Genomic DNA, 72,089 nt, shown 5'->3' with positions numbered 1-72,089 from the left:
GATGATGAGGGAGTGTACTAGAAGTTTGGTGGTGTCTGGGGTGAGGAAGGAGCGGATCTTGGCAATGTTGCGAAGATGGAGCCTGCATGTGTTTGTGAGTGATTTGACATGCGGTTGGAGGGAGAGGTTCGCGTCAAGAATGACGCCAAGGACTTTGGCTTGCGGGGCGGAAGTGATAGTGGAGTTGTTGGTGATGATGGATAGGATGGGGGGGGGGTGTGGGCAGGGGGAAAGACGAGAAGCTCGGTTTTGGAGAGGTTAATCTTGAGGAAATGTAGCGACATCCAGTCTGAGATGTCATTTAGGAGGTGAGTGATGCGGGCGGAGATAGTGGGGGTGAGGTGAGGGGTGGAGAGGTAGATTTGGGTGTCGTCAGCATAGAGGTGATAGTTGAAGCCGTGAGATTGTATGAGTTTGCCCAGGGAGGAGGTGTAGATGGAGAAGAGAAGGGGTCCAAGGACAGAGCCTTGGGGGACCCCAACAGAGAGGGGGAGGGAGGGGGAGGTGGCACCATTGTAGGTGACACTGAAGGAGCGTCGGGATAGGTAGGATGAGAACCAAGAGAGAGCAGCATCTCCGATGCCAAGGGAACCCACTGCTATTAAGCCTATTTGTGCTACCACTACCTTCTCTCCTGAGCCTGAAAATAATTTCATCTCCATACCAACACAAAATTTGCTATTGGTAAAGTGGTACTGAAATACCACATGTTTCTGCCATCTAAAGCTGGCCAAACACTGTTAGAATTTTATCAAATTCAGAGGAATAGGCCAAAATTCTAACAGTGGGAGCCCTGGTGGCTCAACCAAAGTTGATTACCCAATTGACTTTTATTAAAGGAGCAGAGCCAAAAACTGTTGGTGAATTGTTGGTGTAAATATGCATGTTATTACATGGATAGAGAATTGAATATCATGCAAACCATTTTTTAACAGGTGTGAGATTAGTTGTCAGATGGGAGATGCCCCTCAAAAGGGAATCAGGCTACCAAGTCAATGTTTCTGCCTCCTCAGGAGAGTCATCTACAGGGAGCAGCTGTGTATCTCTAGAACAGACATTTAGTCCAGATTGCCATATGATGAAAGTGTGGGACACTGGCACAGTGAGAGACAGTGCTAGAAGAGGCGGAGAGCCTGTACAGCCCAAGATATGTAACTCAATAACCAGGCAGGAGCATTTGTTTGTAAGAGACAGACTGAAAGGCCAAAGTCAACCAAAGTTAGCCAGGAGGCTGAACAATTTCTGTTGTGTCAATGTGATACTGAAATCCCTGTGTGGCAAACCCACTAAAAATAACTGTTGAATAAAAAATGTAGCACTTAAAGGATCAGTATGGCCCAAGCTTTTGGCCATACTTCTGTGGGTCACAAGAGTGCACTTAGTTCTTCCTTCCTCTTACCAAGATTCAGCCAATAGCAAGCTAAAGTCCTCTGTTGGCTGATGTCACAAAGCCCGACCATGTTCTGCAGGAATCCCATTAATAATGTCGCGATCCACCCAGATGCCTGACTGGCAGCTGGCTCAGCCTTTCAGTGCACCAGTGCTCCCGTCCCTCCACAGCCCAGCTCTCAAGTGAGCGCTGGAGGGGCAGGGCACCGTGTGGTGACTGACAGTCACTGCTCTGTGTTTGGAGGGAACCAAGAACTGAGCAATCAGTGGTCTTTAATTGCTTATTTATCACTATAGAGCATGTGGGGGACAGCTGCAGCTCAGATCATTGCTGCAGCCATCTTGGTGAGTATACATGTTTGTTATTTTACATTCCCACACTCAGTACATAATAGTACTTGTTGATTCTGCGAGAAATCTTGTGAGTTGATAACTTAACTTCCTATGCCACTGTTAACTGCACTCCAGATACCTTTGTGGACTACAGAACACATTTCCCATGAGAAGATCTGGATATGCTCTCTGTTGCTTTGCTGGGATGACAGCACTGCTTCTCCATAGATACAGTAGAGTAAGTCAACATTGTCATCCTTGGACAGAAAGTGAGTTACTGACCAGATTACCAGGTGAAATAAAGGAAAGAAAGCAAAGCCTAAAAAAAAACATGCTTAGATATGCTTTAAATGGTTCCTAAAAGGAGCATTAGAAAACATACTTTGTTTTAAAAGGTTTCTCAGGGTATTAACAAAAGGGAGTCCTGTTCTCAAATCCCATCTTCCAAAACAAGTCGATAATGGCAACTTCCATATTTCTATCTTGACAGAATTCATTTAATTGGATTCCCGCATCACTACTGACAACAGTTTTCAGGAACTATCATCTTCCTAGCCTCCAAGGAAATGCAATATATAGTTTCACAAACCATCAATTCACAAATATACATCATCTATAAATAGTTCATTTCACAAATATGTTTTTAAAAATTGCATCTGATTTATTTTCCCCAGCCCTACAGTACATTTAAATTTGTAGTTAGCTGACATTTCATTTCAATTGCTCTTCCACAGAAGCTAAGAAAAGATCTCGTAGACTTTAGTATGGCTTTACAGACAAAAACATAACTGATATACACTATAATTGGGATATTGGGATAAAAATGTTTTTTTTTTTAACTAATTCATCCTTTTTTTTAAGGGAGTCATTCACTCAGGTGAAGCACCCTAGAAGAACATCTTCCATATAACTTTCTAGTTTGTTTGGCAAAACCACAGTGGCTGTATTGTGTCTGTCTAATTTATTTAGTGTGGCAATTTAAAATACAATCAGAAAGACAAACTCACTGTCATTCCATCTTGTTCAGAAATCTTCAAAATGTTCATAGTTAATCCTAAACCTTGAACCTAAAGGTTCAAAAAGTGGGACAAATATGTGACAGGGAACAAATGAGCCGACATAGTTCCAATGCCTCCAAATAACAACCACAATAATATAGCGCTTGTGAACAGTCAATCAAACTACATGTAAATAAAGGCCACTTACTCATGTAATGGATTAGCTGAGGCTTGCTAATGACTCCTTAATTAAAAAGCACTTCTAGGCTCATTAAGTATTCCAAGGATAAACTCTGTACATTACCATATTAAGATACAGGATTTGGAGAAAACTATGGGAAACAAAAAAGTATAAAAAACAGTTTATTCTTAAATAATGAGCATCTAGGGCAAATTTGTCAGTCCACATCCACCAAACATGTCTAAGATTTTTTTTGTTTCAATACATTTTATTAAATAAACATTGTAAAACATAATTACAAATACATGCCATTTTTCAGTCTCACAGAGACATACATCAGGGCAGACTGCTTATCAATGATTTGTACTGATGAGACATTAAACAATTATAACCTAAGAATTAAAGTTGCTCTAAAAGCTGAAGGTTTTTTTTATCTCAATGCATTCACTTTATACTTACCTGAGCCTGATCGCGATTCAGCAATAAGCAAGGCCTCTCTCGGCTCTCTCTCTCTCTCTCTTCATTGGCTCAGACACAGTAGCAGGATTCATTGTCTCCCACTGTTGTCAATCACAGCCAGTGAGGAGGGAGCTGGGGGTGGGGCCAAGCCACTATCTGTGTGTCTTATGGAGCACGAGTGCAAGCATGCACGAGTGTCCCCATAGTAAGCGGCATGCTATGATGGCCACTCATTGGTGGAAGGAGCTAGGAGCACCAACAAGGTACCCAAGAAGAGAAGGATCAGGACTACTCTCTGCAAAACCATTGTACACAGCAGGTAAGTAAAACATGCTTATTTTTTTTTATTTAAAATAATATCGAACCTTAACAACCACTTTAAGAATTTTTAAACAGTACTCCACAATAAAAGATAATTCAACCAATTAACCCACAGAATAAAGAAGTGTACTGACAAAAAGCACGTATATAAATTTACAACATTAACGTAGACTAGAATCATAAATATTTGGACAGCTCAGAAACATTTTTTTTATATAAAAATGGTTGTAAAGTCTGAAGGTTTTTACATTCATGCATTTTATGCATGAAAGTAAAACACCTTCTGTGTGTTGCTCTCCCCACAGCCCCCCCCCCCCCAATGCATGGGAGGCAATGAGCCAATGAGGAGAGAGTGGGGGGAGCAGGGTCAAACTGTGGCTCTGTGTGTCTTATGCTGTTGGGGGCACTGGTAAAGGGGGAGGAGCCAGGAGCACTGAAGGGGGACCAGAGAAGAAGACGATCAGGGCTGCTCTGTGCATAACCACTGCACAGAACAGGTATGTAATTTTTTATTTTTTTTAAAGTCAAGCCTTTAGTATCACTTTGACAAAATTAGTTTACACCTCTGTCACCTCTGCATACCTATACTATCCCTCCAAAAGAATACCAGGACATGAGGGATCCCTGAAGTTCCACCAAATTCTAGTCACATTGGATTAGTCATGCTGTGTTTCTATATTATTACAGTGTTCTCTGACATGTTTCTGAACAGGTGTAACTCTCATGTGTTTTGTTCAGGAAGTTCAATCATCAAAATATTGGTTATTGGCAACACATCTCTCTGCTGTTTGCAAATGGGGAATTTCACTTTTTTTATTATTAATGGCAAAGCTTCCTTTCAATATAATATGTAGGTTGATAGTCATAGATGGAAATATTTTTAAGAAAATCAGCTTTAACGATTGTTTGACTTTTTTTGGCTTTACTTTTGAAACTGTACCTTCAACCATTTAAAATGCAACACTGATTCCATCAACGCTTTTGGGACAACATGAGATGAAGGCATTTTTTTATTCTCATTCTCTGGATGTTAGAAGTTAGGGGCAAGACTACTGGATTTCACCATCCTGGCTTGCTTTCTTATTTGTTTATATCAAGCTTTATTTTGTATCTTTGTTTTATCCATTGGGGTTGAATTACTAAAGGCAAATAAACTTTTCACTTTACAAAGAAAATTGCACTTAGCAAGGGATCTCACCACCACCACCACCACCACCAGAGGTTAGTGAATCAGATGATGCTCTAGTGACTTCCATTTGCAAGCAGAAATTCTGTTTTTTGTGTTCTTGCATTTGATTGGGTATTCTTTGCAGTGATATTTCACCACATTCACTAATCTCTAGGGGAAATTGCCTTGTAATGTGAATAACTTATTTATCTTTACTAAATCAACCCCTTTCTTGCTTTCTGTTGTACATGCTGTTTGTCACACCACCTGTTCTATTAGCATTACTAATAATAATAATAATACTTCAAATACCACATTTATAATTTTTTAAATATTGTTTCAAGTATCCCTGATATTGTCAATGTTTTCAACACTGTTTACATAGGGAGAGGAAAACAGTGGTCCAGAAGATCACCCTGATTAGGAGAAGGCTCTGAAAGGATCGATTTTCTTTATCCCCTCAGAGACCCCCCGGTCTGTGGAGAGATTCCTGATTTATCAGCAGAATTCTGGGAACACCTTATGAACACAGAATAACGGCAGCTTATGTTCAGAGATGTTCAAAGTTTATTAGACATTACTAAGGTTATATAGAATACAGAAAAAATAAGGGAGGTGGGAGCGAGTTTCAAAACTGCAACTTTGTAAGTTTCCATCATGAGCTAACTACATTAACTATGACATATACATTTCTTGGTATAAACTGTTTCTGCTAGCTTTCTGAGAACAGGCTGGACATAGAAAGCTAAGGGACATCTTATCTTTTGTTTATACATCCTTGAGCAAACTGAAACAGTTTCATTAAACTTCTAATATATCTGCAAAAACCTCTAAAATGGTTTATTTCTAATTTTGGATATAGTAAAACCTTTTGTTTTATTGCTGTCTAAATCTCGCAAGGGGATATAGCCAAAGAATATGAGGAGCAATCAAAAACATTTCAGTTGTTACCAGAGCAGGGAGGGAATATCTTCTAAAAGGGACACCAGTTCAGGTACAATCTGTGAAATATTGTCTGTCTTTGCTGAGATATGTACATTGTACATTTCTGGAAAAGAAATGTAGCGCTACCCTTGCAGGAGTTACTTGTACTTTTGCCTGGGTCGCCCCCGCAGACAGGCACAACATATTTTCACAACCAGGTACACACACACACTTCCGCTCGTGGTCTTTAATTACCAGTCTAGGGCATGTTTTTTTTTTTGAGTTTTATTGTAGAACTGGGGATAGAGATTGGGAAGGTAGTAGGATACTCCAAAAATTATAACTATTCACAAGTGAGGACAGCTAGCTGATCTCGTAATTGAGTACTAATGAAGTTCTGTCTGAAAGCAGATATCAAACTTCTCTTTAGATTGTAGCAACAAGTAGTTTAGCAGTGAGCAAAGTCCATTTAGCAGTAGTAGTAGTAGCAGGACAAAGCTCCTCAGGTACAAACCAGTTACGACAGACTGAGAAAGCCCAAATGTTACATAGCTGAGCAAAGGCCTATGCAGTAGCAACAGTTGGACACGCCCTTCAGAACATCAGCCAGTGTTCCCTTTTTTTCTCAGACCCATGCTGACTATCAAGCACCAGAGGGGTAACAAGCACACAGAGTCCCCAAGATCTCTCAGTGTCTGTATTCACAAGTCCAAGTTGCCCACCTGAGGCCGCATGGCAGCCAATGCCAGGTGAGGTAAGCCTGCCTCCAGCCTGGCATGTTGCAATACTCTCCAGGGAAAGACACTGAACACATGTGCTCACAGAACATAAATACCATTCCCAGAATGCAATAGGACCACCCTTCCCTGCAATTAGCCAGGGCTGTATCCATATTCATGCTGTTCATTTGCCTAGCCTCTGTCCTATGTCCTGGAAGGCTTTCATAGCTTCCTGAAGGCAGATGGAGCTCAAGACAAACTTAAACAGCATCAGAACGTCATGAGCAAACCTGACTAATCAATTACTGCATTCTGTTAAGCAGAATACCAAACTGGATTTACCTAACAGCCTCTCTGTTAATCATAGAAACACAGCTTTACTTATCCTAGCTATACAAGTCCTAGCACCATACTACGAGGGTGCTACCATGAAGTTAAAGGATATCTCTGTAGATGGAATACACACAGCACTCAAAAAAGTCCCAACCCTTTCTCAAGCTAACCGAAACATAAAAACATGTGTGTTCAAGTAAGATTCCATCCAAAATAAGTTTTAGATACCAGAACATTTTAAAAACACAGCAGTTTTTCCCAGTAGCAGGACGGTAATGGTTGAAACACTTTCTGTGCTCTATTTTGGTGCTTCCCTCTTTTACCTTCTGCACTAGGCACAGATCTGCAATTGTCTCATGCTAAAAATAGTTCAAGCAAAACTTAAATTTGAAAGAAATAATGTTTTTTAATGAATAAAATTCATTGTTTAAGTTTCATTTAGGATGTTTTAACTATTCTAAAAAATGTGTTTATATAGCAAATTGCAGTTTTGCCTTGAAATTTGCATTCGATTTGAATGAGTTCATGTAGATTGGTGTTTGATCAGCATGCATTCCATCCAAGGCAAAACTGAGGATGAATTTCAATTAGATGCTTCCATTCTAATCCATGTCCACCTGTAGTTTTCATCAAAATTGCTGGGGAGAGAAACAGTTTTTATATGACAGGGATTTGCCTACTGGCAGCAATGTGTCCATTATCTTAGGAAAAAAAGCCAAAAAATAATTAGTCTGATGCTCCTGCATAGCAGCTACTGGTATATATTTATTTTAATTGTACTAAGTAATCTATATTGAGATTTAGAGATTATCCTCCATCCAAGTGGACATCAATGACTAATTCATAGCATTAAAGAACAATGTTTCAAACAGCTTAGAAACGACAAACTTAAAAATCAGATTTGGAAATGTTCCTGACTGATTCGCTGTTTGATAACCAGACATTGAGCATGATATGCTTTTTCTTTTATGTTTAAGATTTTTTTTATTAAAACCTTTGATGTGTTATTTTTCTGTAGTTATACATTTGGCAGTTGTATCAGCACTTAAGAGAAGTTATTCTCCCTGACGCGTTATAGTATTTTGGGGGCTAGAGAAGCAGGGAGTACACTTTTATAATGTATTACACGTGATGCTTTTCAAAGTCTGTGTGTGTGTATTATTTCATACAGCATAACTCAATATAGACTAATTAGTAACTGAATGTTTCTCCGCTTCTTGACTACTTTTTAAATAGTTTATCTGAGCTCACCTGAGTTCTTATATTGTATCTAAATTTAGTTTACAGCTCTATGAATTCAAACAAATTGACCTACCATATACTGTACATTAAGATTTGTAGCTAATTCAAAATTGTTAGTGTGTTTTTGTAAGCTGTACTGTGTTTCAAGTAACTGTTGAACTATTTCAAATAAACTGAGTTACACTTGGTTAAACACTTGGGCCTGGTGACTGGGTGCTCAGGCACTGAACACTAAATTGCAAGAGGCGAGAGGAAGTTTCATGGTTTACCCCATACTCAGAACTACTAGGATTTTACTGGGGCTGTGTTGGTGGATCAAGGTAGTGATTAGCTACCATGCACACCTGCACCAGGTTCTGAGTGCACAAGTTTTAGGTAATCTCCATTGTTCCGAGTGGTGACAGCATGGGGGCAGGTCTGCATCCTCCATCATCTCCTGGGAGTAAACGTAGCAAAATGGTAGCACAAGTGATCACCATTCACATGGGGCTCCTGGTACTATTTGTGTTCTAGGTTTGGCAGAATGTGAAGCAGGTGGAAAAGTTCTACTTACCAAATTATGAATAAATTATATATGTGATTAGGTAAACTATAGTCATGAAGAATGTTTTTCTGTTTTTTCTGCCTGGTACCTTCTCCCACTTAATTCAAATGGGTGGCACAGCACTGGTGATTACAATGGAAGAGCGACTCTTCTTGAGTAATCAGCGCAACTAGTTCTAGGCTGCCTGTGTGTGTACCTAATTGCACAAATATATCTGGTTATTACATTTGTTGGTAATAACATTGTAGATTGGCAATCGAGGAAGTATCTGATTGCATTAGAGGATCAGGAAGCATATATTTTTTTGTTGGAGCAAATTGGACCATGCTTATTTGGGGTTTTGCCACCCCAAATCAGCTTCAGATTTCAGAAGATTTGGGTCTTTTATTTAATTAAATATTTTTTTCCCCTATTGGTTGGACTCAATGGACATTGGCATTTTTAAACCCAACTAACCAGGTAACTATGATGTGTTTATCTTTTGAAGAAGTGGATTTGGTAATCCCTATATTTTCTGAAATGTTGGATATTAGAAGAATTACACTATATTGACAAAGGTATTGGGACGTCTGCCTTTACATGCACATGAACTTTACTGGCATCCCATTCTTAATCCAAAGGGTTTAATATTGAGTTTAACAGCTTCAACTCTTCTAGGAAAGCTGTACACAAGGTTTAGGGGTGTGTCTTTGGCAATGTTTGACCATTCTTCCAGAAGCGACTTTGTCAAGCACTAATGTTGGACAAGAAGGCCCGGCTTGCAGTCTCTGCTCTACTTCAGCCCAAAGGTGATCTATCAGGTTGAGGTCAGGACTCTGGTGCACAGCCATGTTGGAACAGGAAGGGGCCATCCCCAAACTGTGTCCACAAAGTTGGGAGCATGAAAGTGTCCAAAATGTCTTGGTATGATGACGCCTTAACTTCTGAAAAACAATCCTACATAATCCCCCCTCTACTACGTTTTACACTTGGCACAATGCAGACAGGCAAGTACTGTTGAGATTCATCACTCCAGAGAACACAACTCCACTGCTCTAGGGTCCAGTGGTGTACACCACTACATCCGATGCTTTGTATTGCATCTGATGATGTAAGGCTTGGATGCAACTGCTCGGCCATGGAAACCCATCCATGAAGCTATCTACTCACTGAAGTTGGCGACTTCTGTGCACTGTGTGCTTCAGCATGCTCTGACCATGCTGTCATTTTACATGGCCTACCACTTCGTAGCTGAGTTGCTGTTGTTCCCAGGGCTTCCACTTTGTTATAATAGCTCTAACAGTTGACCATGGAATCTTTAGTAGCAAGGAAATTTCACGGATAGACTTATTGCACATGGCAACCTAGCATGGTACCAAGCTTGAATTCACTGAGCTCCTGAGAGCAACCCATTCTTTCACAAATTTGTAGAAGCAGTCTTCATGCCTAGGTGCTTTATTTTATACACCTGTGTCCATGGAGGTGATTGGAACACCTGAATGGAATGATTTGGAGGGGTGCCCCAATACTTTTGGCAATATGGTATATTTGCATAGAGAAATCTTTTTGTGGGGATTAAAGTGCTTATACAGTGAAGCAAGACTCTTGGTTCCATAATTAAATTAATTGACCCTTATTTAAATTATGCACTCCCGCTATTATATGTGACAGACTTTACACACCACTTGTTGATCACCCTTTTAATCTTCTTTCTGGAATACCATCTCTGCAGTGCCCACTGCTGCATAATACTAAGCCTGGACATTGGTTTGGTAAACCTGAAACCTCAGGTGTATTCTTCTGAGATCTTCTGAGATCCCCAAATGAATTTCATTTCTTCCCTAAAATACTTGTTCACCCTGACACCCTCTATTGTTTCCTGTGCTTTCCTGTTAGTCCAGATGTCCACATAGAAAGAAATCCCTGAGACTTTCATATAAGCATAACCTAGGATTTTGAGCTCTTGAACTTTTGAAAGCCTGACATTTATACTTTAGGATCATGTTTTTTTTTAAACTAATTAAACATTTATCATTTAAGGAATAGTCTTTGTTTTTTAAATCCAAAAACTATACATTTTTTAAAAACAATGACTTTATTCTGAAACTGTGATTTTGAATGCTTGTTTTTTATGATCTACAGTTTACCATGGTAACATCAACCTTGCAATAATGATTTATTTTGGGCATAGATCCATAAAGACAGTATAAAGCAGCAATAAAGACAAAATAGCTGCAAATGTAATTTTAGACATCTGAGGCTAAGAGGCACCATAATGTTTCCATGAATTAAATTCATCAATCACTATTTTGCATTGCATAGGTTTAACACTTTTTTTCCACACTTTTTATGTATATGACATAAAGATGCTTTATGATAAAGAGCTGGAACCTGTTCATGGAATATATGGTATTGGTAGATTTAAAGACATTACATCCTAAATCTAAGCCATGTATGCAAAATCTAAGCTATGTCTATGTAAATTCACCTGAAATTCATGTTGTAAAACAACCAAATTATTTTAACAAGTGCACTCAAATTTCTCCACCTCCATTTTTGAGCTGAATAATTGTTAGTTGTCAAGCATAATTGCTCAAATTTATCATCTCTACAGCAAGACTCCCATTGTGGCATTTTTAGTATAATGGCCAACAAACTAGCTAACAGATTAACAGTTCATTTACATTTTTTAGCATAACGTTTCGTGGCTTGTTGTATTTCTAAATAGGCTCTATCATAAAGAAAAATATTTGTGTGAACAGGTTCTGCTAGTAGCAACATTTCCTTGACTCATGTGCCACTTACTAGTACAGCTGTAACTCAATGTATAGGTTTAACCTAATTGCCCCAGAACTGTATACTATATATGTATATATGGTACATGAGTCTGGCAATGGTTGATTTTCACACATGTTTAAGAAACACACCTGTTTTTCCTTCCTTTAGCTGTCACAATTGCTTCCCTCATGCCTGCATGCACACATATTATGTGAGCGTGCAGCAATTCAGATTGGGAATGTACACTAGTATGGAAAATTGGACTTCCATAAATTGTACCTTTGACTGCCAAAGATGTATTAGGTATGTCAAAGTTGTAGACTTCCTATGTAATATGTCACAGCAAATGATTAACAAAAGTTTACTGTTGCAATAACAGCCTGAAATGTAATGTGATAAAAGTTATCATTCTTTAAGATAAAAATAAAGTATGGGAACCCCAACTCTAATGCTGTACCTCCAATGAAAAGACCTATGTCACATCCTGTTTGCAGCCTCATCACCAATAAAATATAATACAATTCTAAGCAAAAAATACATACAAAAAATAAAACAAAAAGTCAATACAACCATTTAATATACCTGAATATACTGTACCTTACATACACAAGGACAAAGCATAAATGTGGTATAATGTAAAACAGATGTAGTAGAAAATAATTTGCTCAGTTGCTTACTTTGATTTTCAATGTTGCGCACAAAAGACACAATTTTAAATGTATATATTGTGACAAACAGACTCAGCAAACATAAAGGAACAGTAGTGGATATGATGCACAATGTCCCCAGATAATGTTTTTTTTTCCATTGAAGACTAGGAAACAAAAGGTTATGCATTCGGACTCTTGTCTAGTCAGAGTTTTAGAGGCTGGTCAGCAAAAGAAATTGGGGTTTTCTGGGCCACCACTTCATACCAAGAGTTCTAACCTTTCCCCACTTACCAGACTGTCCTTTATATCTTAAAAAGTGTAAAACAAAAAAAGCAAAAAAAAATATATAGTGTATATATACAGTATATATATATATATATATATATATTTAAAAATATAAATATCAAAGGTCCCACTTTGATATCCTAAAAAGTCACCTTACTGCAACTTTATGCTACACTTTGATGTCCTTTGCCCAAAACAGAAAATGCCACTTTTGGTATGTTAACATTTCAAATACTAAAACAGGGTATTATGATGATTTTTAGTTAGATTAGCTTTGACCTGGTTTTATTTGACTCAAATCAGTAAAAACAAAAGGTTGTATGGCTTTGCAATTCCACATATTAAAATGATTCCGTACTGAAAAATATTAATGTAGCATATGCAGTGGTACAAAAAATTGGCCACTGCCCCAGTCTAGGAGAAAAAATCCCCGCACACTTTACCAACCAGCTTGCAAACAACCCGACTTAGCCTTTCTAACTGTATGCATTAAAAACGGGCTTAGTAAGCACACATTTGCAAACACATGCGTAATCTGCAGAGCCTCTACATGGCACACCGATATTCTGCAGTTCCTAACTCTACAAGTTTTGAGAGCCCCCATAGTAGATTCACATTTATTTAATGGATAGACTGAAGGCAGGTGAACCTGAGGGAGCCCACCCCTCCTTAAAGGTACAGGATCCCACTGCATAGCTAGCATATAGCACAATGGCAGCCAAGGTGTCCAGTGTGCCCCCTCACCAACAAGTCAACAGTACAAAAAATGGCCACTGCCCCAATCTATAACTGTCCTTCACAGCAAGGAGCACTTGGAAGGGAGATGCATGTCAAAATACAAAGGAGAAAAATTCCCAGCTCAGCTTACCAACAAGCTTGCAAGCAAACCAAATTAGCCTGTCTAACAGTATGCGTTACAAACCGGGGTGGCATATGCAGTGGGTAGCAGGCACCATCATGCTTATCAGTGTTCTACCTGTGCTTTGATCCACTGCAGAAAATCTGTAAAGAAATCTCTGGAACATCTAAATATGGAGGGCACATGATGGTCAACCCTGCCTACCGCCAACTTATACCTCAGAGTCAATCCTCAGGCTCAACTTGATGGGGGGGAAAGCTTTATTCAAATACCAACTTGCAGTATTTTCACAGGAAGTTTTCGGGTGCTTCAAAGGGTGATCAGGGCAGTAGGTGATCACTGTGATAGTTAGGTACATTATGCCTGCTTTACAGTGCACATTTAATTTATTTTTTGATATAGAGTTCATTTTAAATATCAACAGTTAGTTATTAAATAAAGCTGTGACATACATGTACAAACATGGTTTGTATTTATCCTGATGAACTTGAATTATGACAGCATGACAGCAGCTTTTGAGCCAATGCTTATGTTAGTTTTGTTGTGTAGAAAAAAAAAATAAATAAATAAAAACAAATATATATATATATATATATATATATATATATATATACACACACACATACAAACAAGTCAGGATTGCACACACCCAGCATGGAACTTAGTCCTTCAGGTGCAGAGCAGACAATGGAGAACTTCCAAACTCTTGGATATTAGCTGGGATATTTAAACCATATTGTGTTTTGAGTTGAGATGATTCAAGTGTTGCTAATTTCCAGTCAATGAAGAAACCTGCTATACAATGAATGCTATGTGATTTTCAAAATTGTTATGCCCAATGAAGGATCTTACTCCTCCTGATTTCCACAACTCCCCTTATGTATTAGATGTACTCTCACCTTATTTTCTGCACATCTAATACCTAAAGATAGCAACTAAAATAAGGTGGAGTTCAAACTGAATTTCCACATCTACATGGAGCATTTTACAGAACATCTACCATACCCTGCAGGGCATTGTGGCAAGCTAGACAGGAAAGAACCCAATAAAGGGGAGGGGGGGCACCATATTTTACTGCACCAGGTGACACCAACCCTAGTGATGCCACTGGGACTCTGCAGCATGGTATTGTGACCAAGGCGGGTGAGCTTTAAGAACCAGGTGGCGTGGCATTTTCCATTGTGAGTATTTTGCTGGAGAAGAACCCCCAGTGTGTTGAACTTCTGTTTCCTGCTTTTTTAATAAAAATGGGCTGCCAGGCCCTTAAACACAGTTCTGTCTGACATGGACTTCACTAAACAATGCATCTACCACTGAGCTAATGATCCCCAGATCAATATAAAGTTTATATATATATATATATATCATAAAAATAATACACCTAAAGCATGAAACACTTCTAATTCCTATTTTGAAACACAACACTACTTATCCCTTTCTACTTGGACTCACACAGATTCCAGATGTATTTATATTCAAAGGCAAGCTGTATCTTAATCCTATTCATTGTAGGGTGTTTCTGCATATCTTAACAATTCATATTTGGCTAAAACAGCAACTTCCAATCTTAATATGATTATTTCATCTTATTTGGATTTCAATTTCTTTGCGCGGTATGACAAAAAACATAATTATCTACCCATGTATGAGTAACTATCAAATCAGCTAATTGCAGAGTTTTCATCTCCATTAACTCAACAGGTTACATTACTTAATCTCAAGTATTCATCCTGTGATTAAATGTTAAGCTTGCCTTGGACAACAAGTCAAAGGTACAGGAATTATTAAGAATGAGTGCAGATCAGTGTAAGCAGATCTAAAGTTCTTAAAGTTTCAAGAAGCAAGTTTATTTTTATTTTAATTGGTGAGAAAAAGTAGTTTTGCTAGTAATTTGTAAGAATTAACTTTTATTTAGAGATAAGAAAGAGCACTATTGGTCAGAGAGCCCAAACTCAACATCCAGCAATTACCAATATTTCACCTTATGGTACCCAGAGACTGGAAAGAAATAGGACACTGGGGGGAGATTTACTAAAACTAGATCACTCAGAATCTGGTACAACAGTGCATGGTAACCAATCAGCCTCTAACTTCAGCTTGTTCAATTAATCTTTGGCAATAAAACCTTGAAGCTAATTGGTTTCTAAGCATAACCCACCTGACCCCTTATGATGAAGTGCTGAAGCTAGCGTGATACGCATAAACCTTTTTCTTCCCTGGCATACAATATGGTGTTTTTAAGCTGCTTTTCTATACAGTAAAGTGAATATATGCTTTAGTGAGGCCTCCCCGACTTTCCTTTGATCTACAGCATAGGTGTGTGAACTGGGCCAGCATACATGCTGGTGCTGGCACAAGTTGCTTTGTGCATTCTCACTATCAGCTAGTAAGCAATTGTTGTAAACAGAATTTTTTTTTTTGCAGCTACAGGCATCATCCTGATATCGTTTTTTTCAACTGGTGGACGGCTTTCATATAAAAGAAATCCTAGTGGCCAATTAGCTGCTGAATTGTTTTTACAAGCAGCGGGAAGGGACCACCCCCCCCCCCCCTCCTGCCACCTTCCAGTTTTCTTGGGCTCTCCTGTTCCACAGGGGAATCTGAAAATGCAGCCAGCAGATCTGCTGGCTGACCATAGAGCCGATCAGAGACCAGAATTGCTCCAATCATCTCTATAGTATAAGAGAAAGCATCTGATCACAGCAATCTTGGTGAGATCAGATGATGTAAGGACAGAGGAGATAGCTAGAGTCTAATAGACCCCTGATTTCTCAAAAAAAAAAACCTGTCAATGCCTATTGCAGTCAGAGGGGATACTTACATTACCTATGATAGCAATAAAAGTGATTATATAAAAAAAAAGAATAGTATAAAAATAATTTTAAAAAATCAAAATAACTTAAAAAAAAAAATACCGAGGCCCCCCTGCACACATATATGTGCGGAAGCGTTGACCCCATGCCAGTATGAAAACAGTTGCACCATGCATTTGAGGTATTGCCGTGAACATCAGATCAAGGACAATAATTCTAGCACTAGACCTCCTGTGTAAATATAAATTGGTGACCTGTAAAGGCTTTTAAATAGTCTCCCTATCGATAAAAAATGTATGTACTTTGTTGCCATTGCACGGGCATGCGCAATTTTAATGCATGTCATGATTGGTATCTATGTACTCGGCGTAACACCATCGTTTATATTTTATCAAACAATTGGACAATATATTTTGTTTTTGTGCATTAAAATTCTAAAAAGTTTATTTTTCCCAAAAGATTTGTTTGAAAAATCCCTGCACAAATACTGTGTGATGTAAAACATTTCAACACCCACCATTTTATTCTCTTGGGCCTCTGCTTTAAAAAAATATATAATGTTTGGGGGTTCAAAGTAATTTTCTAGCAAAATAACTTTTTTCATGTGAACAAAAAGTGTCAAAACAGGCTTGGTCTACAAGAGTGGTCGATGTGTGGCATAAGCTTCTAATGTTGGCCCTGAAATGCCAGGATAGTAGAAGTAAATGACCCCTTTTTTGGAAAGTAGACAATCCAATGTATTTGATAAGAGATAAGAAATGTATGCCTTTTTTTCACACAAATAAAAGCTTTCTTTTGGTGGTATCTGATCACCAATGGGTTTTTTATTTTTTGTGATAAAGTGAAAAAAGCCTGAAAATTTTGGAAAAAAACTTAATTTTTTTTACATTCAGTTATAAAAAATATCCAGTAAACTCAAAGTTAGTCATAAATTTAGGCCAAAATGCATTCTGCTACATGTCTTTGGTAAAATTAAAAAATCCCAATACATATATATTAATTGGTTTGTGTGAAAGTTATAGCATCTATAAACTATGGTATATATATATATATATATATATATATATACATATATATGAATTTACGCAGCTTTTTTGGATTCTGTTTGTAAACAAATCAGTATGGGAGGCTGAGTGATACCACTTGGTCATTGACATCATCCATGACCCCACCTGGTTTGTTTGCAAACAGATTCCAGCCAGGGGGTGGTGTTAGAGCTGCTAAATAATGATAACCCAGCAGGTGTTTGGCTGAATATTCACACAGGAGCGCTCATCAAATATGGACAGTTTGTTAGGCAACGCATTCCTTATTTTAAAATAAAACCTTTTTTGCTGGACAATATTGCCATAAGAAAGCCTTGTTTGTCATGGAAAAAATATACAGTACTTCAATATATTTCTGTTAAATCATCAGGTGCAATGTACAAATTGCTTTGTTCCAAAGGGAGTATAGATAGGTGGCCTCTAGGCACCACAATGCTCAGTTCACTAGGCTATGATTATTTGCCATAAAAACAGTTATTGTTAGCAATGACAGCCAATATGAATTCCATCAAATAACTTGCTTTACTGCTTTGTGAATTGAGTCTTCATGAAATTATAAAAAAAATGTCCTTTAGAGAGGAAAACAAGGATCTACTAGCAACTGAGCTTTGACCTTTGCAAGAGAGATGGAAGTGTTGGAGACTTTTCTGCTGCAGAAATAGAAATCTGCTGGTTTAAACCCTTCTGTACTCCATGCTTAGCTAAAAAAGTGGATGACTACCTTAAAGCTGCTATTAGTCTAAATCTAATTATGCATACAAAGGTCATGGCTACATCTTATATACAGTATATTTAAGTTGTTATTGTTTCTGTTTTGTTGCATGGTCTAAATGTTTTTTTGTTTTTTAATGTGTTGCATGTTTTCAAAATGTGTTCCTTATGCAAATAACAAATCGTCATATGTAAGATGTTGTTAATTTTGTGTGGAAGGTATATACATCACTCTACTGTATCCTTATATTCAATATGATCTGGTTTGATTACATTGAGAAGAATGACAACTCAGTGATGGTGTCCAGAATCTAAACTTAGTCTTCTTTTTCTTCAGTGTACTGAATCCCCTCAATAGAGACATAAATCACAATTTGAAACTTTTTAGTTTGAGAAGTGGTTTCAGTAGAAGTGTTTTTTGTCACTCTTGGTACATGTTGCTGAGTTAATAGTGTAATCATCTATATATAAAACAGGGTCAAATTGGTTGTTTTGCAGGCTGGCTGGTAAGTGTTGCTAGGAAATCCTTTGTGATGTGCATTGCCCTTCCATGTGCACCTTACTGCCAAGGCTGATTATAGGTTGGGATGGTTGCCATTTTTGGTGTTGTTGAATTATTTGGATGCAGGGACGCACTGGATGCCTTTGCTGTCATTTTGGTATAACTGGGTGTCAAGTTTGTCCCTGTACCTTTAAGGAGGGATAGGCTCCTCCAGGCACACCTGCCCTTAACCTATCCATTGATGCATGTGCTCCTACTATGGAGAATTTGGAAATTTTAGTTAGGTCCACAGTATACAGAGGACCCTTGACGTTGGACTGTGGCTTATGCATGTATTTGCAAATGTGTGCAAACAAAGCCCTCTGTTTTTAATGCAAATTGTAAGACAGGGCCAAATTGGTTGCTGGCTGTTAACAGTTGCTGGGAAATCCCTTGTTTGACTTGTTATGTGCATTGTGGTTCCACAATTTAGGTTCTGTAGCTCATTTTTGTAATTCCACCTTGGACACATCAAATCTGATATTTGGAAGCAATATATATATATATATTTTTTTTTTTTTTTTCAAACCACCCTTAATTTGTATGAAAAATAAAATTATTGTGATTTCTAGGCCTTTAAATATCTAAATATTCTGCTCCAATGTATTTTTTTCTTTTTAACAAAATGGTTTAACAGTGTTTTTGTGCATGTATGTCAGAACCTGGAACACCTTCTGGTTACACTGTGGTTCCCTGGGTGGAGGGTTGTAATTCCAGTGTCCAGCGGGTGTCTCCCAGCAGCCAAAAAAACCCAGTAATCAATTTCTACCTGATGCTGGATACTGGGAGGGTATTTAGGTTCTCCCCTATTAGTACCTCTAACTCTAGTGTTTTGCTTGCTGCCAGATACTGCTAGCCATTATCTTGTTCCTGCTCCCGCCTTGTGTGCTGTATCGTATATGCTACAGCCTGCTGTCTTGCATCTGCTCTCTCTTGTTCTTCACCCCAGTTTTGGTTCCCCCTTTGCATCTGCTCTCTGCACCTCAAGTTGTCCCTGCTTTTCTGTGTTTCTCATTTGTGTATATATTGTACAGTATATAGCTAGTTGTTAGTTAGGCTTTCCGTTTGTTAGTTATTATTCAGGTATTCTGTCACTGGGCCTTTGGTTCACTTATATTTTTATGTTTGCTGTGTGCTGGTGTTTGAATGGATTTTGTTTCACTCTAAATAAGTCTCACTTAAAGCATACTCAGTCTGGTTCCAGTTTGCTGAGCGTAGCCATGCAGGTCTGGCCATCTCTGCTGCTTATTTCTGATAATGTATTTTTATATAATTCAGAAAATACAGGGAGAAGCAACCTCACCATTCCTTTCCTCTAAGTGGTCAGTACATGTGACTGCTGTGCCTGAGATTGCTATGAATTTTGACCTCCACATGGTATCCAAACGTGTGTGGGCAAAACTGTAGTTGGACAGGAGAAAGAGACAGTTTCACTTTGCATTGCTTTTCAATTTCTGGCTTACAGTAAACTTAAGATTGTTTTATAAAGGTGTTTGGATTTTATGTCACTATAGCATTGTTAAACATCTTTTTCTTTTTGCATTGCCTGCCTTTTTACCTACTGTACATTTTGCATCCTTTCTATTTTAGTTTAATTGTTTCACCTAAACAGGAAATCAGGGGGAATCTCCCTAATTGAGTCTTGGAATGCATTAAAAATTGAAGGGGTGGAAAAATGTTTTGTCATTTGAGAGTTACCTTCACTTCCTGTTTGATGAAAAGAGTATTACCAGAACAGGAAGTGAAGGGAAATCTCACTACATGAGACCTTTACAGCTAAAAATAAATAATAAGCTTAAGACTGTGCCAGCACCTGCACCAAATAGATCACAAACATCCATGTTTATTGTATAAACCATCAACAAACATGGCAGTGACAGTCTCTGCCCTAGGACTGCCCCCTCAACATTTTTCACCCATTTGGGGCTTAGTTAAAGAGATAGAGGAGGGCCAAGAGGAGAATTCTTATATACATAGCACCTTGAACATAGACACAAAACACCTGGTGTATCTTAAAGTACCATTTATTCCTTAAAAGAAGAAAACATATGCCATTGATGTCTTCCTTACAGTTATCAGATGATGACCTGTTCCCCCTCATCCAATAGCAGAATGATGGCCGAGCAGGACTCTCATCAATCCAGATAGGAAACATATGATGTTCTTCCTGGATCGCACATCACGTGTGCCCGTGGGGCAGCTCTGTGGCAAGATCTGTAATTGGCTGTGTACTTCGGACACAGTCGATGGCAGTTCTGTGTACTGACCCATTGACAGTACCATGTGACCTGCTGTGACCAATCACAGCAGGTCACATGACAATTGTAAACAATGGATGGCTTCCTTTCATACAATTGTGTTACTAGCTGTGATTGATCACAGTAATCACAGACTAGACCAATCACAGCCCATCTGTGTCATTTGATTAGCCGTGACTAATGACAACAAAAAAACCTGAATTAATCAATTTCATTTACTTCTTGCCTATAGCAAATAAATTCTTTGCTATAAGCAATCATAATGTGTAAAAAAAAATACTGATCACTTCCCCAAAGTAGTATAATGTTACTATGGTAACATTATACTACTCTGGTCACAGCGTATTATGAAAAAAAGGAAAGGGAAAAATATGGGAGAGAAGAAAATAGAAAGGAGGGGAAAGGGGAGAGGAAAATGCATCCACATTTAGGCATAAAAGTACACAAGTAAATGAATAAATCTAAAACAAAGAAATGCTTAAGTATCATAGACATACATGTACTATATTTCAAAATCCATCTTCAAAATTAAAAATTATGCCCTCCCCTAAGGGCTATCCACTCTTTAGAATTTGTGCTTGAAATTAACTTATGTTACTCTGATGATGGTCTTCAAAATGTCTGGCTATGTTCGTATTTTTATTAGTACTAATGTTCAAGAGATGTTCCTTCACACGGTCATGTAAATGTCTCATATTTCTCCCTACAAACTGTTGGTATCAAATCATACAGGAAACAACACACAATATATATTATATATAAACAAGGAAGAAAAACAGCGCAAGCCAATTTAAAGAAAAAAACAAAAAACAAAGGACCAAATAAGTCCGATTTGGTCTTTTGTTTTTTTTTTTTCTTTTAATTGGTTTGTGCTGTTTTTCTTCTGTGTACTTTGATGTTTTTTTCATCTTTGGAGCAGCAGTATTGTTTGATTGTGTGTTAGTTCTTTGGTGCAGGTTATTTCACAAAATATATTATATATGGTTTGACAGTGTAATGCTACCTTGGTGAGGGCTGCTGTGTAGTGGTTACCCTTAAGCCTCTTTCTGCACAGCCAGGCAACAGATATTTTTCACACAGATTTGCATCCAAAGACATTGACAAGTCCAAGGGTTTAGCTTTTTTTATTTTATTAGGGGAATCCAACTTGGAAGACCACTCTACTGGAACCTTCAAGCTTTGGATTGGCCGAAGTCCCATGAACATGCAGATTATATCTCCACCCCTTCCTGCTTACCAACTTCTGGAAGGTTCTATGGTGCTCCAGAGTCAGGAGGAGGCAATAGAGCCAGAACTTGTTGAGCCATCAAGCTGATCTAAAATAATCCAAACTCAATCTCAGACTCACAGAGTTACCATGAGTCATAACAATGATTTTACCTATAATTCACTACACTTCTAGTAGCACACTAGAGAGTGCTACAACAGTTTACTATTTGTTTTATCTCAAAGGAAGATCCATTTGTATAGGATGCAATTATGCAAGACTCTCCAATGTAAGTGCAGCTTGAGCATAGAGAGTGCCCACATCTATATATTTCTGTGGTGCACAACCAAGGCCAGAATTCTTTGTGGAAGTGAACATGCTAGGTGATAGCATATTACCAATAGTTGGTGCTCATTTTGCCACAAAATGAACACATGACGACAGAGTCTCTTTTCATAAAATAAGTAAGTACCTCTGAATGATCTGAATATAGAATTCACTATGTGGAGAAAATAGTAGATCATGATTTATCCTCCAAGTGTCTTTTCATATCTGTTTTGTTTTTTCTGTTGTCTTTTTCTTTTTTTAGGTTTTCCAAGTGTTGGGGTACTTCTTAAGGATGTGACACCAGACGTTGCTGTAGGACTGCAATTGCTCACATAGGGTCTCAGATACTATATACTGGATGTCCACTCTTTCTTCAGCAATATTTTTGAGGCTGCTAATTTAGGACCTAATACTGCTGGAACAAGATTTTCCAGGAAGCTTTCCTCCAAAATATGTCTGTACCTTTGAGTTTCCTGCACGGCCAGATGGGAGCTTCCCAGTTCTGAGTGGACATTCCTGTATGTCCCTCAGAACACGTGCCTGCATACTTGCCCTGAGGCCATGCAGCAGCGCGATTCTGTGATGGTTGTGTCCCTCGGACACAGTCCATCTCGGATCATGATATGGGCTCTCTGATTGGTCCTCCCGATCACATGATAGCTGTTCAATCACAGCCATCTCAGAATGTCAACAGAGACACGTGTCTCTGCAGTTGATTCCCTGCCTGAGCTCCGTGAGAGCTCAGTGAGGGAAGAGGTGATGAGGGAAGCTGCAGACTGTGACAGTTGATCTGTGTAGCTGATGATTTTATTCATCAGTTACACTGATCTGCAGCCATCCCACACCAGTGCACAAAGCACCATTTGTCCCTGTCCACAGCCCACATATCAACATCTGCCACAGTGTGCAACAAACATCTGTCAACATCTCTCAGTGTACAGTGCACAAAACAAATAATAATGAAAAAAACTAAAGTACCCCTGCCCGCTTGCTCACGTGCAAAGGCGAACGCGTGCATTGGTCACATATGGATACGTAAACAACGATCGCACCACAGATGTGAGGTATCACCTTGAACGTCAGAGTAAAAGCAATAATTCTAGCATCTGACCTCCTCTGTAACTCTAAACTGGTAACCTGTAAAGGCTTATAAAGCATCACCTATGGAGATTTTTAAATACTGTAGTTTGGCACCATTCTATAAGCGTGCACAATTTTAAAGCGTGATATGTTTGGTATCTATTTACTCGGTGCAACACCATATTTTACCAAAAATGTGGGCATTATATTGTTTGTGTGCATCAAAATTCTTTAACTGCTTCCCACCAGGCCACTGCACACTGAACGTCCCTCAGAACGTGGCCACGCAGCTGCGTGCTCTCGGTGTGCCTGTGTCCCCTGGACACAGCGCAATGCCGCTCAGCAGAAGGGCTCCCTGATTGGCCCTTCTGATCACATGATGGCTATATTCAATCACAGCCATCATGTGATGTCAACAGAGCCTCCAGTCTGTTGATTGGCTCTGCCTCTCCTCATACAGAGCCCGTTAGTGAGGAGAAGCAGAGCCAATCTGTGTAAAACACACACACATCAGTCCATAGTGTCCCCCACACAGCTGTCAGTGCACCAGTGATCCACATCTGTCACATAGCACCAGTTATCCACATCTGTCACAGAGTACCAGTGTAAATTCCACATCTGTACCACTTATCCACATCTGTCATGGTGTACCAGTGTAAAATTCACATTTGTACCAGTGATCCACATCTGTCACAATGTACCAGTGCTCATCTACTTCTGTACCAGTGATCAACATCTGTCACGGCCTACCAGTGACAAATCCACATCTGTCAGTTTACCAGTGCTCAATATCTGTCACACAGTACTATTGTAAAATCTACATCAGTACCAGTGAATAACATCTGTCACAGTGTACCAGAGTAAAATCCACACCTGTATCAATGATCAAGGTCTGTCACAGAGTATCAGTGTGAAATCCACATCTGTACCAGTGATATACATCTGTACCAGTAAACATCAAAATTAACATCAGCAATATCAGCAGTGCAGCATAAACATGTCTAAAAAATTATACACCAGCAAGGAGGCTTTCCAGATACTGATTATGATGGACGAGAGTAGTGGGTAACTCTCTGTCAGACTCAGATTCTGAGTATAAGCCAGTTCAAAGCAGAGGTTCAGAAACAGATTCTGAGGAGGAGAGAGTCCAAACAAAGAGGTTCAGGAGATCTGAGGAGGAGCAGGCATCCACCAGTATCGCAGTGGTGAGTACAAGCAGTGCAGCATTCCCAGAAGATAGCAGCAGAATGTATTTTGGGGTGTAATTTTTGGTATGTACATGCTATGTCTTAGAAATATCTTATAAATGGACAACTTTGTGTAAAAAAAGACACTTACATTTTCTTTCCACATTTTCTGAAACATGTGGAAATCAATTACATGTTCAAACGTCTTATTATGCCTCATAGAATGTACATTTGGGTGTTTGACTTCCAAAGTGAGATCATTTTGTTGGTAATTCCATTGTCCTGGTGCTCCAGGGCCTTCAAAAATGTGATAGGTAGTCAGGATAGGAGATGTGTCATTTATGCCTCCAGAACGCCTGTACGTACTACTTGGATGTTGGGCCTCTGTAATGTGGACAAGCTGTGGAAAAGTCTTACACATGTGGTATCCCCATACTCAGGAGGAGCATCAGAATGTGCTTTGGGGCGAAGCTGCAAGTATGCATATGCCGTGTGAGAGAAATAACCTGTTAATATAACAATTGTGTGAAAAAAAAATGTATTTACTTTCTTCATTTTCCAAAGAATTGTGAGAAAAAAGTATAGGTTGAAAAAACTCACCATGCATCTTACTGAATACCTTGGGATGTCTACTTTCCAAAAAGAGGTCATTTGGAGGGGGGGGGGGGGGGTATTTGTACTGTCCTGGTTTGTTAGTGTCTCAAGAAATGAGTACATCGGGTTTGATCAGGTGTGATCAATTTTCAGTGATTGCTGCTATAGCTTATAGACTCTATAACTTTCACACAAACCAAATAATATACACCAATTGGGATTATTTCTTACCAAGACAATGTAGCAGTATACATTTTGACCCAAATTTATGAAGAAAAATTACTTATTTGCAAAATTTTATAACAGAAACTAAGAAAAAGATGTTTTTTTCTTTTCAAACTTTTCCGTCTTTTTAAATTTATACCGCAAAAAATAAAAAACACAGTGCTAATTAAATACCACCAAAAGAAGACTCTATTTGTGTGGAAAAAAGGACAAACATTTAGTTTGGGTACAGTGTTTCACCACAATCTCAGAAAATTTGAATATTGTGAAAGGTGCAATATTCTAGGCTCAAAGGACACAATGATAATGGACACTTCTTGATGCACGCCTCAGGGGTCACGCAGGAAGCGCGATCATGAAAGTACTTCATATGACACTCTCCCAGAAATATTTGGGTGCAGTGTTGCATGACCGTGCAATTGTCAGTTAAATTTGCCTTAATCATAAGTAGGAAACCTTATGTGTACACTCTTTTCACAAAATTCAACACCTGAAGTATGAAACACAGACTGAGTAATTATTATTCAAAGTGTGAGAGTGCTGAAAGCTGAAAATTGGTCTGGGCAGGAAGGGGGTAAAAGTGCCCTGTATTGAGGTGTTTAAGTGAAATATCATCGTATTCTTATGTTGTTTCACTGTGAAATCAGTATTATAAAATAAACAAGCCCAGGGATCCTTCAGTACAGGGGCGGACTGACCATTTGAGCACTTGGGCACTGCCCGAGGACCCGGGGTCAGTAGGGGGCCCCATGAAATGCCTATGGTACCTTTTTTATAGGCTTTTTTGAGTGGGGGCAAGGACACAGGGGCCCCATGTTCCCCTATTGCCCAGCGGCCCCATGAGTTGTCAGTCCGCCCCTGCTTCAGTATACTAATCCACTTTATCTCCTGTATTTGTTGTATTATTCCCTGCCAAATTTCCTGTATTTTGGGACAATCTCACCATATATGTGTCATTGTTCCTTTCACCCCACACCCCCTCCAACATAAATGTGAATTCTCTGGTTGTTGATTATGTGCCATACTAGGTGTAACATACCTTACTAAACATTTATAATTAATATCTACTGTATTCATATCCAATGCACCATGTGCTAAATTAAATATTTTCTTTTTTTCTTGTTCATTTAATATTGTTCCAAGTTCCTTTTCCCACTCTTCCGAAAATGGTGGAGAAATAGATCCAGATATACCAGTAAGAATCTTATATATGTGAGAAGTATCATGTTTTTGCATTGTATCCATACTAAAAAAATTGTTCAAATGGATACATGTCTTCTACCGTCCTTAGTGGCCGCGGAGCACTGTAACAAAATGTCTATAAATTAACCTTTCGGTCTCACATCCAATCAATATCCAAAGCTTGGCGCCTCAACCTATGCAACATCTTTAAAATGCGACCCTTCCTAACCAATGACACCATTAACCTTCTAATTCACTTCCTGATCATTTTTCACCTCGATTACTGCAACTCCCTCCTCATTGGCTTATCTTTACATAGACTATCCCCCCTTCAGTCCATCATGGATACTGCTGCCAAACTCATCCACCTTACCAGCTGTTTAGTGTCTGCTGCTCCTCTCTGACAATTCTTCCACTGGCTTTCGGTCACCCAACAATTAAATTCAAAATATAAATAAGAACTTACAAAGCCACCCACAACTTTATCCCAGCTACATTGCTAACCTGGTCTCAAAATACTAACCAAATAATTCTCTGTGTTCCTCCCAAGACCTCCTGCTGTCTAGCTCTCTTGTCACCTCCTCTCATGCTTGCCTTGAGTACTTTTCCCGAGCCTCTCCCATCCTATGGAACTCCTTACCGCAATCTGTCCAACTATCAGCTACTTTGTCTTCTTTTAGGCAATTCCTGAAAACCCTTATCCCTAGAGAAGCCTATCCTGCCCCCACTTAATTGTACTTTTATTTACTCCATCAGTTCATCTCCCACAGTTGTTAAATTTTTTATCACTTGATGCAGCCTCTTAGATTTTAAGCTCTAACGAGCAGGGCCCTATGATTCCATCTGTATGAAATTGTATTATAACTGTGCTGCCTGCCCTCATGTTGTAAAGTGCTGTGCAAACTGCTGGCTCTATATAAATCCTGAATATTAATAATAACGAGGCTCTGACAAATAGGTGTACGTGGAAGCCCAGGTGTGACGAACCGTCCCTTTGTGATAACATTTTGCCCTTTCTGTTTCAGTTTTCTCCCCTTTATAAAGCTGTATATGTTAGCAGCTGTTATGTAGACAGATATTCTACACTGTTTGTTTAGGGAAATGTGACCTTGTAGTCTTTCACTTCTATAGAGTTCATACTGTATTGTTGGTTGTAGGGTTTTGTTGTGGGTGGAGAAAACCCGGTGCCAGGCTGTCTGGTGGGGGTGGGGGTGAAGCTGTATATACTGAGCTGTGTTTAATAAAGATTGATTCATTTCACCCTACACAACGTGGTTTGGGATATCTGGAAAGGATTGGTTTTGAGCTCTAATATCTGCCTTGACAGAGCGCTGGAAGACTTGCCAGAGAAGGAGACCATTGGCTGAGATGCATCGCTCCGCAGGAGGAAGCCCAGGTGGAACGGTTCCACCACACCAGGTATGCCATCGGTCCCCACTGCTGGCAACCTGTTAAAATCTATAAAAGGCTGAAAGTTGCTGTGGTTGAAAGGAGCTGAATGGGGTGCATGGTGCACTGCATGCTACTAACATTTAGTGCAGTATGCATCTAGGAATGAATAACCAAAATGCAAGTCTGCCTTAGGCCTGAAGAAACAGGGTTATTTATCTTTAGGATCTTTAATTCATGCTTCAGTGTATGAAATCGCATATGCCTGCTAGTGCATGAATGTCTATGCATGCTCTCAAGGATCTGTACATGTGCAGTACAGTAGCCCTCTATGTGTGGCTCGCTGAGGTTTTTTACAAAGTAGGGTTTTATACAGTCTCAGTTAATTATAGACATGTGCATTTATGCGGTTTTATTCCTACATGATGTGCATTTTTAAAAATACTAACAGAAGAAAACTTTTTTATTTTTGGTATGTCATTGGTTATCTGGCATACATTCAAATGCTGGGAAGTGCATGCCATAGGAAACCACACTGGTTAATACATTATGTGTACATATGCTGTACCAGATGCATGCATGTAAGCGTGCATCACAGGCATAAAGTAAGTTCTGTAAGAATATGGTTTGCTTATTCACCCAGAATTATTATATTTGTGTATGCAATTATTACCTAGCCTGGTTCAAACTAGAATGCAGTGCAGGAAACCTGTGATCTGTGTGCGTTGCCTGCACCGTGTTCAGACTGAACTGCCCTTGCGATCTGCAGCAGGTGTCAATGCAATGTTATCCTCCCTAGCGGTCTGATTATGTCCATATTTCTGTGCTCAAAGCGGTGCATTTTTTTGCATGGAAATATGTATTTTTTTTATTGTAGGCCTGTAATTTTTAGGAATAACTCACTGAAATCTGTCCAAACAAGAATCTAGTAAACATCCCGGGTATGTTAAAATTTGAAACACGAAATCATAAATTCTAATTTAATAAATATTCATAAAAAATAATAATATAATAATAATAAATTTAATTCAATAATATAATCAAATCAAAAACACTGAAATTTGAAATAGAGCGCCAAGTTCGCACATCACTGAGCAAAGCCGCAAAATCGTTTTCAGTGTCCGATGACAAATTTCCCCACAAATCATTATCACTCAATTCTGCAAGTAGTTCTAATTTACTATCACTGTTCTCTAGCTGGTCTAAAACCGGTGTTGACTTATAGGGATGCTTTTTGGACGCCATGGACGTTTCTCAGTTTCCAGGCAGAAAGAACAGTAAAAATGTAGGCATGGCACAGGACAAAGCACTAGGGACAAAATGTATGTGAAATAGTTTGATACAGTAATGTTTTACTATGTTATTTTAGTGAATGTCACTTTTTGTCATTTTCAAATTTCCCACCGTTCCTTCTCCGTATGTCCCGAAGTCGCAGGGGACGGAACCCAGAAGACAGATGCCGGCATCCACTGGAGAACATTACAGGGGACACTGCAGGAGGGACATTGCGGGAGTGCAGGACAAGGTAAGAGATCCCGGAGCAGCGCCGCATGGTAAGCCCGAGTGTAGCTCGGGGTTACCGCCTGTGGTACTGAAACTTTACCCCGAGCTACACTCGGGAATACCACCAGGGAGGTTAATGACACCCCATATGCAGATTGCAAAAGCCTGCACTGGATTGCATGGAACTAAACGACCATATAATACGGTTTCAGTGCATTTCTAAAATTGATGCATGCACTACTTTGGTACAATGGGGTGCAATTTGAGCCCATTCAGAATGTGTGGGCTCAAATTGCATTGCACTGAATCACATGTGAATTGCACAGGAATTCGGTGAGCATTCCTGTACAATTCATATGCGATTGATTTACAAAAGGCAAATAGACTGTGGACTCTGCAAAGTGCAGTTGCACTCTGCAAGAACAGTTGCATCAGAGCTTAGGAAATGAGGTAAAGATTCGCTTTGCAAAGAATACACAATCACATGCAAGGAAAAATTTAATAACTGTATTTTTGCGTGCACATGATTGGATAATGGAAGTCAGCAAAGCATCTGCTCATTTACTAAGCTCCAGATCAACTGCTCTTGCAGAGTGCAAATGCACTTTGCAAAGTGCATAGTTTATTTGCCTTTAGTAAATCAACCCCATAGTGTGAACCTAGACTTACTAAATAATTTTGCCCATAATTGCTATGAAAAAGACCTTCCAGTGGAAGGTAACTCTGAAAGGTAATGTTGTAGACAATGCTAACTCCCTAATGACAACTGCAAAAAATTAATATAATTACAGAAAAAGAATGCCAAAGGTGAAATTTTCAGCAGAGCATCTGTTAAGGCAGAAGAAGGGACCCCTTTTTATTATCCACATCAAGAAGTGAACAGAAAATAAGCTTCATAATGCATTTCTGGGCAATACATTGGTATTCTGACCAGGGTGTAGATTTTTTTTTTTAAGAGATTTTGTTAATTATGACAGCAAAAACAGAGACTGCACAAAAGACCTTCACAAGGCAATCAACTAATGTATGAAGATCACAGCATTACAAGGACATTCAGGCTTCAGTTTACATTTTTCTGCCAGATATTTTTGTACCCATGATGCTACTCAGAACTGAGATGAAAAAAAAAAACAGAGTTGTAGCATGGGGTCCAGCTGAATTAGTCAGTAGGGACAATTGGTGAGCAGTGGGTACATATGCCCCTGTAACTTGGTGATATCAAGATAAAAAATAATTAAAATGGTATTAAACTGTTAAAAAAAACCCGGCCCCCTGTAGGTATAAGCCATAATGTGCAACTATGCACCACATACTAGCATATTATGTCAGACTTACCTATAAAAAGGATACCTGCTGCAGTGCCCTGTCACTGCTGACAGGGATTCCATCTTCACCCAGTCTTGCTTCCAGGTTCACAGGTTTACAAGCCGCAATGATGTCACTCCCGCACATGCGCGCTGGAGCCACAATTGTAGCACAGTACTCAAGTATGATGTCCACTGAAAGCTCTGTGAGTATGTGCCAGTGACATAATCAGCTGCTAAACATTGGAATATCTACTAAACAGTGCATTTTTAGGAGATATTCACTCTACCTACAAGTAAACCTTATCATAGGCTTACCTGTATGTACAAGATAAAAAGCAGCCTTTACTACCACTTTAATAGATGAGCAGCTGCACAATATGTGTAGCTTTGTGCCTGTTTAACTATTTCTGCAACAACAGGTAGGGGATTTTTCGTTTTGTTTTTATGTGTACCTGTGTTGCAATACTTAGTTCATATTGCTATACATGTACTATGTATATATGCTATACATATGTTTCTATTATGTCACAATACTTCTTGTTCCATTTTTTTTTATATCAATAAATAAGGTACATATTACATTTGCATTATCACACACTCATATCTTTATTTCCTTTCTTTTAAAAACAATTTTCAAATTCTTCATGTCTTCATCCAAATTCATCCATCCATCTTTCCATCCATTCATCCATCTCACCTCCCAGTACCCTTGTCTTCACACAGGATGCATAAATGACAATAGGGATTCTTTCTCACACAGCACTGAGGAAAAGGGCCACTAAGAGGAAATGGAGATATTTTCACATTAAGTATGGCAAAATGTGCAATTTTTTATTAAAAAAAAGGTACAGCTGATCATCATTTTCTTACAGCAGCTCTTTCATTTAATGCATATTAAATAAATAGGAAATGCAGTTAAAAGTTATATTATTGTAAGCCGATTCCTGTTTGGCAAATACTAAAAGATGATTCACATGGTGTACACACTAGTGTTAGCATGGCTTGCAAGGGTTGGGCCATTTCTGGGCAACCTATTCCTAAGGTTTGAGTTGTTAGAATTGTATTACATTAACCACTTCACCTTTCACACCAGTAAAGCCCCTATAGTATTGTTAACATTTCTACTATGGACCTGTTTATTTGGCACACGTTTTGCCTTTACTTAAGTTAAAAAAGTTTTTCACTTTTTTTAAATGTGACACAAAAATATAATAACACACACAACAAATAAAAAATACAAAGACTAAAAATGAATGGTTAATAAAAAAAAAACAAAACAAAACAAAAGCAATAGGAAAATAATAGTTGAAAGGAGAATGGGAAAATGGAGCCAAGTAGGGCAGTTAGAATAAACCAAGGCTTAATAAGGCAACATATAGAGACAAATTTTATTACAAAAAAAAAATTATTTTTACTTGTCAGATTGCTTTAACTGACATCTTCGGATTAATGTTGCGTGTTGCATTTATGAGTCAGGAGGGAGAAGGAAGGTGGTCGTGAAGGTATCACAATACTAATCCATATCCCAGCACTAATGTACTAGATCATATGTATCTATCTGGGTGCAAGGTCATGCACCTGCTAATGTGAAAAGGCATTGTGGAAATATTTTATATATAAACATTTTTTTAAAGTATTGCTCCCTAAGTGGAAGAAATTCAGCTGGCCCTAATGGAAATGGATGGTGTAAAACTCTATCACTAAGCACTTTGTGACTAGCCTGTGATAGGTAGTCATATAAATCTGGTAAGTTTTCTGTGTTGGTCGTGGAAGATCACAGCAGCACTGTATGACACAAAAATGCACAACATGTATAATTTGCATGGACACTTTATTGAAAGCAAGGAGGTTTAAAACTGTTGAGGATAATTGGAAGCACATGGACACACTATTTATGTACATTGTTGCATAATATTTCACTTTTGATTAGAATTTTATTTTAGTTTTATGTACAATAGCCAATAATGCTGTATAAGGTAATGAGTCGATGAAAATGAGAAAGTAGCAATGCTGCTTTGTATCTCTCTATATAATGACTAAACAGTGTTGATAAACACTGTATATAATAACCTTATATTTTTTTACTGCAGCAGCTGCTAGAATTGCTGTATGTACATGGCAACTACATTTAAACGCTTTGAATTGCTGGCAAATGGGAAGGGGGACACAACAGCAGAGCAGAATGACTGGACATACTACACATGCCCTGTGTACTTTAAGGTGTTACTAAACCCAGGACCCTGTATTCTCTATATCTGGTCTCCCACAGTAAATACAAACAGCTAAATACCTTTTCTCATCAGCAGTTAAAGCAGTCTTGTGACTCCTGTGTCTAGCAGAGCACATCTTAAAGCTTGTAGGAGGAGTTTTCACTCTGCTCTAGGAGGATGCAGAACCCCTGACCTTTGTCTGGATAGTGCTGATTGGTCCTGTGCTGATCACATGCACTCTCCCAAGAAAAAAAACTATCTAGTAATACACACAAAACTGAACATGTGCAGCGTAACTCCACATGATATTCCTTATCAGGAGATGAGAGGGCGACACTGGAAGAACACTTTTTGCTGCCTTAAAGCTAAAAGGAGTTGGATATTTGAGTGGATAGTGAAAAACAGTTTTGCTTTTGTCTGCTTTTGATTGCTGGTGTTTGTAGTTTTTTTATTTTCTTCTTTGGGGTCCTGCTAGCAGCTTTTACTTTTTGAAATCACTTTTTAAATAGTTTTTTTTCTCTTTCCTTTCCTTCCTTCAGTCTGCTGGTTAAGGGAGGGGTAATTGGTCACAGGTGCTCCAGGTACTGTATAACTTTCTGTAGAGCTCACTTTGAGCTTGCTCATTCTTGAGCTTGCCTGTATTTTGCTTGCTGGACCTTTGACTAAGTGGACATTTGATTAAGTGGAGTTAAAAAAACGGAGTGGAAAACAGGAGATTATAACAGGAGTCTACTAATCTGCAACTGATATCTGATATTTCCCATTAGTAATATTGTAACTGGGATAATGAGTGCTAGCGAGGTTGAAGGTTTTGTGCAGTGCACAGTGTGCCACATATATTCAACAATGGAGCAAAAGCTCCAGGATGGATACCGCTACAACAAATGTGAACGGGTCGCCCTTCTGGAAGCTCATGTTAGAGATCTGGAGGAGCAACTTGCAACACTGGGCAGAACCAACAACCTTGAAAGGGGTCTTCTGCTCTCTGAGGAGGTAGCTAATGGTATTGATGTAGAGGGTGAAGGGTCTAGTCTTGATTATAAGGTAGGAAGATGGGATACTGTAATGAGAGGGAGTGGTAGGGGCTCACAGAAAAGGAAGGGCAGCCCTGGGTTTGAGCACCCAAACAGATTTGCTAAATTGAGTGAATATATCCCTAACAGCCAGGAGGGCAGACCATCTGGGAGGGGTGGAGAGGGTAGTACAGGAGGGTGCCAGGAATTGGCATGTGGTAGACCAGGTTGATAAATTCCTGGGCGGGGCTGGGCATGACCCAGCTGTCTTGGTCCATGTTGGAACCAATGACAGAATACATGAAAGATGGAGGATCCTTAAGAATCAACTTAAAGAACTAGGCCTTCTTCAGACCTGTGTATACAAAGAAGCATGGGGGAGCTCTTGTCCATAATGGGCATGGTATTGACACAGCCCCAGATGATCCACATTGGCTCACAACTAATATGATCCAGAAATATTTAGACAGACTAAAGATGAATAAAGCACCTGGACCTGATGGCATACACCCACGGGTCCTTAAAGAATTGAGCTCTGTCATTTCAAAGCCATTGTTACGAATTTTTAGGGACTCTTTAATGACTGGCATATTACCACTGGATTGACGTAAGGTCAATGTGGTGCCTATATTTAAAAAGGGGTCAAAATCTTTACCAAGTAATTATAGACCTGTTAGTTTAACTTCTATAGTTGGGAAGACAGTGGAGAGTTTATTAAAAGACCACATAGATGAGTTCTTGCTGGAAAAAAAAAAAATTTTAAGCAACAGACAGCATGGATTCATGAAAGATAGAAGTTGGCAAACAAATCTGATTTCTTTTTATGAGGAGGTGGGTGAGCAAAACCTTGGACAGAGGGGTGGCGGTGGACGTGGTATACTTGGATTTTGCAAAAGCGTTTGACAGAGTTCTCCACACACGGCTAATGTGTAAGGTAAAGTCTACAGGCTTGGAAAAATCAGTATGTAAATGGCTAGAAAACTGGCTAAAAGACCGTATTCAGAGAGTGGTGGTTAATGATTCATACTCTGAATGGTCTAGGGTTGTCAGTGGTGTACCCCAGGGTTCAGTGTTGGGATCCTTACTATTTATTATATTTATAAATGATATAGGGTCTGGGATTAAAAATAACATTTCAGTCTTTGCAGATGACACCAAGCTTTGCAGTGGAATAAAGTCCTTACAGGATGTCTCCAACTAACAAGCTGACCTCAATGCACTGTTTAATTGGGCAACTATGTGGCAAATGAGGTTTAATGTTGATAAATGTAAGCTTCTGCACTTGGGAGCTAAGAATATGCATGCATCATACATATTAGGGGGAGTACAACTGAGGGAATCAATGGCGGAGAAGGATCTGGGAGTTCAGGTAGATCACAAGCTTAATGCAATGCCAAGCTGCGGTTTCCAAAGCGAGCAAAATCCTCTCTTGTAGTAAAAGAGGTATAGACTCCAGAGAGAGAGATATCATTTTACCCCTGTACAAATCATTAGTAAGACTTCATCTGGAATATGCAGTTCAGTTTTGGGCACCAATTCACAAAAAGAACATTGTGGAACTGAAGAAAGTGCAGAGAAGAGCAACCAAACTGATAAGAGAAACTCAGCTATGAGGAAAGATTAGAGGACCTGAATTTATTCTTTCTTGAGAAGAGAAGATTAAGGGGAGATATGATCAACATATATAAATACATCAGTGGTTAATATAGTGAACTCAGTATAGAGTTATTCACCCATAGTTCATCACAGAGGACAAGGGGGGCATTCTTTACGTCTGGAGGAAAAGAGATTTAATCTCTTAGACAAGATTAGACAAGATGGCGGCGGGAGCAGACATGCGCTAGGAGCTCCTGCGCTCCTAGCCCCAATCCGCTGCCATCCGGCCCGCAGCGGACCCCAGCGGGGCCCCTAAGACACTCCCGGCCCAGCCCGACCACCAGGGAAGGCTTCTGGACCTTTTCCCGGAGCTCCGGGAATCGCGGCCTACCCGCGCACCTGAAGCCGGGGCCTCAATTTTTGCCGCGGCCGAGCCGCGACCGGACCGCATCGCCGGACATCCGCCCGGACCGTCTCCGCTCTGCCCACCGGGTACCACCGACCTGCCTGCCTGCCCAGGGCCCTCCCCATCAGCCCTGGGTCCTCGTTTACTACCCTGGACCACCTGGAACAGCAAGCAAGGACCACCAAGCTGACAGCAGCCCAGGACCACCCCAGGATACCTGCACGGCAGCACCACCAGAACGGGTAAGCTGCCACCACCGATCCCCACAGACCTGCCAGCCTCCACAGGGCCCTCCCCACTAGCCCTGTGTCCATCCCTGACCACCAGGAACCAGCTCAGGCCCACTGATCGCTGCTCCGCTGCCCAACCCATACATTGGTTCTGGGCCCACCCCTGGACACCCTGCACCCAGCTACCGAGCACCCAGCTACCACCCCTGGACACCCAGCAACCGGGCACCCAGCTATTGGGCACCCAGCTACCACCCCTGGACACCCAGCTACCGGGCACCCAGCTACCACCCCTGGACACCCAGCTACCGGGCACCCAGCTACCACCCCTGGACAGCCAGCACCCAGCTACCGGGCACCCGGCTACCACCTCTGGACACCCAACACCCGGACCACCCAGCGAATCAAGACGTTGCCCAGCGAATCTCCCGGACCACCCAGCGAATCTCCAGTCACCGAGCCGCCAGCATCACCAGACGCCGTGCCTACCAACACCCCCAGACATCGCACCCTACGACCCCTCCACTCGCCGATCCACCGGAACCACTGAAGACCCCTCGGACGCCAGCATACTGCACCCACAGATTGCAGCTACAGAAGGACTCTAGTGGACTCCTCCACGGTGATACAGACTCTCCACATCACCTCGCCCTGACCCGTATCCCTTCACCTCCCCTGACCCGAACAGCACTGCACTCACCACAGCATGCCACCTGCACTTCTCCTCCTCGTTTTCCTCTCCTCCATCCCAAAAATTGCCTCCCTCTACCCGCCCACCCCCCCAAAACAGCTCTACATTGCCCCTTCACTTCTGCCCTCTCCCCACTACGGCACTCACCACCTCCTCCTGCTACTCCACTCCCCGGTCGACCCACGTGCCACCACTACCAGACCCACACGCTCCTACACCTCCCATTCTCATGCCACCCTCCTCACCCTTCTCCTTCTCCTATCCGCTGGGGACATCTCCCCAAACCCTGGCCCCTCACCACCTCTCCCCCCCTCCAGGAACCCCCCCTCCAGGGACCCCCCTGCCCCCGCCAGCCGCCGCAACCCCCTCAACCTCATGCCTGTGCACCTCCTCCCCGCATCCATCCCCCCTCTCTCGGTTGCACTTCTGAACGCCCGTTCGGTCTGCAACAAACTAACTGCCATCCATGACCTCTTTATCTCCCGCTCCCTCAACCTCCTAGCCATCACCGAAACCTGGGTACAGGCCACTGACACTACCTCCCCTGCGGCACTCTCCCATGGAGGTCTCGTCTGGTCCCATTCACCAAGACTGAGCGGTCACAAAGGTGGTGGTGTCGGCCTGCTCCTATCACCGCTGAGCACCTTCCAGGTCCTCCCTAACCCCCCCTCCCTAACCTTCTCCTCCTTCGAGGCTCACTGCATCCGGCTCTTCTCACCCACCCCCCTAAGGATCGCAGTGATCTACAGGCCCCCCGGATCCATAGCCCGCTTCCTGGATGACTTCGCCGCCTGGCTTCCCTTCTTCCTCTCCTCTGAGCTACCGACCATCATCCTCGGGGACTTCAACATCCCCATCAACGACAACACCCCAGCTACCTCCCAACTCCTCCACCTAACCTCCTCCTTCGCGCTCACACAGCACACTCAATCCTCCACCCACATCAATGGGAACACCCTGGACCTCATCTTCTCCCACCTCTGTACCCTCAACCAGTTCTCTAACACCCCCTTCCCTCTCTCCGACCACCACCTCCTCACGTTCTCCATCTCCCCTTCCCCTAACTCCCCCCCCCCAGTGCGCCAAACCATCACCAGCCGCAACCTCCGCAACCTGCACCCGGCCCCCCTCCACTCGGCTGCCGACCGCTTACACGACAGCATCCTTCCACTGTCATGTCCTGACCTAGCCACCATCGCGTACAACGACTCACTGTCAGCTACCCTAGACTCTCTGGCACCCCTAACCACACGCAACATCAAACCCAGACCGCTCCAACCATGGCAGAACGACAGCACTAAATGCCTCAAACGTCGCAGTCGTGCGCTGGAGAGACTATGGCGCAAAACCAGGTCCCCTCATGCATTCTCCCTCTACAAATCTGCCTTCCTCACCTACACCTCCTCCCTCCACGCCGCCAAGCAGGCCTACTTCGTTGACCTGATCAACACCCTCTCCACCTGCCCTCGCCGACTCTTCTCCACCTTCAACTCCCTGCTCTCTCCCCCCCCTCCTCCACTCAGTACCTCACTTACCGCCCACGAGATTGCCACTCATCTCCACAACAAAATTGACGCAATCCGCAAGGACATAGTCAACTTGCAATCTACCTCCCCATCTAGCCTCCCCCCTTCCATCACCCCCTCATCTCTCCCCTCCTCTGACCTCGCAACGGCACTGCCCCCCATTACACCCCAGGCCCTGCCTACCGTAACCCCCCCATCACTGCACTCCTTCAGCCCTACTACCACTGAGGAAGTCACCAGAGTCTTCTCAGAAGCCTGCCTCACTACCTGCCCCCTGGACCCTATCCCCTCTCAACTCCTCCGGTCACCCCCCTCTTCCCTCATCCGCTCCCTTACCCACATCTTCAATCTCTCCCTCTCTACTGGCGTCTTCCCCTCCCCCCTAAAACATGCGCACATCACCCCCATACTCAAAAAGCCCTCCCTGGACCCCACTGACCTCAACAACCTCAGACCAATTTCCCTGCTACAACTCACTTCCAAGCTCCTTGAGCGCTTGGTCTTCGATCGCCTAAGTGCCCACCTAACTGACAGCAACCTCCTTGACCCACTACAGTCCGGCTTCTGTCCCCTACACTCCACCGAACTGCCCTCCTCAAAATCACCAACAATCTACTAACCGCCAAAGCCAAAGGCGACTACTCTGTCCTCCTTCTCCTAGACCTCTCCGCGGCCTTTGACACAGTCGACCACCCCCTCCTCCTTAATAAGCTACTCTCCCTTGGCATCAGAGACACCGCTCTCTCTTGGTTCTCGTCCTATCTATCCCAACGCTCCTTCAGCGTTTCCTACAACGATGCCACCTCCTCTTCCTTCCCCCTCTCTGTTGGGGTCCCCCAGGGCTCTGTCCTTGGACCCCTTCTCTTCTCCATCTACACCTTCTCCCTTGGCAAACTCATACACTCCCACGGCTTCAATTACCACCTCTACGCTGATGATACTCAAATCTACCTATCCACCCCTCACCTCACCCCCACATTCTCCGCCCGCATCACTCACCTCCTAAACGACATCTCTGACTGGATGTCGCTCCATTTCCTGAAGCTCAACCTCTCCAAAACCGAGCTTCTCGTCTTCCCCCCAGCCCGCGCCCCCCCCCCCCCATCTTTTCCATCACTACCAACACCACCACCATCAATCCCGCCCAGCAAGCCAAGGTCCTTGGCGTCATTCTGGACTCAAACCTTTCCTTTCAACCTCATATCAAATCACTCACAAACACATGCAGGCTCCACCTCCGGAACATCGCCAAGATACGCTCCTTCCTTACCCCAGACACCACTAAACTACTCGTACACTCCCTGATTATCTCACGCCTTGACTACTGCAACTCCCTCCTCACCGGCCTACCCCAGTGCAAACTCTCCCCGCTTCAGACCATCCTGAACTCAGCTGCCAGACTCATCCACCTCACCAGCCGCTCCACCTCTGCCACCCCCCTCTGCCTCTCCCTCCACTGGCTCCCCATTGCCCAACGCATTAAATTCAAATTACTCACCCTGACCTATAAGGCCATTCACAAGACTGCCCCTAACTACCTCACCGACCTGATTCCCAGGTACCACCCTACCCGTACCCTTCGCTCTTCACAGGACCTCCTTCTATCCTGCTCCCTGGTCTCCCTGGTCTCCTCCTCCCACGCACGACTGCAAGACTTCTCCAGGTCCTCCCCCATCCTCTGGAACTCACTACCCCAATCCACCAGACTGTCACCTTCCCTCCTCACCTTCAGGCGCTCCCTGAAAACCCACCTCTTCAGGGAAGCCTACCCCACCCTCACCTAACAGCCGCTGCCCTTCCCTCCTCCTACCACTCCATCCCCCACAGCCATTTCCTCCTGTACCACTACCCCCTCCCTCCTAGATTGTAAGCTCGAAAGAGTAGGGCCCTCTTACCCCTCGTGTGCTGTTTGATGTTACTGTACTGTTTCATGTACTGCCCCCCCCCCTCTATTGTACAGCGCTGAGCAAACCCTTTGGCGCTATATAAACTAGATAAATAAATTAAATAAATAAATAAATAATAATCTCTAAATATGGAAAGGTTTCTTCACAGTAAGAGCTGTGAAAATGTGGAATAGACTCCCTCAAGAGTTGGTTTTGGCCAACTCAGTGGATTGCTTTTTTTTTAATAATATTTTTATTTTAAGTATAAAAAGACAGAAAAAAAAGAAAGAAAAACACTGTTAATACAGTGTTCAGTAAGAGATACATCAAGATAAATTACAAAGAACTAGTAATCACAGGTTAAACATGAAGAAACAAACTCTTGTCTACTGAGTAAGGAGGGGCTCAGACAGTATATTATGATTGTGTGTAGCCTGTTGAAGTCCATAGATCATCCGCAATACATACACAGCCCAAACAGTTAAAATGTTAGAGATCTTAGGGCTTGTGTGCAATTGTGGCTTAGTCCATGAACCACAAGTTAGAAACATTAGGATACTCTTTTTTGGGTGACCTTGAGTGTGGGCAAGGACACAGGGGCCCCATGATCCCCTATTGCCCGGGGACCCCATGAGTTGTCAGTCCACCCCTGATGTCTAACAAGGAGTTGTAGAAAGAAACAAAACCCCTCCGATATAACTGGTGAGCACCACACTCTGAGCTATTAACAGTTTGGAGAGTAGCCGAGAATGTACACATTATAGACAAGTAGATGTCCTTAAACATAACTGTCCAGTACTAAGGTTCAGTAGAAAACTAAGTTCGGAGCCCAAAGAGCCGACTCAAATACATAAGCATAAACGAGGAGGGAGGGAGGGGGGCAGAGACATGTTAGAACCTCACTTCCTTACTTGAGGAGTGTAGCGGAGGAAATTAACCCTATCTCAGACTACTGTAACCTGCTGACTTGCATCTTCTTTGAACCCTGACACTTGCACAGTGAGGGATTTCAGCCCCTCCCTTCTCCTCTCAGACTGTAATAGAGAGAGAGCCAATCAGAAGAGCCATTAAAGGAGCCAATGACAGGGACTTTCTCAAACAGGAGGTGCAGCTGCAAAGCATTGTGGAATATGCAGTCTTGAACAGAAATGGCCTGATAGGTTTGTATGAGGAATTAAACTACAGAGACCAGCATGCTTAGTGAGAGCAGAGTGAAGGACTCCATCTTGTTTTTCCTGAGGGGAGGCAGTCTGCAAGGTAACAGTTTGGACCTGGCAGAGAAGTGCGTAGGGTCAGTTCATTGCGTGTTTGGTTATCTGCATCAGTCAGGGGAACATCCAAACTGAGAGAAGTGGCCTACAGTACAGTGCCTATACCAACAGTGTGAAGCGCTCATCGTGAGGTGACCAGAGGAGCCTGTCATTTCCAGGATGATTGTTTGGGCCTTAGTCACAGGATCTGGTGAGAGGGATTTTGCCTACTGGCAGATGACAGGAACACTGCACACAGAGACATTACACTGCGTCCATACTCACCAGGCACTGGGTTGTGTAGATGGCCCTGCTAAACAGACACAGTATTTGCTTTGCTATACAAATACTGCCACAGGATTACAATTATACTTTACCATAGGAGTTTAAGTGCACCAATGAAAGTGGCTAGCTGAAGATCCCAAGATTCATTCTGTTACCAAGAGACTGAAGTTACTGGTGCCATACGGGCATGCGCATGCAGGCCTCTATATTGCATGGTGTGTGAGGGGATAGCTTTACCTTGGAAAGTAGCTATTAAGCATCAGTTGGGTACAGTGTTTGCCTATTGGGCTTGTGGTGTCGGGGGTTAGAAGGGAGAAGTCTGACACAACAGAGAGTCATTCTTCTGCTCTCCTCCTACTTGGACATCATAGAGCCAAATTTATGTAAAGGGGTTTAGACCCACTTTGAGGTTGCCTTTTAAGTGTTTGCCTCTGCTCTTGGGGTTATTCACGGTTGGAATCCCTTGAAAACAGCCTGAGTGTAAAAGTGAGCTATAATGCTTTTGGTGACAGTATTTGCTGCTCTCTTGATTCACCTAAAGTATAATGTTTATTACTTCCCATATAGGTCTTACAGTAAAGCTGATCTCTGTGTTTTATTATAAAGTATGTGCTTTTCATTGGTCCTTGCACTTCCACTATTGCCAGGTGTGTCAGTTGGGGCTGAGACAGTTCTTGGGGTTGAGAGGCAGAGTGGCGGAGTGAACAAACTTAAGCAGCCCTTTCAGGGGTATCGCTACAGGAGTATAAGGAGAGAATCACAGATTGAGATGGTGTTGTAGCATAACATACACTTGGTCATTGTCCATTGGGCTGTACTTGACATAGCAGAGTATCAGGTCCCCAGCTAGATTTCATTAGGTGAGTGATGTTGGGAGGCATATGGTATGGTCATGAAGAAGAAGAGGATTTTTGGAGCCTTGGAAGGTATGTGCACTGCTCTGGTGGTGGCAGCAGCCTAGAGATAGTTACATAGTTACAAAACCCTGCCTGGTGCCTTTATGTTGTATGCTATTCGAGATGAATCCTGCTGCAACTATATTGGCTTTAGGGGGGGCAGAGTACATTAGAAATAAGGTGCCACATCTTTGAAGGACTAGCATACGCCATTGAAAGCTGACGTTATCAAAATGCTTTTTCTTTTTCTAAGGATATTATGGTGAAGTTGCTAGATGGATTGGCCCTTCCGTGTCCTAGAACTGCGAGGACCTTGCGAATGTTGGACGTTGCTGAACGTCCTTGGGTGAAGCCTGCCTGTGCAGGATGGATCAGGGAAGGCATTATGATCGCTAGTCTATTGGCTATTATTTTGGATAGAATTTTACAGTCCAGGTTCATGAGAGAAATTGGGTGGTAAGAGCCTGGTTCCATGGGATCTATTGCTTTTTTAGCAATTAATTCCAGGTCCTCCCAAACCCCCCCTCTCTATCCTTCTCCTCCTTCGAGGCCCACTGCATCCGGCTCTTCTCTCCAACCCCTCTGAGGATTGCAGTAATCTATCGGCCTCCTGGACCTGTATCCCGCTTTCTTGATGATTTTTCTGCCTGGCTACCCTTCTTCCTCTCCTCTGAGCTACCCGCCATCATCCTTGGTGATTTCAATATCCCTATCAATGTCAACAACCCAGCTACATCACAACTCCTCCACTTAACCTCTTCTTTTGCACTCACACAGTGCACACAGTCCTCCACCCACACCGACGGGAACACCCTGGACCTCGTTTTCTCTCATCTCTGCACCCCCCACAACCTCACAAACACCCCTATCCCTCTCTCTGACCACAACCTCATTACGTTCTACGTCTCCCCGTCCTCAAACACCTCCTTCCCCAAACGTCAAACTATCACCAGCCATAACCTCCGCAACCTGAACCTGGCCCCTCTCCAATCTGCAGCTGACCGTCTTTACGACAGTATCCTTCCACTGTCCTGCCTTGACCTGGCCACTACTGCGTATAACAACTCACTGTCAGCTGCCTTAGACTCCTTAGCACCCCTAGCCACAGGCAGCATTAGACCCCGACCGCTTCAACTCTGGCAGAACAACCACACCAAAAATCTTAAAAGACGCAGTCGTGTGCTGGAGCGATTACGGTGCAAAACCAGATCCCCTCAAGCGTTCACCCTTTACAAATCCGCCTTCCTTACCTATACCTCCTCCCTCCACGCTGGTAAACAAGCCTACTTCATAACCCTCATCAATGCCCTTTCTACCTGTCCTTGCCGGCTCTTCTCCACTTTCAACTCCCTGCTCTCTCCCCCCCACCTCCACCCAGTACCTCACTCACCGCCCACGAGATTGCAAACCACTTCCAAAACAAGATCGACGCAATCCGTAAAGACATCGCCAATGCTTAATCTACCTCCCCACCTAGCCTCCCTCCCACGATACCCCCTCAACTCTCTCCTCCTCTGACCTCGCAACCACCCTGACCCCCACCACACCTAACATCCTGTACACTAAAACCTCCCCAACACCACTCCTTCAGCCTTGCTACCACTGAAGAGATCACTTCTCAGAAGCCCACCTCACCACTTGCCCCCTTGACCCTGTCCCCACACAACTCCTCCAGTCTCCCTTCTCCTCCATCCTACGCTTCCTCACCCACATCTTCAATCTCTCCCTCTCTACTGGAGCATGCGCACATCACTCCCATACTCAAAAAACCCTCCCTGGACCCCACCGACCTGAGCAACCTCAGACCCATCTTCCTGCTGCCATTCTCATCCAAACTCCTCGAGCGCTTAGTCTACAATCGCCTAAGCTCCAACCTCAATGACAACAGCCTCCTCGATCCACTAAAATTCTGGCTTCCGTCCTCTACACTCCACCAAAACCACCCCACTCAAAATCACTAATGACCTGCTAACCGCCAAAGCTAATGGCCACTACTCAGTCCTCCTACTCCTCGACCTCTCCTCAGCCTTCGACACAGTTGACCACCCCCTCCTACTTAATAAACTATACTCCCTTGGCATCAGAGACTCCGTTCTCTCCGGGCTCTCCTCCTATCTATCCCAACGCTCCTTCAGCATCACCTATAATGTGCCACCTCCCCCTCTCTCCCCCTCTCTGCTGGGGTCCCCCAAGGCTCTGTCCTCGGGCCTCTTCTCTTCTCCATCTACACCTCCTCCCTTGGCCAACTGATACACTCCCACGGCTTCAACTACCAGCTCTACGCCAATGACATGCAAATCTACCTCTCCACCCCTCGCCTCACCCCTTCAGTCTCCACCCGAATCACCCGCCTACTGAACGACATATCAGACTGGATGTCACTCCACTTCCTCAAATTAAACCTTTCCAAAACCGAGCTCCTAATTTTCCCCCCAGCCCACAACCCCCCCTCCTCACCCTCTCCGTCACGACCAACAACTTCACCATCAGCCACACCCCACAAGCCAAAGTCCTAGGTGTCACTCTAGACTCAAATCTGTCCTTCCAACCCCATGTCCAATCGCTGGCTAACTCATGCAGGCTCCACCTCCGCAACATCTCCAAAATACGTACGTTCTTAACCCCAGACACTACTAAACAACTCATTCACTCCCTTTTTATCTCACGACTCAACTACTGCAACTCATTCCTCACCGGCCTACCTCATTACAGACTATCCCCGCTTCAGTCTGTCCTGAACTCGGCGGCAAGAATCATCCACCTTACCAACCGCTCCGCATCTGCCACCCCCCTCTGTCATTCCCTCCATTGGCTTCCGATTGCCCAACGCATCAAATTCAAACTACTAACATTGACGTACAAAGCCATTCATAACACTGTCCCAAACTACCTCACTGACCTGATACCCAAATACCACCCAACCTGTGCTCTACGCTCCCCACAAGACCTCCTACTTTCTAGCTCCCTGGTCTCCTCCTCCCATGCCCGACTGCAGGACTTCTCCAGGACTTCCCTCATCCTCTGGAACTCACTACCCCAATCCATCAGACTGTCACCTACCCTCCTCACCTTTAGGCGCACCCTGAAAACCCATCTCTTCAGGGAAGCCTACCCCACCCTCACCTAACAGCCGATCTCCTCCACTCCTCCTACCACTCCATCCTCCACAGCCACTTCCTCCTGTACTACTATCCCCTCCCTCCTAGATTGTAAGTTCGAAAGAGCAGGGCCCTCGAACCTCTCGTATATTGTTTTGTTACTGTATTGTCTCATGTACTGTCCCCCACTATACTTTACAGCGCTGAGAAAACTTTTTGGCGCTATATAAACACTGTATTATAATAATAATAATAATATAAGATTGAAGACAAGAAGGTGGATATTGCCCCCCTCCCTGTAATCCCTGGTAAAGTGATACTAGTGTGGGAGTGATCGTGGATGCCATCAACTTGTAGAATTCAGATGTGTACCCATCAGGTCCCGGATCTTTACCAATGAGGAATTTCTCTTGGTAACTTCCTGAGTGGTGACAGGAGCATTAAGTATGGACAAGAGTGATTAGTCGACCTTGGGCAGGGAGATTTGATCTAGTAATGCTTCTGCGAAATTTACATCTATAGGTTCCTGACCATAAAGTTTAGCATAAAAGCATTCTAGTAACCGATTTACATCTCTTGGGGTGGAGAAGAGGTGTCCCTGTGGGTCATTAAGGGAAGATATATTGGTGGGAGCAACTTGCCCCTACATATATGGGCAAGTAGCTTACCCGCCTTGTTGCCACATTTATGGTACTGTAAATCTAAATGGGATTGGTGAATGCATTCCTGAGCTGCAGCCCATAAATTGAAGTGGCATTTTGCCTCTCGCCAGGTTTTCCTATTAACAGGGGTATTTTGCAGCGTTAGTTGTATCTGAGCTGCCCGCAACTGATCGCTCGCCTCACGATATTGCTTAGCAATCTTTTTTTTGTACATGACCGATAAAAAAATGATCCTACCTTGGATGACCGCTTTGCCAGTTTCCCAGAATAAATTGGGGTTTTGTTTGTGGCAGGCATTGGTGGTTTCATATTCAGTCCAGGTATCTTTTAGAACCTTTAGAAGGTCTTGATGTGAGGTAAGTATGAAGGGAAGTGCCATATTCTGACTTAGTTCTCTGGGACTAGATCTACCAGGCAAACAAAGATTGGACTACGGTCAGAAATCGCTATCTCATGTATGGTTAAATCAATAGTGTGTTTCAGGAGAGCAGTGTTGTAAAGGATGTAGTCAATTCTGGAGAAGGTGTGATGGGGGGGAGTAGTAGGTGTATATTTTACCTTCTGGGTGCACTATACGCCAAACGTCTACTAGTTGCAAGGCTTCTGTAAACTGTGAGAGTGAAGTGGAAGTTTATTCAGAGATCTGTCTTCTAGCACATTTATCACTGAGTTAAAATCTCAGGCCCACTAATAGTGGAAGGTGGGTGTAGGGGGATAGATGAGTAATTAGGTTTTGGGACAAAAGCTTAGTAGGTGAATTGGGGGCATAAATGTTGCTGATGGGTAATTCCTTTTGGCCTATTTATAAATGAAGGGTTATCAGTTGACCATCCTCATCCCCTATCGTGTGCACTAGTTTGCAAGGGAGATTTTTCTTAAAAAGTATAAAAACTCCTGCTTTGCCTTTTTTGGACTCTGAGCCATAAACTTGACTAACCCAAAGTTTATGCATATGTTTGAAATCTGCTGTGCTCAGATGTGTCTCTTGTAGGAGAGCAATATCAGTTTTGAGTCGCTTAAGGTGGTGCAGAATCGCCATACGTTTGTTGGGTAGGCCTTTTACATCCATGAGATGACTCTCATAGTAGATTTGTGGTATAGAGGGGTCCTATAAAAAGTGAGTATATGTTACAACCAGGATGGGAAGGGAGGTCATATGATACGCATCCATACCTAATAGGCAGGGAGGGTAAGAAGTAGGCCGTGAGGTGGGACTGGGTAAGGGTGGGACATAGCTCGCTCAACAGGGGCAGAAACAAACATAAACATAGAACCAAACCTTAGGAAGCTAGAAATTTGCATTTTTTCCACATGTATTCAAAACAACTGTAAAAAGCAGATGCTGCAGCCTAGTGACTGTGTTTCTTGGTGATACACGTTATATGTAGCCCCTGATAGAGAGAGAGGAGATCACTTTCTCCAGTGTCTAGATCATCTAGATTGCAGCTGTGCATTCCAAGAGGCTGTGAGCAGGGAGAAGATACAAAAAACAGTGCTATATATACGGGTGAGCAATTACTTGAAGAGAAAGGAGCTTGTACTGCGAAGAGGTGAGGTAGGCAGAGATTAAATTGCATAAACGACATTGTCATAAGTGTCTCAAATTCTTCTATGAGAGAGGGGTCTTGGATGACATTGGGCAATTGGAGTAGCGAGGCCTTTTTGGTGGGGCTTTTTGTGGGCTACGTTTCCCCCTGGGGCCCACTGGAGAGGTATGAGGGGCAAGAGGATGCATCTCCTGTGAAATATTTAAGTATGTATAATGCTTGCATGTATATTGAGAAAGGTTTCGCCTGATTGGTTTGTCAGATGCAGGATAAGCCAGTGTAAATGTTATACCTTTCAGATGTAAAGCAGAGCAGATAGGTTGAAACATTTTCCATGTGCGGGAGACCTCCTGTGAGTAATTGTCAAACAAAAGGATTTTGTGGCCTTCAAGTTGGAATGAACGGGAATTGCGGAATGCTTTCAATATGGCTACTCTGTCCACATAATTAAGGTAGCAAACTATTATAGTCAGGGGGGTGGCAATCGTTTGAGGGAGCTCCCAGTCAGTGTGCCCTTTCTATTAGGCATGGTGCCGTGATCCCAAGCGCTTCATGGAGGCATGTAGCACAGATTTCAGCTAGTGAGCTGAAGTTAAAGGATTCAGGGAGGCCTATAATTGTTAAATTGTTCCTGCGGTAGCGATTTCCCAGGTCGTCCAGTTTTTCTGGTATGTATTGCTGTGTTTGGGTGACCTGCTGTGCTGCCGTGCAGCTGTCTGGGAGCTCTGCAGCTCATCCTCTATAGCTGATAAACATTGTTCTGCCTCAGCAATCCTTTTGGCATGGTCCCTGAGCTATTTCCTTATTTGATCTATGCCCGCTGACATAGTCTTGTCCACCGCAGCTGTGATGGTGGGAGAAAGCAGGGCTGCTACAGCCTGTGCTATCTTACCATACTGATCCTCTGGCAAGGCTGAAGTGTTGTTAGCTGTACTTGTCACTGCTCCTGAGTCTCCTGTATCCATGCCATCAGCTATCTTGGAGTTCTGTGTCCCTGCAGGAGAGGGCCCAGGAGGGATGGCTTGAGCGGGACTAGAGCTGGTCTGAACAAAATACCGCTCCATGTGCTGAGGCTCCACAGGCGTGTGGGGGGTAGGAGAGGCTACCGAGTGACATCCCCTGGCCTTGGAACTGATTTTATTTGCAGGTCTCACCAGAGCCGCTGTCCTGTACACCTACAGTGGGGATCGAAAGTTTGGGCACCCCAGCTAAAAATTTGTAATATTGTGCATAAAGAAGCCAAGGAAAGATGGAAAAATCTCCAAAAGGCATCAAATTACAGATTAGACATTCTTATAATATGTCAACAAAAGTTAGATTTTATTTCCATCATTTACACTTTCAAAATATCAGAAAACAAAAAAATGGTGTCTGCAAAAGTTTGGGCACCCTGCAGAATGTATAGCATGCACTGCCCCCTTTGCAAAGCTGAGACCTGCCAGTGTCATGGATTGTTCTCAGTCATCGTCTGGGAAGACCAGGTGATGTCAATCTCAAAGGTTTTAAATGCCCAGACTCATCTGACCTTGCCCCAACAATCAGCACCATGGGTTCTTCTAAGCAGTTGTCTAGAAAACTGAAACTGAAAATAGTTGACGCTCACAAAGCTGGAGAAGGCTATAAGAAGATAGCAAAGCGTTTTCAGATGTCAATATCCTCTGTTCAGAATGTAATTAAGAAATGGCAGTCATCAGGAACAGTGGAAGTTAAAGCAAGATCTGGAAGACCAAGAAAAATATCAGACAGAACAGCTCGCAGGATTGTGAGAAAAACAATTCAAAACACACGTTTGACTGCACGATCCCTCCAGAAAGATCTGGCAGACACTGGAGTTGTGATACACTATTCCACTATAAAGAGATACTTGTACAAATATGGTCTTCATGGAAGAGTCATCAGAAGAAAACCTCTTCTACGTCCTCACCACAAAAATCATCGTTTGAACTTTGCAAATGAACATATAGACAAGCCTGATGCATTTTGGAAACAAGTTCTGTGGACCGATGAGGTTAAAATTGAACTTTTTGGCCGGAATGAGCAAAGGTACGTTTGGAGAAGAAGGGGCACAGAATTTAATGAAAAGAACCTCTGTCCAACTGTTAAGCATGGGGTTGGATCAATCATGCTTTGGGGTTGTGTTGCAGGCAGTGGCACAGGGAACATCTCATGAGTAGAAGGAAAAATGGATTCAATAAAATTTCAGCAAATTTTGGATGGTAACTTAATGCCATCTGTGAAAAAGCTGAAGTTAAAGAGAGAATGGCTTCTACAAATGGATAACGATCCTAAACACACCTCGAAATCCACGGGGGATTACATCAAGAGGCGTAAACTGAAGGTTTTGCCATGGCCTTCACAATCTCCTGACCTCAACATAATTGAAAATCTATGGATAGACCTTAAAAGAGCAGTGCGTGACAGACAGCCCAGAAATCTCAAAGAACTGGAAGACTTTTGTAAGGAAGAATGGGCAAAGATACCTCAAACAAGAATTGAAAGACTCTTGGCTGGCTACAAAAAGCATTTACAAGCTGCGATACTTGCCAAAGGGGGCAGTACAAGATATTAACTCTGCAGGGTGCCCAAACTTTTGCAGACGCCATTTTTTTGTTTTCTGTTATTTTGAAAGTGTAAATGATGGAAATAAAATCTAACTTTTGTTGACATATTATAAGAATGTCTAATCTGTAATTTGATGCCTTTTGGAGATTTTTCCATCTTTCCTTGGCTTCTTTATGCACATTAATACAACTTTTTAGCTGGGGTGCCCAAACTTTCGATCCCCACTGTACATGTGACGCTTGAACTGGAAGTCAATACTGGATTGGATTGCTTTAAAAAAGGCCTGGATTCTTTCCTAGCTACACAATATAACTGGATACTAACATTTATATGTAAAGTTGATCCAGGGAGTATCCAATTGCCTCTCGGGGGATCAGGAAGGCATTTTTTCCTCTGCAGAAGTGAATTGGATCATGCTTTGCTGGGTTTTATTTTACCTTCCTCTGGATCAATTGTGGGTATAGCTTGATAATTTTTTTTTTAACTGGATGGACTTTTATCTTTTTTTCAGCCAGACTAACTATGTAACTATGTAACTAAGACAGGATAAAACAGTCTTTTTACACAATGCAGAGGATTAACCCCTTAGGTTCCACAGTGAATTTAACAAGCATGCTTTACTGCATATACAGACTGATTTTACTGTTGTAGGTTTGTAACACTTTAAGTATGGGCTTTGGAAAAAAAACATTACAGTCACCCAGGTGGATGCAGCATTGATCCGATGCTGCATCTGTCCCCCTCCAGCTCTGCACAGAGAACTGAGTAATCATACACCACAATCGCTCAGTTTTCCCTCTCCTCTTTAAGCAGTTTCCGGCTCTCTGCTCTGCCCCTCCAGTGTTCAGTGGGGCACCAGGCTGTGGAAGGGGCGGAAGCAGCTGGCTCAGGCTCTCAGCGACTCACTGAGTGGCTGACCAATGTGCCAGTGAAGGCTTCTGGGTAGATCCCTACCATATGACTGGGATTTTTTCAGAGTCTAGATGTCAGCTGACAGTGGACTACCGCCCGCTGTTGGATGAAAGTGGGTCAAAGGAGTTCAGAACTGACTGCACTACTGTGATCCATAGGAGAAGTACAGCCAAAAGAGCTTTAACTATACTTCTCCTTTAAAGAAGAATTTTGAAGCCTACGTAACAAGTCCAAAGTTCTTAAGTAATTAAGAAAGCCCATAACATGAAAAATAAAATGATGAGGTCAATCTCAATTTACAAGCTGCCACTATTTTCTACTACTATTCACCTGTAGTGGGAAATGTTTGTCATCAACTCAGCTGTAACTGCAGAGAAAGAGTAACAGATTACAAATAGACAAGTGTTTGCATGTGAGCTGAAAAGCTTTAACACACTGTTCTACAGAATGCTAGAAATATGTCCACATCATTCCAGGTAAAACCAGTTCAACATAAAATGGACATTAAGACCCTTTTTAACAAAATGTCCTTAGTATATTCTAAGCTTTTATACATACACAAAGGTTTAAGAATAGTAAAGCATCCTAAAGTATAAAATATAAAGCAGTTGATTTCTGTTTCTTTATTACAATGTATATAGAAATATATTTCCATTAAAGGAGACTTTTAATTAGGTAGCCATCTGTGTAACTCTACAGATGGCAGCTACCAAAAAAAGGCTGCTTCCATTTGAGGATACTTGTAAGGTATATAAACTGCTTTGTTGTCAGATGTTCAGATGGGTATTTCCCTTCACTGTGTTAGCTCATTGACTGACAGTTGTTTATTATGTTAGAGCTTGATGTGCCAGTACAGCAAATATTGATCAATAGCAATATATTGGTTGATTTAAACTGCTCTGACTGCAGCAGTATTAATTAACAAAAGACGTTTTGAAAAATAAGTTGTTAACACCCAGAAATAGAAAAAGGCACAATAACAAAGAAGATTGTTGTTTTCAACTAGTACTCTGTGTTGCTTTTGTCTCCTTGAAAAAAGCTTTAAAAAAATTGGAACAAACAAGAAAGCAAGAAACGTAACTGAAATAACTAAAAGAACTGACATCAATGAAAGTCAAAACTGGAACCTCACACTGATTTCTCTATGGAAAAAAAAACAATAACTAACGCACCTCATTATCTTCACAGTAGATTATAAACAGAAAGGTAATTATCCATACATAGTAGAAGGGAGAGAAAGGTGTGCAAAATTGAAGGATACATGAGCATGTGAATAATTGATAGATCTACAGTATGCATGGGATTCCATAAAAGTAGAAAAAGGACATGCATGAATGTAAATATGAATAAGGAAAGGATGCTTGGTTGATAGTAAGGAAATAGAGAAAAGTATGGGTGGAGGCAGGAAAGAATTCTAGATACTGTATGTAATCAGTCATAGGTAAAATACATTCTGTAAGGAAATATAACATAGAAACATATCTTTAAAATAAGAAAAATCTGTAAATAGATAAAAGGCAAAAAATAAAGGGTTGAAAAAGAATAGATGAGAAAAAAGTAACAACGGATTAATAACAGAGTAGGAACCCAATCTACATTGTTATATCAGACCTTTTCTGTCATTTTGAAGGTCCCCCGAACTGCAACATAATATCAAAGATCTGCTGTCATTTTAGGATTCTGCAAAGGTATTAGTAGTCAATATAAGAACTCATCTCATTAAAGAAACACACTGAAAAAAATGTAGTAGAAGTCAGATAAGTTCCCTGGATTACAATATTGCTTGCCTAGCCTTTAAGAATTCCAAGTTTAATGGTTATTAATGTCACAAAAAACATCAAATCATTTTATATATTCTTCTTTTGCTTTTAAGATAACTACTCCATATAGTAAAACATTTCACAGAAAAGCATTCTGTCCAGATTCAACTAATTTCCCTTTTGCTCTTTGTAAAGTGCGTAAAAAAGATAATTTTCCAAATATTTAGTTTGGCCTTTAATATACAGTATTTCAAATATAGATTCCTAAAATATGTATTTTTTCCAAGCTAAACAAGTATTCAACATACTGTATGGTGTACTTACCTTTAGCACTGCAGTCCAGAGATCTTTTTCCCTGTATGTCCAGCCTGGTGCCATGCAATTTCTTGTCAAAATCTCCAAAATTAAGTATGTATGCACAGTACAGCATGGACCACTGATAAAGCTAGAGGCGTTACAGTGCCAGCAAACCACATGTTGAAGATACTTGAACAATAGTATTGAAAGTGAGTAAAATCTATGTAGAAATTGATGGCGTGGGAAGGAGGGAAAAAAAAAATAAGCATGCTAAAAGTACACTTTTCAGTATCTTTAAAAAGAGCACTCTTTATGGACAATGGTGTCAAAGGGGGGAGAATTACTAAAGCTGGTTCACTCAAAATCTCATGCAGCTGTGCATGGTAGCCAATTAGCTTCTACCCTCTGCTTTGTTAAATTAGACTTTAGCAATAAAACCTGTAAGCTGATTTGTTTCCATGCAGCAGTGCACAAGATTCTAAGTAAACCAGCTTTAGTAAATAAACCCCAAAGAGTCTTTTTGTAAAAAAAATCTTGATCAACTTGAGGGGACAGAGACAATAGTAGAAGTGATTACCAGAAGAGAACATAAAGTGTATATTACTTTCTTGCAAGAAAATAAAGAGGAATAAAGGTCCTGGATAGTAAAAAAGAACTTTAGTAATAACACCATTACAAATGTAGCATTGACAACATCAATGTGACCAAGCAGCAAGCAGCTAAAGTAATAGTGATAGAAGCTCAATCCTATGTTAGCAAGCCATTAGAGTCACTAAAGCCAGAAGCTGTCACTACCACCCCAAACAAGGTACAACTGCATCCTAAGCCTACCTGGAAAACCTCCCTCATACACATATAACTTTCAAAGGCCACTGATGCTTCTTTAGAGTGACAGCAGCATCAGCATCAGCATCAAAACAATAATTTTTAAAAGGCTATCTGATTTCTCCAACCACCAGCGCATGAGTGCATGCAACAAAGCAAAGCTTAAGCTGGCCATAGACAGATCGAAATTCGACTGGCTCAGCAAGAAATCCATCTAAGAGCAGGTTGGCTGAACTTAAGTCTATCTATCGATTGACTTCAGCACATCCAGTCAGTGAAAACTTTTTTGTTCAATCCCTGCCGTCATTAAAGCCACCAGCAGTGATCATTGTATTCTGTGAAAAAGAGTATAGCGAGCGCTACAGGTACAAGAGCACAAGCAGCTAGAACACCAAAAAGGCAACCAATCCTCCTTGCAATAGTCAATAATAAAAGAAAAGTAGGTGCAGCGCTAAAAACAAAATGAAATATTTCTCTGAAGGATAAATATATAAATATCAGTGGTCAAACAGATATACCACAAAGTGAATAGTGCATTGAGTCTATAAAGGGTGCTGAGAGCACGTACAAAGTTCTCATCCCAGGGTGATGGTAGTAAAGGTAGAGAGGATCCTGGAAAAAACAAATGAAGTGCGCACTCACCAGAAGTGCGTTAAAATAACGCATATAAGGAAGTAGCTGTGCAAGATCTCTCCGGCATCAGGGTTCTGGTCAGGTCGCACTGCGTCCTATCCTCTGTCTCACCGCAAGAAGAGGTGGCCAAGTAGCATCCGAACGTGTGAGCGTCAGGGAACTCCTTGGTCCAAAGAAGTACTGTGGGAGATGGTGCTCTCATAGAGAGCCCAATGAAGGACGCCACATAGTGTAGTATTGATTGACTTACGTTTAATAGTCAAAAACAGGGGGTAAACAAAAAAGTACTGACCATGAGTAGTTGGCCACATACAGTGGCTAGATGTCCATAGGCTGTAGCCCCCCCTGACGCGTTTCGTGCGATGCACGTCCTCAGAGGGTCAGGGCTTACAGCAGGACATCATTGCTCATCTATTTATATGGAGAAATGGCAATCGCGCTAGTCGCGGCGGCCATTTTGCCGGCGTCTCGCGCATGCGCAGTTGATCGGCGCCATTTTGCCGAAGATCATTACACGGGAATACACTGAAATGAACAGATCCTCCTAGTGACCTGATGCATATGGTGTATCCCAGGCAGGCGCCATGATATAGGTGGGAAAAAGGGAAACGAAAACAGCATTGTCAGACAGCAACTAAACTGCTGACAAAACGAACTATAATAAAAATAAAAATATGTTACAAAAAGGGGGATTGTGCTTATCCAATGACAAAGACTGCACACCAGGATAAATATATCCACATAGAACTGGATAATTTGGTGGCATGTAATACTATATATATATATATGTAAATACTAATTATAAAATTAGCATAGTGTGAAAATAAAGGGGATTGCCCCATTATTTTACTGTAACTTAGGTTCAGCAAAAGTGAGAACAAGGAAATCATACTAATAAAAAATTATGAATGTAAACAATTATAAAGAAGTTGTGCGATAGCCATTTCTACTGTCGTAAATAGATGAGTATTGATACATTTAAAATACAATAAATTTTATTAAGTATATATTAAAAATAGGTCAGTACGGTGTGGTATATTTCATATGGTCAGCAAAAAAAACTCATCAAATCCAATAATAATATATAAAAATGGTACATAAAATACTGCATTATAGAGTATATAATAAACATTATGCCTGAAAGGCTAAAATACTAGAATAGAACAGAATAGAATTCGCAATGACAAAATAGTATTGGTGTTGATAAAACAGAGGTGTTGTCCACCACAACCATTCATATGAGAAGAATTATCAGGGCAAAGAAAGGAATGATCTCAAGGTCCTGTAAATGCACATTAGCTGTCATCAATAAAGCAATTCAAGTCAAATTCAATGTTGAGACCTTTTGGGTGTAAGGATCCAAGGTCATATATCCACTTGGACTCTAATTGTGAGATAGCTCTTTTCTTATTTTGGCCTCTCCAATGTGCATTTATCATTCCTATACCCATGAAAATTAATGAGGAGGGATCTTGGTTATGATGCGTTTTGTAGTGCAAGGATAACGAATGATCCTTATAGCCCTTTCTAATATTGTTCACATGTTCTTTTAAACGGTCCCTCAATCGTCTAGTTGTTCGTCCAATATATTGTAAATGACAGGGACACTGCATTAGGTAAACAACATATTTACTTGTGCAGGTAATACAATCGTCAATCTTAAAGGTTTTACCATTGGCTGTAGAGTTAAAGCTTGTGTGTCTACTTGTAAACTTGCTGTTAGTGCAGATCATACACTTTTTACATGGGAAAAAACCTTTAATTTGTGGAAAGAAAGGAGTGTATACAGGGGGATCAAGAACATTTGGGGCTATTCTATTCCCAAGGGGAGTGGCTTTCCTAAAAGCAATCTGCGGTTGGTCTGGTAAAAATTGTCTTAAAACTGGATCTGACATCAGAATCTTCCAATTGTTGCGAATTATCCTGGTAACTGACTTGTATTGGGTTGAATAGTTTGTCACAAAAGGACAAACTCTTTCAGGTCTTTTGTTAGTATTCTTTTGCAACATCACATCTCTATTGGAGATGCCTACTTCTGTCATGGTTTGCATTAAAGTGTTTTCGTCATAACCCTTCTCAAGGAACTTAGTTTTAATGATGGCAGCCTGTTTATAGTATGTATTAACATCAGTGCAATTGCGTCTGATTCTGGTAAACTGTCCCTTAGGTATATTTTGTAACCATGCTGGGTGGTGGCAGCTTTCCAAGGGAATGTAACTGTTTCTGTCAGTTTTCTTGAAAAATGACTCAGTTATGACTCTTCCTTCCACATTTAATAAAGTCAGATCCAGAAAGTTAATACTCTCATGACTATAATTAAAAGTAAGGTTAATGTTAAGAGAGTTAAAATTTAAAGTAGTAAAAAAATTTAAAAGTGATTCTTCGCTGCCATTCCATATGAGGAGGATGTCATCTATATATCTCCTGTAAAAGGAGAGTTCAGGCCAATCTCTGGCATAGATGACATCCTCCTCCCATCTGGCCATAAACAGATTTGCTAGGCTGGGGGCGAATTTCGCCCCCATAGCCACACCCTTAGTCTGTAAATAAAATTGCTGGTTGAACCAAAAATGATTCTTAGTCATTGCGAATTCCAAAAGTGTTAAAATAAAGTCCTTCTGTAAAACTGGAATGTCGCTAAAATCATCTAAGAAAAATCTCACTGCTTCCATACCGTCCAAGTGGTTTATATTTGTATACAGGGAGGCTACATCAGCTGTAACCAAGAATGTGTCCAAGTTAGTGGATAAATCTTTAATATCAAAGAGAACCTGCTTGGTGTCCTTGAGGTATGCCGGTGTTTTCATCACGAGTGGCTGTAGAAAATGATCTATATATTTGCCTATTCTAGCTGTTAGAGATCCTATGCCACTTATTATTGGCCTCCCCGGTGGATTAAGTGGATCCTTATGTACCTTAGGTAATATGTATAGAATAGGGAGTCTTGGTGAAACAGGGCACAGAAATGCTTTTTCCTTTTTACTTATGATATTATCTTCATATCCCTTTTTAATTATAAACTTGAGTTCTTTCTTAAATTGAGCTACTGGATTTTTGGATAACAGTGAGTATGTGTCTCTGTCACTGAGGATATTTAAAGCCTCTTTGATGTAATCACTTTTATTGAGGACAACTACTCCTCCCCCTTTGTCCGCGGGGCGGATCACGAGGTCTTTCTTCTCTAATAAAGAATCTATAGCCCTACGATTAGCGTCATGTTTGTTAATATTCTTTGTTTGTATAGTCTCTAAATCACGCAAAACTGTATCCCTGAAGGCGTTGATATAGGTGTTATTTTGTGGTGGAGGGTTAAACAGGGATGGATTATGAAGGTTAGAGTTAATAAATCTACCTTCATTAGAGGGTATTGAGGGTTTATTGAAAAAATATTTTTTCAAAGATAATTGCCTAACATATTTTCTAATGTCAACATATGTTTGAAACTTGTTGAGTGGTTTCTTAGGCGCAAATTTTAATCCTTTATTTAATAATTTGATCTCTTGGGTAGTCAAAACTTTATTACTGAGGTTGAAAATCCCCATGTCATTTACATCTTTCTTTTCTTGAGATTTGTTGACCCTCTTGCCTCCCCGTTTGCCTCTTCGGTGGCACCTCTTTTTTGTGCCTTGTTCTCTCCTAAAAAATTAGGCTGTGTATAATTTCTATTGGGCTGTTCCACATGAGTTTGATGTGTCTGTGTCATTCCGTAATCAGGTCTATTAGACTGTGGTGCTGGTCCATAATTCATATTTCTCCACGTAGAGTGGTTTGAATTTCTCATGTTGTTCCTAGGTGAAGAGTAAGGTCTATTATTGTAGTAAACCTGTTGGGCTTGTGTAGGTTTAGAATATTGACGATTCTGGTTGTGATTGTAATTGTAATTATTTTGATAGTTATTTTGATAGTTATTGCGGTATTCAGGTCTAGGGTGCCAGTCTAGATTCCGTGTTCCTATATTATTGGCACCTTCTGATAATAAGGGGGCATAACCATTCTGAGTAGGGATGTTATACTGGTAATCAAGTCTGGCAGGTGATTGACCCTGATTGTTAAATCTAGACGATGGGCCCCTTTTTTGCCAAGGGGTTTTTTTAGGTTTGTTGGGATAATAGGTGTTATTTGGTTTAGGAGGAATTTGGATAGAGGTTACTTCCTCCTGTTTATACTGCCATTTAAACACCTGTTCATTCTGGTAATCCTCAACATCTCTAATGTATTTCTTTCTCTTTTTGATTTTTTGTTCCTTTTCTATGTTCTCCATATGGATTCGCAGTTTGTTAGTCTCTGCTTTGTATTCCTCACTATCTTTGAAAGGTGTGAGTTTCTCTCTGACCTTGTTAATTTCATCGTCTAGGTATTGTAGTTTTTTCTGTTTCCTTAAGACCAAGAAACGTAACAACTCAAGACCAACTTTATTAAAAAATTGATACCAGTCCCCAGTTCCATTTATATCCTCAAATTCTGGGGATACTTCCCACCTCAAAGATCTTGGGACCATCCCTTCCTTGATGTATTTCTCCAGGAAGGAGATGTCCCATAGAGCTCTAATTTCAGCTGATGTGAGATTTTGTAAATGTGTAAATGTACTTATGAGATTATCTGTTGGATGGTCCGTGGTAAATACTTCATCAGAGATTTTACCACGCATTGATCTTATCTCAAATATGTCTGCCATTATGGTAACTATGTGCAGCTGCTCAAGCTAAATATTGGTAAAACAAACGTGTGAAAAAGAGTATAGCGAGCGCTACAGGTACAAGAGCACAAGCAGCTAGAACACCAAAAAGGCAACCAATCCTCCTTGCAATAGTCAATAATAAAAGAAAAGTAGGTGCAGCGCTAAAAACAAAATGAAATATTTCTCTGAAGGATAAATATATAAATATCAGTGGTCAAACAGATATACCACAAAGTGAATAGTGCATTGAGTCTATAAAGGGTGCTGAGAGCACGTACAAAGTTCTCATCCCAGGGTGATGGTAGTAAAGGTAGAGAGGATCCTGGAAAAAACTGATGTTAATACATACTATAAACAGGCTGCCATCATTAAAACTAAGTTCCTTGAGAAGGGTTATGACGAAAACACTTTAATGCAAACCATGACAGAAGTAGGCATCTCCAATAGAGATGTGATGTTGCAAAAGAATACTAACAAAAGACCTGAAAGAGTTTGTCCTTTTGTGACAAACTATTCAACCCAATACAAGTCAGTTACCAGGATAATTCGCAACAATTGGAAGATTCTGATGTCAGATCCAGTTTTAAGACAATTTTTACCAGACCAACCGCAGATTGCTTTTAGGAAAGCCACTCCCCTTGGGAATAGAATAGCCCCAAATGTTCTTGATCCCCCTGTATACACTCCTTTCTTTCCACAAATTAAAGGTTTTTTCCCATGTAAAAAGTGTATGATCTGCACTAACAGCAAGTTTACAAGTAGACACACAAGCTTTAACTCTACAGCCAATGGTAAAACCTTTAAGATTGACGATTGTATTACCTGCACAAGTAAATATGTTGTTTACCTAATGCAGTGTCCCTGTCATTTACAATATATTGGACGAACAACTAGACGATTGAGGGACCGTTTAAAAGAACATGTGAACAATATTAGAAAGGGCTATAAGGATCATTCGTTATCCTTGCACTACAAAACGCATCATAACCAAGATCCCTCCTCATTAATTTTCATGGGTATAGGAATGATAAATGCACATTGGAGAGGCCAAAATAAGAAAAGAGCTATCTCACAATTAGAGTCCAAGTGGATATATGACCTTGGATCCTTACACCCAAAAGGTCTCAACATTGAATTTGACTTGAATTGCTTTATTGATGACAGCTAATGTGCATTTACAGGACCTTGAGATCATTCCTTTCTTTGCCCTGATAATTCTTCTCATATGAATGGTTGTGGTGGACAACACCTCTGTTTTATCAACACCAATACTATTTTGTCATTGCGAATTCTATTCTGTTCTATTCTAGTATTTTAGCCTTTCAGGCATAATGTTTATTATATACTCTATAATGCAGTATTTTATGTACCATTTTTATATATTATTATTGGATTTGATGAGTTTTTTTTGCTGACCATATGAAATATACCACACCGTACTGACCTATTTTTAATATATACTTAATAAAATTTATTGTATTTTAAATGTATCAATACTCATCTATTTACGACAGTAGAAATGGCTATCGCACAACTTCTTTATAATTGTTTACATTCATAATTTTTTATTAGTATGATTTCCTTGTTCTCACTTTTGCTGAACCTAAGTTACAGTAAAATAATGGGGCAATCCCCTTTATTTTCACACTATGCTAATTTTATAATTAGTATTTACATATATATATATATAGTATTACATGCCACCAAATTATCCAGTTCTATGTGGATATATTTATCCTGGTGTGCAGTCTTTGTCATTGGATAAGCACAATCCCCCTTTTTGTATCATATTTTTATTTTTATTATAGTTCGTTTTGTCAGCAGTTTAGTTGCTGTCTGACAATGCTGTTTTCGTTTCCCTTTTTCCCACCTATATCATGGCGCCTGCCTGGGATACACCATATGCATCAGGTCACTAGGAGGATCTGTTCATTTCAGTGTATTCCCGTGTAATGATCTTCGGCAAAATGGCGCCGATCAACTGCGCATGCGCGAGACGCCGGCAAAATGGCCGCCGCGACTAGCGCGATTGCCATTTCTCCATATAAATAGATGAGCAATGATGTCCTGCTGTAAGCCCTGACCCTCTGAGGACGTGCATCGCACGAAACGCGTCAGGGGGGGCTACAGCCTATGGACATCTAGCCACTGTATGTGGCCAACTACTCATGGTCAGTACTTTTTTGTTTACCCCCTGTTTTTGACTATTAAACGTAAGTCAATCAATACTACACTATGTGGCGTCCTTCATTGGGCTCTCTATGAGAGCACCATCTCCCACAGTACTTCTTTGGACCAAGGAGTTCCCTGACGCTCACACGTTCGGATGCTACTTGGCCACCTCTTCTTGCGGTGAGACAGAGGATAGGACGCAGTGCGACCTGACCAGAACCCTGATGCCGGAGAGATCTTGCACAGCTACTTCCTTATATGCGTTATTTTAACGCACTTCTGGTGAGTGCGCACTTCATTTGTTTTTTCCAGGATCCTCTCTACCTTTACTACCATCACCCTGGGATGAGAACTTTGTACGTGCTCTCAGCACCCTTTATAGACTCAATGCACTATTCACTTTGTGGTATATCTGTTTGACCACTGATATTTATATATTTATCCTTCAGAGAAATATTTCATTTTGTTTTTAGCGCTGCACCTACTTTTCTTTTATTATTGACTATTGCAAGGAGGATTGGTTGCCTTTTTGGTGTTCTAGCTGCTTGTGCTCTTGTACCTGTAGCGCTCGCTATACTCTTTTTCACACGTTTGTTTTACCAATATTTAGCTTGAGCAGCTGCACATAGTTACCATAATGGCAGACATATTTGAGATAAGATCAATGCGTGGTAAAATCTCTGATGAAGTATTTACCACGGACCATCCAACAGATAATCTCATAAGTACATTTACACATTTACAAAATCTCACATCAGCTGAAATTAGAGCTCTATGGGACATCTCCTTCCTGGAGAAATACATCAAGGAAGGGATGGTCCCAAGATCTTTGAGGTGGGAAGTATCCCCAGAATTTGAGGATATAAATGGAACTGGGGACTGGTATCAATTTTTTAATAAAGTTGGTCTTGAGTTGTTACGTTTCTTGGTCTTAAGGAAACAGAAAAAACTACAATACCTAGACGATGAAATTAACAAGGTCAGAGAGAAACTCACACCTTTCAAAGATAGTGAGGAATACAAAGCAGAGACTAACAAACTGCGAATCCATATGGAGAACATAGAAAAGGAACAAAAAATCAAAAAGAGAAAGAAATACATTAGAGATGTTGAGGATTACCAGAATGAACAGGTGTTTAAATGGCAGTATAAACAGGAGGAAGTAACCTCTATCCAAATTCCTCCTAAACCAAATAACACCTATTATCCCAACAAACCTAAAAAAACCCCTTGGCAAAAAAGGGGCCCATCGTCTAGATTTAACAATCAGGGTCAATCACCTGCCAGACTTGATTACCAGTATAACATCCCTACTCAGAATGGTTATGCCCCCTTATTATCAGAAGGTGCCAATAATATAGGAACACGGAATCTAGACTGGCACCCTAGACCTGAATACCGCAATAACTATCAAAATAACTATCAAAATAATTACAATTACAATCACAACCAGAATCGTCAATATTCTAAACCTACACAAGCCCAACAGGTTTACTACAATAATAGACCTTACTCTTCACCTAGGAACAACATGAGAAATTCAAACCACTCTACGTGGAGAAATATGAATTATGGACCAGCACCACAGTCTAATAGACCTGATTACGGAATGACACAGACACATCAAACTCATGTGGAACAGCCCAATAGAAATTATACACAGCCTAATTTTTTAGGAGAGAACAAGGCACAAAAAAGAGGTGCCACCGAAGAGGCAAACGGGGAGGCAAGAGGGTCAACAAATCTCAAGAAAAGAAAGATGTAAATGACATGGGGATTTTCAACCTCAGTAATAAAGTTTTGACTACCCAAGAGATCAAATTATTAAATAAAGGATTAAAATTTGCGCCTAAGAAACCACTCAACAAGTTTCAAACATATGTTGACATTAGAAAATATGTTAGGCAATTATCTTTGAAAAAATATTTTTTCAATAAACCCTCAATACCCTCTAATGAAGGTAGATTTATTAACTCTAACCTTCATAATCCATCCCTGTTTAACCCTCCACCACAAAATAACACCTATATCAACGCCTTCAGGGATACAGTTTTGCGTGATTTAGAGACTATACAAACAAAGAATATTAACAAACATGACGCTAATCGTAGGGCTATAGATTCTTTATTAGAGAAGAAAGACCTCGTGATCCGCCCCGCGGACAAAGGGGGAGGAGTAGTTGTCCTCAATAAAAGTGATTACATCAAAGAGGCTTTAAATATCCTCAGTGACAGAGACACATACTCACTGTTATCCAAAAATCCAGTAGCTCAATTTAAGAAAGAACTCAAGTTTATAATTAAAAAGGGATATGAAGATAATATCATAAGTAAAAAGGAAAAAGCATTTCTGTGCCCTGTTTCACCAAGACTCCCTATTCTATACATATTACCTAAGGTACATAAGGATCCACTTAATCCACCGGGGAGGCCAATAATAAGTGGCATAGGATCTCTAACAGCTAGAATAGGCAAATATATAGATCATTTTCTACAGCCACTCGTGATGAAAACACCGGCATACCTCAAGGACACCAAGCAGGTTCTCTTTGATATTAAAGATTTATCCACTAACTTGGACACATTCTTGGTTACAGCTGATGTAGCCTCCCTGTATACAAATATAAACCACTTGGACGGTATGGAAGCAGTGAGATTTTTCTTAGATGATTTTAGCGACATTCCAGTTTTACAGAAGGACTTTATTTTAACACTTTTGGAATTCGCAATGACTAAGAATCATTTTTGGTTCAACCAGCAATTTTATTTACAGACTAAGGGTGTGGCTATGGGGGCGAAATTCGCCCCCAGCCTAGCAAATCTGTTTATGGCCAGATGGGAGGAGGATGTCATCTATGCCAGAGATTGGCCTGAACTCTCCTTTTACAGGAGATATATAGATGACATCCTCCTCATATGGAATGGCAGCGAAGAATCACTTTTAAATTTTTTTACTACTTTAAATTTTAACTCTCTTAACATTAACCTTACTTTTAATTATAGTCATGAGAGTATTAACTTTCTGGATCTGACTTTATTAAATGTGGAAGGAAGAGTCATAACTGAGTCATTTTTCAAGAAAACTGACAGAAACAGTTACATTCCCTTGGAAAGCTGCCACCACCCAGCATGGTTACAAAATATACCTAAGGGACAGTTTACCAGAATCAGACGCAATTGCACTGATGTTAATACATACTATAAACAGGCTGCCATCATTAAAACTAAGTTCCTTGAGAAGGGTTATGACGAAAACACTTTAATGCAAACCATGACAGAAGTAGGCATCTCCAATAGAGATGTGATGTTGCAAAAGAATACTAACAAAAGACCTGAAAGAGTTTGTCCTTTTGTGACAAACTATTCAACCCAATACAAGTCAGTTACCAGGATAATTCGCAACAATTGGAAGATTCTGATGTCAGATCCAGTTTTAAGACAATTTTTACCAGACCAACCGCAGATTGCTTTTAGGAAAGCCACTCCCCTTGGGAATAGAATAGCCCCAAATGTTCTTGATCCCCCTGTATACACTCCTTTCTTTCCACAAATTAAAGGTTTTTTCCCATGTAAAAAGTGTATGATCTGCACTAACAGCAAGTTTACAAGTAGACACACAAGCTTTAACTCTACAGCCAATGGTAAAACCTTTAAGATTGACGATTGTATTACCTGCACAAGTAAATATGTTGTTTACCTAATGCAGTGTCCCTGTCATTTACAATATATTGGACGAACAACTAGACGATTGAGGGACCGTTTAAAAGAACATGTGAACAATATTAGAAAGGGCTATAAGGATCATTCGTTATCCTTGCACTACAAAACGCATCATAACCAAGATCCCTCCTCATTAATTTTCATGGGTATAGGAATGATAAATGCACATTGGAGAGGCCAAAATAAGAAAAGAGCTATCTCACAATTAGAGTCCAAGTGGATATATGACCTTGGATCCTTACACCCAAAAGGTCTCAACATTGAATTTGACTTGAATTGCTTTATTGATGACAGCTAATGTGCATTTACAGGACCTTGAGATCATTCCTTTCTTTGCCCTGATAATTCTTCTCATATGAATGGTTGTGGTGGACAACACCTCTGTTTTATCAACACCAATACTATTTTGTCATTGCGAATTCTATTCTGTTCTATTCTAGTATTTTAGCCTTTCAGGCATAATGTTTATTATATACTCTATAATGCAGTATTTTATGTACCATTTTTATATATTATTATTGGATTTGATGAGTTTTTTTTGCTGACCATATGAAATATACCACACCGTACTGACCTATTTTTAATATATACTTAATAAAATTTATTGTATTTTAAATGTATCAATACTCATCTATTTACGACAGTAGAAATGGCTATCGCACAACTTCTTTATAATTGTTTACATTCATAATTTTTTATTAGTATGATTTCCTTGTTCTCACTTTTGCTGAACCTAAGTTACAGTAAAATAATGGGGCAATCCCCTTTATTTTCACACTATGCTAATTTTATAATTAGTATTTACATATATATATATATAGTATTACATGCCACCAAATTATCCAGTTCTATGTGGATATATTTATCCTGGTGTGCAGTCTTTGTCATTGGATAAGCACAATCCCCCTTTTTGTATCATATTTTTATTTTTATTATAGTTCGTTTTGTCAGCAGTTTAGTTGCTGTCTGACAATGCTGTTTTCGTTTCCCTTTTTCCCACCTATATCATGGCGCCTGCCTGGGATACACCATATGCATCAGGTCACTAGGAGGATCTGTTCATTTCAGTGTATTCCCGTGTAATGATCTTCGGCAAAATGGCGCCGATCAACTGCGCATGCGCGAGACGCCGGCAAAATGGCCGCCGCGACTAGCGCGATTGCCATTTCTCCATATAAATAGATGAGCAATGATGTCCTGCTGTAAGCCCTGACCCTCTGAGGACGTGCATCGCACGAAACGCGTCAGGGGGGGCTACAGCCTATGGACATCTAGCCACTGTATGTGGCCAACTACTCATGGTCAGTACTTTTTTGTTTACCCCCTGTTTTTGACTATTAAACGTAAGTCAATCAATACTACACTATGTGGCGTCCTTCATTGGGCTCTCTATGAGAGCACCATCTCCCACAGTACTTCTTTGGACCAAGGAGTTCCCTGACGCTCACACGTTCGGATGCTACTTGGCCACCTCTTCTTGCGGTGAGACAGAGGATAGGACGCAGTGCGACCTGACCAGAACCCTGATGCCGGAGAGATCTTGCACAGCTACTTCCTTATATGCGTTATTTTAACGCACTTCTGGTGAGTGCGCACTTCATTTGTTTTTTCCAGGATCCTCTCTACCTTTACTACCATCACCCTGGGATGAGAACTTTGTACGTGCTCTCAGCACCCTTTATAGACTCAATGCACTATTCACTTTGTGGTATATCTGTTTGACCACTGATATTTATATATTTATCCTTCAGAGAAATATTTCATTTTGTTTTTAGCGCTGCACCTACTTTTCTTTTATTATTGATCATTGTATTCTGACATCGGAGAAACCTCACACTGTCAGAGTGCAGCAGGAGGGATTGCCCCCAATTAGCACTGACTATCAGGACCCAGGTCTGAACTTGAGGCCTCTGCTGTGTCTGGCATTTTGTCTTCTTGCTGAGATGCTGGACAGCTCCACGTCTGATCTCCAAGGACAACCTTGCCTTGTGTCTTGTTTTTCTTGAACCTTGAACCCTTTTCTCATCCCATGAACTAAATAAAGCAATGCCTTTGTACTTTCTATTTGCCAGATTATTGTGCTTTCTCCAGCCAATCTCTCTCTCTTGTTATGCCTGCTGCCATCTGTATCTTCGCTAGCACTCGTTACTGACCTTTGGTTTGTTCCTCGACTTCACTTTTGTTTGATCCCAACCTCCAAATACTTGTTGCTGACCTTTTGGCTTGTTTACTGATGGCACTTCTGATTGATCCCTACCTGCTCTATCCTCTCCTGGACCTTGGCTTGTTCACCTCCTGGTGGGGCGATCCTGAAAACCACAACCTGGTACTAACATGCAGCAAAATTGATCTCCTCCATCAGGAACAATGGTGAATACCAGTTGTACTTAGACCCTCTGCTGAGCCCATGTCATCTGCCAGGGTAACCTGCTTGTATACCTATTCTGCTAGTAGGTGGGAATCTATCTACTGCTATAGCTTCTGGTCTCTGAGCCTGACCTCTGACCGTGACACTGACCATGATGATGGGGGAACCAAGCAATTTTTATTCCTTCATTACATGGTTGAAGGAGAAAAATTGCATAATGTAAGGCCTGCCTTGACAAATCTGAAATGTGAGCTGAATATACCGTATTAATTATTTGAACACATATAACATCTTCATTCAATCAAGACCGTGATGAAAAAGCCCTTAATTTGATTCCTATTATGGGCTTTCTGAAAACCTACAAAAAGTGCACATATGTTTCCATAAACAACTGTAGCAAAACTGAAAGAAATTACATGTGTAGTGAGAATGAAACAATGAGTTTTACACTCTAGTTACAGAGTCCATCAAAGGAACTAACAGATATGCTAGCACTAGTTACAACCTGGTTGGAACTTGTGGTATCTCATTATTACCTCACCCAGATTCAGACCTACTGCCAACACACTGAATCTGAACACCAGGAACAGCAGATACCAACAAAAAAGGCTAAAGCTAGTTTTTCATGCAGTATGTCTCAGTCTTTATAACTTTAACTCCAAAGTGGTTGCCTTTTTTCTGAGATTTATTTTATTCATGTTACAGCTTTATAAGCTTATTTGTCATCGACATAAATGCCACTGGGGTTGTCTCTTTAGTTTCCAGGAACATGTGGCTGCTAAGGAACTATCTGCCTGGTTTATTACCCACTTCCCCTTGGCTCATAGTCAAATGACAGCCGGGTGGGACATTCACCGTTCTGGGTGGATATCATACGACATCCTCCCAGAACATTCCTTGCGCGCTCCATGGGCCACGCTGATACTGGACCTGTCACCTGCTGTGTCCATGGACATAGTTAATGAACAATCAGTGTGCTGCCTGTACCATGTGATCCTTGTGACAAATCAAAGCAGATCACATGACAATTGTACACAATGGATGGATTTTATTCATGCCATTCACTGTGTACTATTGTGTTGATCTCTGTGATTGGTTACCGTGATCACATCGCCGCTCGCCGCTGAGTTCAGGATAGACTGAAGCGGGGATAGTCTGTGATGAGGTAGGCCGGTAAGAAGGGAGTTGCAGTAGTCCAGACGTGAGATAATAAGGAAGTGAACGAGTTGTTTAGTAGTGTCTGGGGTTAGGAACGTATGTATTTTGGAGATGTTGCGGAGTTTGCCAACGATTGGACATGGGGTTGGAAGGATAGGTTTGAGTCTAAAGTGACACCTAGGACTTTGGCTTGCGGGGTGGGACTGATGGTGGCGTTGTTGGTCTTGATGGAGAGGGTGGGGGGTGGGGCGGGCTGGGGGGAAAATTAAGAGCTCAGTTTTGGAAAAGTTCAATTTGAGGAAATGGAGCGACATCCAGTCTGATATGTCGTTCAGTAGGTGGGTGATACGGGTGGAGACTGAAGGGGTGAGGCGAGGGGTGGAGAGGTAAATGTGCGTGTCATCGGTGTAGAGGTGATAGTTGAAGCCGTGGGAGTGTTTGCCGAGGGAGGAGGTGTAGATGGAGAAGAGAAGAGGCCCGAGGACAGAGCCTTGAGGGACCCCAACAGACAGGGGGAGAGAAGGGGAGGTGGCAGCATTATAGGTAATGCTGAAGAAGCGATGGGATAGATAGGAGGAGAGCCAGAAGAGAGCGGAGTCTCTGATGCCGAGGGAGTGTAGTTTATTAAGGAGGAGGGGGTGGTCAACTGTGTCGAAGGCTGCGGAAAGGTCGAGGAATAAGAGGACTGAGTAGTGGCCATTAGCTTTGGAGGTTAGCAGGTCATTAGTGATTTTGAGTAGGGTGGTTTTGGTGGAGTGTATGGGACGGAAGCCAGACTCGTGGATCAAGGAGGTTGTTGTCAGTGAGGTGGGCACTTAGGTGATTGTAGACTAAGCGCTCAAAGTGCTTGGAAGTAAATGGCAGCAGGGAGATGGGTCTAAGGTTGTTCAGGTTGGTGGGGTCCAGGGAGGGTTTTTTGAGTATGGGGGTGATGTGTGCGTGCTTTAGGGGGGAGGGGAATGCGCTAGTAGAGAGGGAGAGATTGAAGATGTGGGTGAGGGAGCGTAGGATGGAGGAGGAGGGTGACCAGAGGAGTTGTGTGGGGACAGGGTCAAGGGGGCAAGTGGTGAGGTGGGCTTCTGAGAAGACCTTAGTGACCTCCATGATAGTAAGCACTGAATAAATCAATTTCTTTCAATTCATTTTTATTAAAATTTTTAAGAAATAATAACAATAAAGTGAGCAAGCGTGACAATAGTGGAAAAAAGTACAAACATGTCAAAGTTATCAAAATTGAGCCGATATGACACGGCAACCAATTTGTACAGATAATCACGAATGGCATTAATGACATTTCCAAAATTATTACAAAACTTTAGAAAATAGTATGCTGGTAATATGCCCAGGTAAGAAGCATAACAATACACGGTTTATTGCCCAACAAAACAAAACAAATTAGACACAAAACAAAGGGTAGAGGTAACACAGTGAGAAAAGATCCAGAAGAACTTGGACCAAAAAAAAAGAGGAAAGGACGTAGCGGCAAGGAAGCTCGCATTCCATAAAGAAAAAACAGAAAAAGGGAAAAGGTCTAACAGAGTACATATATATGCTATATGCAGTTTATAATATCAATGTTTGTCACAGAATTTAAAAGGTCAGGGAGCGGGAACTCAACAGTCCAGCGTAACCATCTAGTATTAAAGACCTGTAAATTATGATTTGAAATTGCATAGGACCGTTCATACAGGTACTGAAAGTGTACTTTATGGATAACTTCTGAAACTAGAGGAGATGTAGTGGATTTCCATGCTTTAGAAAGAGTTAAACGGGCTGCAATTAAAATGTGAGCTACCACTGTTCGGGACTGGATTGGGAATACATTCAACGTAAGATTTAACAATGCCAAATGGGATTTGGGAGTTGTGTACACTCTGGACACCCTAGAAATCAATTTAAACACATCTTTCCAGAAATTCCGGATACACCCGCACTCCCACAACACATGTAGCAAAGTGCCAATACCACCACAATTCCTCCAACATGAAGGAGATGTATCGGGATACATTTTTTAAAGTCTAAATGGGGTTAGATAGCTGCGATGTAGAATTTTTAGGGAGCTATCCCAATGATTAATACATTAAGAAAGACTAATATTACAGGACTAAGCCACTTGCCAATCCTCTGAAGAGAACGATCTATGCAGATCTCTCTCCCATTTGCCCACACACGTTAACACAGGGTGATCCGAATCATGCTGCAAAGTTGTAGAACCACAATATGCCCCTCTTCAATCCTAATGGATTCGTCAGAGCTTGCCACATTTTTGAGTCCACCTCCACCCATGCGTTGGGATGGGCGCCAAGATAAGCCCAGATCTGAAGTTATGGGTAAAGGCTGCCCCTGGACTGCAGAGTAGTGATATCCGAAATAGGCTTCGTATTAAGATTGGGGATAATATGGTCATAGGTTGCCAATGGTAATTCCCGCCTTAGTTTAGGGAAAGTTGGAGTAGATTTAGATAGACCCATTAGCTAGGCTTCCAAAGTTACCAAGATCGAAGGAAAATAGTTATGTATGCCTGGTGTCCTGAGCCGGGACTATACTCCTCTTTATTTGTACCCATAACTTATCCGAGGGAATTAACAAATGCTGGAGTTGATCCAATAATGCTGCAAAGTAATAGGTAGATATTAAAGGGAGACCTACCCCCCCCCCCCAGAGATTTGTGCTTAATGAGAGAGGAAAATGAAATTCTAGGTTTTCTCCCATTCCAGATATATTTTCTCAATGCAATATCCACTTTACAAAAGTAGGAATGGGGAATAATGATCGGAATAGTTCTGAAAAAATATAAGAGTTTAGGCAGGATCAGCATCTTAAAGGCCGCTAATCTACCCAACCAGGAGAGCTCTGTTTTTCCAATGACCGCCAACTCCCTTAAAAGTACCTGAAACAGTGTCTCATAATTATCTCTAAACATGTGAGGCGAGGGAAAGGATACATGAATACCCAAGTAGTCTAGACTTTTAGAGGACCAGCTATACGGGAACCTATCCTGCAGGCAATGTAAAACTTTCCTTGAAATACCTATAGGAAGCGCACAAGATTTGGTAATATTGAATTTATAGTAGGAAACCCTGCTAAACGTATCCAAGGTGGATGAAAGTGCTGTCAGGGAGGTCAAGGGGTCCGTCACAGTGAGAATAACATCATCTGCAAATAGCCGGATCTTAT

The sequence above is a fragment of the Staurois parvus genome, unplaced genomic scaffold, assembly GCF_062004578.1.
Source record: "Staurois parvus isolate SC_StPar_1 unplaced genomic scaffold, SC_StPar_1.0 ptg001002l, whole genome shotgun sequence".
Lineage (NCBI taxonomy): Eukaryota > Metazoa > Chordata > Amphibia > Anura > Ranidae > Staurois > Staurois parvus.
The sequence above is the reverse complement of the archived record's forward strand: the minus strand, read 5'-3'. Positions refer to the sequence as shown.